This window comes from Sesamum indicum, linkage group LG10 (assembly GCF_026168435.1).
Source record: "Sesamum indicum cultivar Baizhima isolate 11 linkage group LG10, ASM2616843v1, whole genome shotgun sequence".
Lineage (NCBI taxonomy): Eukaryota > Viridiplantae > Streptophyta > Magnoliopsida > Lamiales > Pedaliaceae > Sesamum > Sesamum indicum.
Genome location: NC_142666.1, coordinates 3,053,641 through 3,109,355, shown reverse-complemented (window position 1 = coordinate 3,109,355; position 55,715 = coordinate 3,053,641). Strand labels below are relative to the sequence as shown.

Sequence of the window (55,715 nt, the reverse complement as noted above, 5' to 3'; positions counted from 1 at the left end):
ATTTTACATATCACAAGAATTAAATTGCATTTAACCCCTATATAAAATTCTATCTATAAAATTCGAACTTGATAATTTAGATACAAATCATTTATTGAATTGAGGGTTTATTACACTTAGACCCATTCTACAGTGTTAAATTACATTTTTTTTAAAGAAAAATTAAAATCATATTTACATTCTCTCAAAAAATTCTTTTTTTACACCTGACACCCTTTCGATTAGAGTTTGGATGAAAAATACTAACGCTAACTGATGCATATGGCTCAAAAAAATCGGGCTCAAGGAAGAATAGGAGAGCCTTGGGGGCTTCCCCATCAACCTGATGACCCGTGAAAGGGGCAACAATCCAAGATATCTGTAGATTTAGCTTCAGAATATGGCCTAGCAAAAGATAATCGGCCTAGGGTCCATGTCCAAACATCCCCACGTGGCATATGCTTGGATTGCCAAGTGTTCTTCTTAACCAATATGGAGAACATGAGGCAATAGAAGTTCTCTCAAAGTCTTGGACTCCTAGATCAGGAGGACTCCTTCCTGGTTAGGAGTTCTCGCTAGTGAGGGTCCCCTCAACTTGGAGATAAGCTTTTATCAACAAGATTAGCAGAGTAGGAACAAATTATAGTGTTTTTATGGCTTATCTGAACAACTTTTATCCATTCTTTCCGATAATAAAGAGAACGTACAAAATCATACCAACAGGGGATGCCCACCCTATAAATACAGGTTTCGTCCCCATGCGAAGGACATCTTCCAGACCCCGAAATATTGCTGTCAATTTTTACTTTGCACTCTTAACATGATTTCTCTCACGAATTTGATTATCATACCTTGATTTCTCATTACGATTTACTTTTTGCGATTATTTTCTCTTAAGTTCGATACTAACTTGAGCGTCAGAGTGCCAATGTGTTGTTTTGCAGATTTTATTTCTCAAGTCTTTTATTTGTTGGCCTGAATCCAACATCAAAGTTCAAGCTTGTTGGATATGTGTTATTTCCGCATGCATCACTAACAAAAAAAGTTATATAATTTTGTCACTCATTTAATATATATATATGTTACTTATAAAGAGATAAATATAATATATATGTGTGGAGTGAGGTTAATATTATTATAATTTTTTTATAAGTACAAAATTATTACATGAAAATATTAAATAAGAAGTAAAATTAAAAATTTATATAATTTTTTTACTAATATCAATATTTTTTTTTTTATCTAAATCATAACAAAAGGGGTCACATATAAATAATAAATTTTAAAATAGAATATAAATATAATTTTCTTTTCAGAGAAAATATAATTTCATATTTTTAAAAGAGTATATACAATTAACTTCTAAATTGAATGTACGGCGAAGCCCGCTCTGTTCTGATCCTAACCCAACCAAACAAATAATTGGGCTGTTGAAGCAGTATTGTTATTAGCTCCAAAGTGGTCCAAAAGAGGCCCAATTAAAAAGTAATAAAAATAAATATAAATTATAATTGACTTTTTGAAATTCGTCAAAATTATAAATATCCCTTATTATTTAAAAAATTATAAAATATTCATTAAAATTAACCAATTTCTGACCAATACCCTCTACAATGGGCTGTTACAATGAATATTTATTAAGTGATCGTTATTCGTTAAATATACAAAATACAAAATCAAATTAATTATTTTTAAAATAGTAAGAATTCTGTCCCTTACTTCACAAATCTACTTTTGCTTATACCAAATTGCAGAGTAATTATTATTTTAAAATATATGATTAAAAAAGAAGTAAAAAACAAAATAAAAAATGAAATAATATAATTTTTTTTTTGAAAAAAGAAAAATACACAAATAATAAAGCAATGTCATTTATAACTGTTTTTCATAAGTTTCTTGTCGAAAAAACATCACATGCAGTGCATATGATGTGACATTTAAATGTTATGTAATGTGATACTTTCACATATGTACAGTATGTGATGTTTTTCCGGTAGAAAAATCAACAAAAAAAGGCCATTATGACAAAGTGTAAATTTCGTAAAGTTGAGATGGTAAGTTAATAAAAAAAATAATAAATAATGATAAAGTGTAAAAACGAGCATAGTTTGAATGAAAAAATATAATTTACCCTTCACATTACAAAGTGATAAATTAATCTAGATATATTATTTCACATGTGAAATTAATTAAAAAATAGAAAAAAAAGAAAAACTAAAATTTGATGAATTATTTGAAAATCAAGAATAAATAATACATTTTGACATGTTAATTAAAAAATTAAAAGTGCTTATTTACTCTCAAAATGAAGATGTCTCAAGTGCAAATTACATTAAACGGGTGCTAGAAAAGAGGGTATATTACATTTACATTATATAAATACTCTCTTATCTTTTACGAAATTATAAATATACCCCTTAATGTTATAATTGTAATTACAACTATATTTATTCAGGCCCAAAATGTACACAAAATACTCATTGAACACCATATCACTAACACCGCTCAGCTCAGGAGGTGTAGTTGTATTTTTTCAAAAGTCCGTTAGGGGGTGTAGCATAATTTTTGCAAAAGTCGAGAATGTTTGTATATTTCAATATAAGTTCAAAGGGCGTTATGTAATTCACCCAAAAAAAGATCGTCCGATCAAAGGGGTGTTTGCGTGAGCTTGTTTTAAGCATTTATCAATTTTTTAACTGAAAGTAGGGCGAAAATAATACTTTTGATTTGTCAATCGTGCTTCTGAATTATTTAATTAAATTAACTTAAACCGAAAGTTATAATACTTCTGTATCAACTTCTAAAATATATTAATAAAATTGTAAATATTTAGATATCATTCCAAGCAATCCACACATAATTTTTTCTCAGACTTTTAATTTTTGTTTGCAAATACTTTTTTATGCCTAAATTTATATATATATATATATATATATATAATTATTCCCACCACAAAAATAAAAGTCGATAGTAATACCCTTAAAAGACGCCAACACATGGAGGTCAAATGCAGCTTTTATATTGTCATTTGAATTTTTGTCGCTAATATTGATATTTTATTAACATTCAGCATCGAAAGGAATAAGTATAGATGGAGATGTATAAGGTTCGAGTTTTTTAAATATTAGTCGATAATGTATTCAAGAAAGAAAAAGTAAATAACAATAAAAATAATGGTTAATTATACTTAAATCTTCTTTGAAAATGTGCAACTTACACTTTTTCTCAAGAAAGTCTAAAATTATATTAACACCCCCTCCGAAAATTCTTCGTTTACACTTGACCCTATTTCGTTCGAATTTAAATGAAAAAGACTGATGTTAGCCTAGAATATGCAAATAAATTTTTATTTTTTTCCATTATTTTAAATTTCATATATATTTTTGTACTTATATATATATATTATTTATCCCTTTATAAGTACAAAAATATATATGAAATGTTAAATAATAGGAAAAAATAAAAATTTATTTGCATATTTTAGGCTAACACCAGTATTTTTCATTCAAACTCTAACGAAATATACAAATAATTTTTTTTCTCATTATTTAACATTTCATTTATATTTTTGTACTTATAAAGGGATAAATAATATATATATATGGAGTAAGGTCAATATCATTGTATATTTTTTCCCATATAAGTACAATTTTATCAGACGGGAATGTTAAATGAGGGGTAAAATCAAAACTTTACATATTTTTTTTTGCTAACATCAACATTTTCATATAAATTCTAACGGAAAGAGGTCTGGTATAAACAGTAAATTTTCAAAGGAAGTATAAGTGTAATTTTAATTTTTTTTGAAAAAATATAATTTTATATTTTCAGAGGAGGTTTAATTGTAATTAATTCTAATAACACTAATAATAGTTTTATTTGTACTATTCATCAAGGAAGATGTCTCTGCATTAACTACCCTGTTTCACAACATGGTTTTTTTTCTTAAAAAATAAAAATGATGGATTATTATTAATTGAAACAAATTAATTACAATCATTCATGTCGGATATTAATATCTAACATACTATTGCAACGTCATAATATAATCAATAATATGGAATACACTAAATCAAACCAACACCCACTATTACAGTAGAAACACCACCTATTATTCAATAAAAACAACATTCCACACATATAACAGAGTTCAAACCCCTGATCTCTAAAATCACAGGACCTCAACTTCGCCTCCACAACATTGCCTTAACTATGCATTTTTCTTTCAACAAAAACCATAAGAGTTTATTATATTCCAATAATGTAAAAGGTGAAAGCAAATTTTTAAAGTTTTGGGTAAAGACAAAACCTATCGTGGCCCAAATATCTCACTAAATCGTTCCCGTTACGTTACCATTTGCCTTTGCACTCAGGTCATTGAACCTTTTAAACACTCTCTTTGTTTCCATCCCAATACACAAAAAGTTATATATAAAAGGTATAATTTCACTCTTTTTTCTTGAGATTATCTCAATATAATTACACGTAAATTTTTTATGATTTAAAAAATTATATTTAACATTCATGAGATTTGCTTTCGTCTAACAAATAAGTCCTCTCGTTACTGATATTAATAAAAAAATTATATTTACCTTCCGCTTGACTTATTACTAACTTATTGTAGGTAAAATAAAATTTTTTTATGACCAAATCACTCTATACGTCTTCACGCGTTGATGTATGTGAGCAGGTACCATACGCGTTAATTTAAAATATTAAAAGAAATAAGTGTAAGTATCCGAGTATGAAAAGATAGGTATGAATGGCGTTGAAATAGGAATCAGCCAAACAGTGGAAAAAATTAATGCGGAGGGGAACATTTTCAAAGGAGCCAAAATAGAAATGCAGTGAGAGAGTGATTTGATTTTGATGTGTGAGAGAGATAGAGAGGGAGAGAGAGAAAGGACAAACATGGAAATATTTTGTTTTATAATAAATGCACATTACTTATTTTGCTGAATATTTTTGTTCTTGTTTGATGAATATTTTTACGAATAAGATTTTTAAATTTTTTTATATTTAGAATATTTTAATATAATATTAACTTTTTATTTTTTAATATAAAATAAAGAAATGGTTAGTCAGTAATATTACAAAAGTTGGTCTTTTATTCTAAATCAATTTTACACTATTTTCAATTATACCAAATAATTTGAAAAAAAAATTATTATATACAGTATTCCGTTTCTCTCTCCCTTTCACTTCCTCTTTTCTCTTAAGTGAACCAAACGAACCCTTAGATATAACTATTTGATGTTTAGGTTAGAAGGCGTAAATTATGGACTCAATAGACCCACATTAAGTGCGGTAAATACTCATTGTAAATAATAATACATAATCTCCTTTGTATTCAAAATATAAATGCAATCATTTTGCTTGTTTAGAGGATTTTTTTTTTTTTTCGAAAAAATGCGATCAACTCCTGTAATATGAGATATATGTAAAATAATTTCGATGAGAAAAAAATAAAAAAATATTTTTTTGTGTATTTTAAATAAAATAATTTAATCCCTTAGATGTGGATGCAAATTGCTCTATTTTTTTATTTTTTTAAGTTAGGGAGATAAATTACTATTCTTTTTAGGAAAATTTACAACAATCTCTTTTAAAGTTCGACATAATTATGAATACCTTATCGTTATTTGAAAAATTACCAATATTTTCATAATTTTAATGGCCGCTTAACAATTAGTCAACTTTGTTACTTTTTATTAGATTTTTATTCAATTTTTGTGGTGAACAGATCAAAATGGCTTTGTAGACTAAAAATTATAATTTTATTTATTTTTAAAATTTTTTTTGACTAAGGGTGTAAAACTGTAGTAGTCGTTGTTTACACGCTTGTGAGTGTCACACACACAACAGACAGAGTGAGTGAGGGAGACCGTAAATACGGTTTGATCAACGCCGTATGGACATGCGAAGAAGAGAGATTCTATCATCAGCAGCTTCCAAACAGTCCATGAATGGGGTGGGGGAGAGGCGTCAACTGGAAAATTCAAGAACCCCTTTTGGGTTTTCGGTAAACATTACCAGCAGCATATGAAATCAAGAAACACACACAAACACACATATACACACAGTAGCATTGCATGCGAATACGGTAACTCTTGACGTGTGTGCATGTCCTAACAGTTGTATGTTTACTTCATCCAGACCAAAAAATTTGTTCTTGTTCAAGAGTCTTTGGAGGTTTTTGTGGGTCTATGGGTCAATTTGCCATGACTGCCCTCGTAGGGACAACTTTCCTTGACTGCTCCTTCTCACGATGACCACAGAAGTTGATTTCTTGGAACTGTCATATCTGGAAATTAAGAGGGTTCAAGTAATAATCAAGAACTTGACAACAGTTGTTTGTCATATTTGAATCGACAATGAAAGCAGGCTAATCTTGTGTTTCTTGATTTTTATCAATTTTGTTTTACAAGACTGTCAAAAATTTGGCTGACCTCTTAGTTGACAAGTTTTTCTTTCTTTGGTAAAATAAAGGCCTAGGTTGGGATGAATGATTGTCACTGTCCCACCTAAGAAAACCTAATCGGAATGTTACTTTTACCAAAGCTCGCTGAGATATTAGAACTCGGTTGCTATAGCCCCATCAACTTACTAGCAATTCAAGTTTAGCTTTCACTGGATCAAGCATTATGGCTAGCGAATATACTCACATAGTGGCCAGTTTTCTATGTCCTTGGTAGGTTCAAACTCATGACGTTCAATTGAAGAATTGGACTTTACTGGTGAGGTTGGAACTCGTGAAATTCAAGTGAAGAATCGGACATTGACCAGTAGACCACCATTGTTGGTCTATTAGTTGACACGTTGAAGAAAGTAATTATTCGACTAATGTGCACATGATAGGAAGTAAAACTGATAGCGTCCCCTGTTTTGCTGGAATTCTCGAACACAGTTTAAATGATTAGAAATTCTATTGAAGGGCAGTAAATTCAATCTAGTTTTATGGTATGAGCAAATATAATATGTAGCCTTAGGCATTTTCAGATATCTTTTGCAAATTGGATGGGGACTGGTAAAAATTGTAAGGATGAGGCTGCAGAGAGGGACTATTGCTTCAAACTCTCTGTCTGGTTGTAGAGAAGTCAAAGTTGTGTGCTACGTATGTAGTTTTGGAAGTTTTTCTCCTGTTATCTGCATCTTTACGTTTTGAGTTTATAGTTTCAGTAGATTTTGGTTAGAATATTGAAATTTGAGAATCTATTAGGTTGTTTATCTTGAGCAATGATTTGTTGGAGGATTCTTTGTTCTCTGCTTGTTGTTCTAGTCCAAGTTTTTGGCACAGCAGCTCGGACAAATACAGATGATTGTAAGTTTGATCATCCTTGCTCCAACATAATGTTTCACTTTTATCTACTCTAGTTTCCACAGTTCTATGAATTTTGCAATTCCTTTGAGTTAATCCTCGCCCCCTCTTACCATAGTTTGTGGAGGCATAGCGAAGGTAACAAAAAAGAACATTATTTCTCTTCTGTTAGTCTTTGCAAGAAGCAAGAAAACTCCAATATAACTGCGAGGCAAAATATTTAGTAAATGAGCACTTAAGTTTCCCTTGCTAAATTAACAATCAATTCAAAAATTTGTTTTGCCTTCCTCTTTTCCTTTATCTAAATCTTCAGCTGGAAGGATAATAGCTGTTTATGCACTGAAGTAATCATGTAGTGTGTGCACATAAATTTGTTTATATTTCAATTCATGGCCTTAAAATTGCGGATTGATCTTTGATTACTGTACCAAGCAGATCCTTCTGAGCATCAACTCCTAAAATATCTGATCCTTTTTCAATGTTAATAAACATTGTCTAAGTACTTATGTGCTTAATCATTTCATTCAGTTATTTTCAGACCTGATGTATCAATAATCACACAGAAACCATAACATGTTGAGGGGGCTTCCTAGCCTCCGTTGTGCACTTCCCTAGGAACTGTACAATATCAGGCGAGAATTTGGTTTCTTTGTTTCTGATGTCCTGCTTCGACCGAATTGGCGAACCCACATTCCTTTATGTTCAGAAGTAGTGTTTCTTTTTGGTTCTAAAGTGGGAATGTTACAATGTCCTGATAATAAATTTCATGAGTAGTTCGGTTTCTTTTTCTAGCCTTGTGTTTTCCTTTCTCATTTGTGGCATAAATTGAACTGGAGACAATATTTTATCCATGATGCAGTTGTTGCTCTAGAGGCCCTGAAAGACGTATGGAAAAATCTTCCACCCAGTTGGGATGGTGATGATCCTTGTGGAAATGATTGGGATGGAATTAGCTGCAGCGATGATCGCGTTACTTCCATGTAAGTATTTGCTATTGTCAACTGTTACAAATGAAAAATCACTACTTATGCGTTTTATGAAAATGTATTTCAAGTCTAATCACATAATATCTAATTTCAGCTCATTAGGGAGCATGAATTTAAATGGTCAGTTATCATCCGACATCCAAAAATTATCTGCACTGGTGATTCTGTAAGTTTGTATCCTATTTTCTTTTCCTCTTCTCTACAGGCTGTTACACCTTTGACCATTTAATTTTTATTCTCCGTTCTCATTCTTGAGGTCAACATCATGTTTCAAGGATTTGTTCATTCTTAGTAAAGTCTTTGAGGCGCTTGTTCATGATTTATTTGAACTATTACTCAGCAGGAAATAAGAGCTTTGATGCTCTGTTGACAAGGCATATTTTATAAGTCGTGATTTACTACTTGTAACATAAAGGTGTTTACTTGAGAAATGGGTATCTATTTCTAACATTGAACATGAGTTTCTAGCATCTTGCTTTTGGTCTGAAAAACGTTGTCTAATGGGTTGGAGGGTCACATTATGTAATTGATTTGTGGTGAAATTTATGTTAAAACAAGAAAAACCTTTACATATAGATATTGAGAAATCATCTTGTTTTATGCTGAACTGTGTATTTCTTAGTTAATATTGATACTTCAGATTTTTTATAGTGCTTCAATGTGGAGTTTTACTTTTATGTACATCTATTTTCCAGGGAGATGCATCCCTATCACTAAGTTTTAATGTTCCTATATTACATGTTACTTCTCAATATCCCCATGGATGTCGGCGTCTGACATTATCTACCTTTTCTGACTATTGGCTTCGTTTATAGTGATCTATCATATAACAATTTGAACGGAGCGCTTCCTACATCGATTGGAAATTTGAAGAAGTTGACGACCTTGTAAGGAAATTTTATGATTTTATATTCACTGGCTTATGTAAATACTTGTGTCATTTTAAGAGAACCGCGATTACATTCATTGCAGAATCCTTGTTGGTTGCGGGTTGTCTGGTCGAATACCAGACTCAATAGGATCTTTACCAGAGTTGCAATTGCTGTAAGCATTTCACGTTCTTCGATATTCCTGTACTGTAGGTTTGGTTGAGATGATAAATTTAAGGTTCAACATATCTTACTACATTCTTTTCAAGAGTTTAATTTGTAATCCAATATACAGGCTAGATACTTGCAAGCTAGTCAATCATATGCACAGACTTGTAGGATGTTTCTGAATGCTAAAGATTTCAATTTTACTCTTATGAAAATAATATATTTTGAACATCATTCACGTGCAATGTTCTTCTTGATGGATTATTGATACTAATGCTTTCCTTTTTTCCCTATCTCTAAAGGTCTCTTAATTCGAACAACTTTGTTGGTCCGATACCGCCTTCCATTGGCAATTTATCAAAACTGTATCTGCTGGATTTGACTGATAATAAGCTCAGCGGAACTATCCCTGTCTCCAAGGGAAGCACACCTGGTCTTGATATGCTTGTCAGCGCCGGGCACTTGTATGTCTATTCACTTTTTACATTTTCGTCAGCTTGCTTTTATGATTTTGGTAGGCTTAACGCTACTATAAACTCTGAACATGTCGATATTCTGCAGCCATCTTGGAAAGAACCAGCTGTCTGGTGAAATACCGCCTCAGCTGTTTAGCTCAAAATTGACCCTTATACATTTGTAAGTACATCTCAGAAAATCAGGATTTATTTAAACATTGGTCCTGATTCAAACACATACAATGTGAAAACTTCCTTTGTGCGAATAATCTTCTTTTGTGCAGGCTTCTCGAAAACAATAGGCTAACTGGAAGCATCCCTTCCTCACTGGGGCTTGTGCAGACTCTGGAAGTTGTGTAAGTAACGGATTTCCTATTTACTGCTCCAGAAATTTCTTGAAGTGTAGTTTCCTGAGGCAAGTTTGAACTAGATACATTTGGGTTACAACAGACGGCTCGATAGGAACTCTTTGAGTGGATCTGTTCCGGAAAATCTCAGCAACCTCTTACGCGTCCAGGAACTGTAAGTATACACAGAAGTGACACTTCAATGAGCTTATTTCTTTTCCTTTCTGTGATTATTATATCAGTGTTTCAAAGTTTGTACGACTGAAAGCAGCCATCTGATTAAATCTCAGTTTCTTGGCAAACAATTATTTGACTGGACCATTGCCCAACCTAACTGGCATGACATCGCTCACTCATCTGTAAGTCACCTGCTATTTACAGAATTTAGATAGTCTTCATTTTAATAAAATGAGTGTGCTTAAATCTTCTTACATAGAGGGAATAACTGTTGAATTTAAATATTAACATACTCTTCCTCAGATAGTGATTAACTTTATGATTTTGGGCTATAATTTTGCAGGGACATGAGCAATAATTCATTTGATGCAACGGATTTTCCCCCATGGTTTTCATCTTTGCAGTCTTTGGCTGCACTGTATGTTTCTCTATATTGTGTTTGTTGTTTCTTGTCCTTATACCAGCTTTATGTGCCTGAAGGAGAAGTTCCTGCAAACCTGCTATAATAACACTGCAATTTCAGGATAATGGATGATACACACATTCAAGGGCAACTTCCAGTTTCCTTGTTCGACATTCCTTGTTTGCAAACTGTGTAAGAGAGCTTTTTGGTTATGCTAGTATTTCATTTAACAGCATTGCACCCAAAACTCAGACAGACTTAACAGTAACAATCATGAGAAATCTTGTTTTCTTTTTCTTTTTACCTTTTCAGATCATTGAAGAACAATCAACTAAATGGTACATTAAATATTGGCTCTGACCATAGCGACGAACTGGAGCTGATTGATCTACGGAACAATTCCATCGAGGCGATTACTCAAAGAGCTGGTTATAGTATTGAAATTACGTGAGTTCACTCCTATGGATTTTTCTCATTCCACGTCTACATGAGAACCTACTTATTGTTCTACGCCACTCCATTCTTTTTTACTAACCTCATGTGCTTTGATTTGTCTGCAGACTTGTGGGAAACCCAATATGTAATGAAGGAGGAACAGAGAAATACTGCACCATTCCTCAGCAGCAAAATTACTCAACGCCACCAAAAAGCTGCACACCCCTTCCCTGTGATTTGGACAAAACTTCTAGTCCCACCTGCAGATGTGCATATCCTTACTCTGGCACCCTGGTTTTTAGCGCTCCTTCTTTCGCTAGCTTTGGAAACACAAGTGTTTTTGGTTCTCTTCAGCAGAAACTATTGTCTAAATTTAGGTCTGAGAGTCAACCTGTGGATTCAGTTTCTTTGAGTAACCCCACGAGAAAAGAAGATGGCAACCTTGAACTGAATCTGCAAGTTTTTCCATCTGGCCAAGATTATTTCAACCGAACTGGGATATCTGGACTTGCACTTATCCTAAGCAAACAAACTTTTACTACACCAGATGGATTTGGGCCATATTCTTTCAATGCAAACAACTATACATACTTTACAGGTAATATAAGATATGATGTGAATTTGTAAAACATAAAGAAGAAATTTACCATGTGTTGCCCGGACGCCAAATTTCTGGCTTGATTGCAGGGTCACGCAACTCTGGAATTAGCAGTGCACACATTGGAGCATTAGTTGGAGCATTAGTTGGTGGATTAGTCCTCCTTTTGTTGTCACTCGTTATAGGAATTTATGCTTTCCGCCAGAAGAAAAGAGCTGAAATAGCTGGAAAAAAGAGTGATCCTTTTGGTATGGCTGAGATACCTGTTTGCCAGCTTCTATCGATCTTATTCATCTTGACAATCTTGACCATTTTCATATTTGCAGCATCCTGGGACCCAAGTAGAAGTGGTGGTAGAGTTCCTCACGTGAAAGGAGCCATATGTTTCTCATTTGATGAACTCAAGAAATGCACGGATAACTTCTCTGGAATGAATGAAATTGGACATGGTGGCTACGGAAAGGTGGTTTTTTCTTCATTATTTCTAATGGTTATCCCATCTGTCAATTGCCCTCCTATGGGTGCTTTATGCTTGCCACATCTATGAGAAGCCCTTTTAGTGTAACCAGCTTCTTTGAAGTTTAGCAAATTGATGCCCATAAAAACTTGGAAATCAAACATCTTGACAATTTTACAAACAATAAGTTACATTGACATCCCATAAGATTAGGTCTAATTACACAAATACCTCACGTCGTCTACAAAATTACAATCACACCCCCTGAGGAGGTGTTTATGTAATTTACCTTAGAGAGTAGACTTGTAATTACAACTACAACCTTACGGGGGTGTATTTGTATTTTTCAAAGGACGGGGGTATCCATGTGATTTACCCTTCTACAAACCTTGAGGGAAGAATAACATCTTTTGCAAATTGAGTCCTGCGGACTTTCTAAGTTTACAAAAGATCATAGTCAAAAGGACAACATCAAGGGGGTCAACACAAATGCATAAATTCGATATTGGTTTTTTGAAGTTTGTAAGTCTACATTTTGCTTCTGGTTTTGCGACTTAAGATTTTAGTGAGTTATGAGTACTGCTATCAGAGAGCATATTGAGCATGAAGTTGATTTCAATGCTCCTTACATTTCTCAGGTATATAGAGGGACTCTTCCCAGTGGACAACTAGTTGCCGTTAAAAGAGCTCAGCATGGATCATCACAGGGTGGTATAGAGTTCGCAACTGAGATTGAGCTTCTCTCAAGAGTTCATCACAAGAACCTCGTGAGTCTACTTGGTTTTTGTTTCGATCAGGGTGAACAAATGTTGGTCTATGAGTATATCATAAACGGCAGTTTGAAGGATGGTCTTACAGGTACATATATCCTCCTCCTCCGCTTTTCTGATGTAATGACCGTAATCGTGCTAGATATCTTTCAGGGATTTCGATATTACACAGCATGAAAATCTCTGCTCTAGCACCTTTTGGGGGATTGTGATAATCTGCGTTTTATTTTGCAGGGAGGACGGGGATCAGGTTAGATTGGATGAGAAGACTTCGAATAGCTCTTGGAGCAGCCAGAGGGATTCATTATCTGCATGAACTAGCAGATCCCCCCATCATACACAGGGATATCAAAACGAGCAATATTTTGCTGGACGAACGTCTGAATGCAAAAGTAGCGGATTTTGGTCTCTCTAAGCCTATGGGTGAACAAGAAAGAAGTCATGTTACTACCGAAGTCAAAGGCACAGCGGTGAGTAAATTCTGAATTGATCTCTAAAACACAAAACGCTCTGTAAGTTTACAAGTTCAGCAGAAAACGAATGTCCTCAAACGTCGAAGATCCATGACTTGATTACAGTATTTTTAGATTTTTTTACATTTCACCCTTCTTATTCTTTCTCCCCAAACCAGGGATACTTCGATCCTGAATATTACATGACGCAGCAGTTGACTCAAAAGAGCGACGTATATAGCTTTGGAGTAGTACTATTGGAGCTTTTAACTGCACGAAGACCGATAGAGAAGGGGAAATATATTGTTAATGAAGTGAAACAAGCAATGGATAAGACCAAGGATATGTATAACCTTGAGGGGATTCTCGACCCTATAGTTGCTTCCAATACCGTTCCAGGGAGCGTCGAGAAGGTCACTGATCTGGCTCTCAAGTGCATCCAAGAACCGGGCTTTAACAGGCCAACAATGGGTGAAGTGCTTAAAGAGATAGAGAATATCATGGAATTGGCTGGTCTGAATCCTAATGCTGAATCCACAGCGTCATCGCAAAGCTTTGACGCAAGGAAAGCCAGCAGCCATCCTTACACTAGTGAAAGTCTCTCTAGCCACAGTGGAGCTTCTCCTCCTTGAAAGGTAAGAATTCAACTAGAGTCACACTATGCTGGAAACCGACCAACGTATATATAGATTTCGTTTCAAGATTTGCAGCCTGCATGTCGTGCGTTTACACGTTAGACAAGCAGCACGGTAGTTCCTAAAACGTGTTTCGCCTCCTGCTCTATGGCGTTGATCATGGTTAACAACGGAGCTTATGCGATTGTTTCTTGAGTGAATGATTTGATTTTCTTCTGTAAGATATCAGGTTGATCAAGTGTGTCTGCGCTTGAGAAGATCAGCAGCACATTCGCGTTGGCAATCGCCTTCCTGACAGATTGTGAGCGTGTGCATACATTATGAAAAGTAAGCAACTACAAGACACAAGATGTACGTGATTCCAAGAACTCTCCTAGATTCTCAATCGCTCATGATTGTATTCTAATCGAATATTTTTGTTCGCATTATAACAAAATGTTAGTCATCAACCATTTATATTAGAACACCTGTAAAGTGTCGTAAATTTGGATTTACAGACAATATTGGGACAGACTCCACGTTCCAAGACAGGAGTAAAGGCCAGTCATTCTTGGATCATGCTTAGAAATTATTAATGCATTCATAATTATTTAATAGCAAGCATATGAAAACACAAATGCACATTTTGATGAAATTTAATTGCAAAAATTTGTCCTTTTCGAGAAGTGATTGATTGTAGAAAAAGTGAAATGTGATTTAAATGTAAAAAACGAGAGTGTTTGAAAATGTTTGTTAACTGTTTTAATATCTATATTTATACTAATATAAATAGAAAAAAAAATTTCATACTCACAAACGACAGTTACTGATACTATCGCACTAATTTTTTGTGAAGTAAAAAAATGTCCCTTTATAAACTAATTGACTTATTTTACTTTTCAAAATTTACATTAATTGATAACTTATTGCTTTTTTTCTTTCTTTCTCTTTATTAATATAATGTACTAGTTTATATATTTTATTCTTACTTATGATATATTTTAAAACGTAAAAAATTATTTATTTTATATGCGTAGGAACGCCGTGTCATAAGGACTAGTTAAAAAAAAAAAAAAGAGGCTTTTTTCACTTACAAACATCGTTTATGATACCGCGATGCGACCGGGACGCAAGAACGACATGCCAAAACGACTAGTAAATAAATTTAAAAAGGGATGATAAGGAGGCGTTTGTCCAAAAAATACTATGTATCACTTATTTGTAAATTCACATAATTGTCACTTTACGATGAGAGATACAGTTGTAGGGTGTTTTCATAATCTAAAATTAGTATACGTGACACACTCAAATAATATATAAATAATTAATCTTAAAGTAATTATTATTTTAAGTTGATAAATACAAATTATTAAAAAAATTAAAAAAAAGTTATGAAAAAATATTTAAAAAGTAGACGTGGAAGTTGTGAGAGAGAGAGATTAATAAAATACCCTCACTCAGCTTAAATTAAGCCAAAAGTTCATAAAGGCCTAAAATAATTTTTCACAAACACGCCCTTCATGTGTTTGGTGTGTTCTAGTCAGAAAGTAAAATATTATAGGGATAATTACACTCTTCTCTTTTAAAATTTGGTATAATTACATGTAGATTTTTTGTGGTTTAGAAAATTACATCTAACACCCCTGAGGTTTGCTTCCATTCAACAAATAAGTTCCTCCATCAGACAAAATTCACCGAATTTATTGTGTTAACAAAAAAAATAAAAAAAAAATCTATATTTACCCCCAGTTAACTTGCTATTGACCTATTAGAGGTAAAAAAATAAATCTTCTTATGATCAAATTACCCTCATACGTCTTCACGCGTTAATGCATGTGAAGAGGTATATTTCACTGTTATAAGGGTAGTTTTAGTCCAAAAAATTATTTGACCTACAATAAATCAGTAATAAGCCAATTGATGATAAATATTAATTTTCATTCAATTTTTTTGTTAATATCAGCAAATTTAAAGAATTTTGACTAATGGATTGACTTATTTATTAGATGGAAGCAAACTTTAGGGGTGCTAGATGTAATTTTTCAAACCACAGAAAGTTTACGTGTAATTATACCAAATTTCAAGATGGGAGAGTGTAACTAATAAGTATCCAAAAAGAAGGAAATATCTTGTCTTTTTTACAAGTATAATAAATTAAAGTTATACTCCTTACCTTAGGTCTATTTACACAAACTATCATTGTCTTTTGTATAATTTATGTAAATAGACCATAAGTTAAGGAGTGAAAATATAATTATCCCTAATTATTTATAATAATAATAATTATTATACTTGTAAAAAAGACAAGATATTTTTCTTTCTTTTGGATAATTATTAATTACACTCCCCCATCTTGAAGTTTGGTGTAATTACACGTAAACTCCATGTGATTTGAAAAATTACATTTAGTATCCATAAGATTTGCTTTCGTCTAATAAATAGGTCCCCCGTTCGTTAAAATTCACTGAATTTATTGATATAAACAATAAAAAATTGGATAAAATTAAAATTTATCAATCGATTGATTTATTATTAAATTATTGCAGGTTAAGCAAATTTTTTCTAACTAAACTATTCTTGTAACGATAAAAATATACCTCTCCACATGCATTAACGTGTGAAGATGTAGAATGTAATTTGATCGTAAAAATATTTATTTGGCCCGCAATAAATCAGTAATAAATCAATCGGGAGTAAATATGGATGGTAAATTTTGACTAATGGGAGGACTTATTTGTTAGACGAAAGCAAATCTCAAGGGTACTTAGATATGATTTTTCAAATCACAGAGGGTTTACATGTAATTACACCAACATCATGGAAGAGAAAGTGTAATTATCCTTTTTTTGGTGAAGACAAAATTGCGGGAGAATATGTCTAACAAATGTCTCAATCATAACTGTCTTACTTTAGTGGTTAAAATTGAGGTCTTACAAATAAATTTGAGTCCCACCAGTTGTATGAATATTTATCTCATTTAATGTAAATTTATTATAATATAAATCTATTGTAACGAGCATCTATTTCATTTAATTTAAATTTATTTTAATATAAATCTATTGATCAAATCGATATATTTATGCAATCACAATTACCGAAAAAAAATAAATGTCACAATCATCCCTGCCCCTACGCCACTACTTGCCTTGGCTGTGTGGGATCCAACCTCTAAATTTTGTACCTACTCTTATTTTATTTTATTATAATTAATTGGAAATATTCAAAATTATTTGGTATTTTAATATGTTGATACTTTTTTCCTTTAATTAATATTTCAAAAGAAAGTAAAATGAAAAATTGAAAAGTCTTTAATAAAATTATTTTTTGAGAAAATATGCAAAGTTTAGCAATATATATTTGTCAAAATTTACAAAAAAAAAAAGAGAATAAAATTAAATCAATGTGGACGTCATTTTAGAAGTAAATATAAATTCATCTGCACGGTTAAAATTTACAGATTTATTGATATTAATAAAACAAAATTGAGTAAAAGTTCATATTTATCCCAATTGACTTACTAGTCAAATAAATCTTTTATAATCAAACTACCCTTATGCATGTATTCACACGTGCTAATGCATGTGAGGATGTACATCTTTACCCTTATAAGGATAGTTTGTGTGTCAAAAATTTAAGTTTTCACAATCAGATTTTATTATCTCAATTAAATCCAAACAAGTATCATTGAAAATAAATAAAAATATTTATGTCCTATAATATTAATTGGAGCAAAATTACTACTTTAAATCTATTTTTTCTATATATTTAAATTGAATAAAATAAAAACTAATTTTTTTTATTCTTTCACTGTAAAAGAATGGGTAAATTACGTTCTTAGTCCTTACATATAGCACTTATTTGCTTTTGGGTTTTAATATTCATGGGCCACAATTTTGATCCCTAATGTTTACAAATTCTTACCAATTTAGTTCGACCATCAAATTTTGGAGCAAATCTATAAGTTTTTGTAAATATTAGGCACCCAAATTGTGGCACGTGAACATCAAAGACCAAAAGTAAATAAGTGAATATGGGGACCAAAAATATAATAAGTGAATATAATATGACGTGTCTAAATGGGCACATGGAGTCAATTGGGATGGTCCTATTCCCCCCCCCCCCCCCATTTTGCCGATTGATGTTATTTGTGATAAGGGACCTAAATTCCTTAAACTCTTGTACAGTCAGTAGATCAACAAAAAAAAAAAAAGAGTATAATTTTCAGTTTTAACAATCTATTGAATAATTATTTAACTAATTCTAGACGCAAATTTGACCTATTGATCATACAATTTATTAATTCTATTGATATAAAATAAAGAAAAAAAATTCTACTTAAATATATCTGAGGCTCCATGACTAAAAGATCATGTATTTCAGTTCCACCATTATTAATATAATTTAATAATAGTTTGTGGTCTATTGTAATTGATCAATTACACATATTAAATTTTATAATTCATGTATATTGATTGTTAATGATTGAAATTCATTTTAATTATAATTGAAGGACTAAAAAAAACATTTGTTTTTTTAACAAATATTAAGTACTTTTTTCTCTTTTCTGAAAGAACATATATTTCATTTTATATCCCAATTCTTTTTTTTTAAATAAAAGCCGTAGAAGTATTATTTTTTAAATAAATAGATTACAATCATTAATATTAAATATTTATATTTAATAATAACTGACAATTATAATAATCATATACGAATCATCAATATAATATAACTATATATGACCAATAGCTATTAAAGTAGAATGATACCTCATATTAAAATAGAATAATATTCCACACGTTGATGTAATTTGAATCCATAACCTTAAAGCTATGGGACCTTAACTTCAAACTGCGGCTCACTGTCATTGTCTATATCCCAATCTAAGGTACAAAGAAAAATGCAAAAAAAAAAAAAAATGAAAATTATTAAACTTTGCAAAGGAACAAAATATATTACTCACTTTACTATTATCGAAATAAACAATCAAACAAGTTTTATGATCTATCAAATATGTAAAGTTGATTGACGTAACACATTAATATTACTATACTAATTTTAGTTTAGATGTGTCACACACACCACACACAGTGAGGGGGATCAAAGATATGGCTGAATGTGTGTCATGGGCATGGGAACAGGACAGATTCTAACATCAGCAGCAGCCCAACACCATAAATGGGGGCAGAGAAGAAGCATCAGCTGGAAAATTCAAGAACCCTTTTGGGTTTTAGGTGAATATTTATCTGCATATGAAATCAAGAAACACGCACAAACACACATACACAGAGAGTAATATGACACACTGTTCCTCTTGACTGTAATTGTACCATGTGCATTCTGATTCAAACCAAAAGGTTTTTGGGTGATTTAAGTTTGTAATGCGCCTATGGGTCAACTTGACTTGAATGCACTTCTGAAAATGACCACAAAAGTCGATTTCTTGAAAAAATATCTTATCTCGGAATTAAAGGGCTTCAACTAATCATCAACAAGTTGGTAATAGTTGTGTGTCATATTTGAACGAGTAATGAATGCAGAGCCCACTTTGTTTTTCTTGATGGTTGAAATTTTCTTACAAGACTGTCAAAATTTGGCTGACCCCTTAGTTGAGCAAGTGAAGAAAGTAAGTTTAAGACTTATGTGCACATGATGATGAAGGAAAAATTACAGGGGCCCCTGTTTTTGTCGAATTCTTGACACGGTTTATATAATGAAAACTTTGTATCCAAGGGCTGTCAAATTCAATCTAGTATTATGGTGTGAGCAAATAGGATATGTATCGATAGGCATTTTCTAATATCTTTGGCAAATCAAATAGGGATAGGTAAGAAATTGGAGGATGAGTTGGCAGCGGAGAGGGACTATTGCTTTAGTCTCTCTGCATAGTTGGCAGCGAGTCAATGTTGTGAGCTATGTGTGTAGTCTTGGAGGTTTCTTCTCCTGCAGCTATTTGCAGCTTCTAGGAGCTTTAGAGTTTAGATTGGTTCTAGATTTTGGTGAGATTCTTAAGATTTGAGGATCTATAAGGTTGTTTGTCTTGAGGAATGATGTGTTGGAGGATTCATCTATGTCTGCTGGTTGCTTTAGTCCAAGTTTTTGGTATAGCCGCATGGACATATACAGATGATTGTAAGTTTGATTATTCCTGCACCAAGATTGTCTTTCAAGCTTAATAATTCTAAGTTTCAATGAGAAGTGGATGCACTGTATTTGATGCCCTTAAGAAGTCTGTAGTTTATCCTTCTCTTTTTTCTTCTTCTCAATTTCTTGTACTTTTACTCTTTTAAAACACCTTGGGGAAAGTGAACAGGGAACATAACTGAAAAGAACAGAATCTTCCGCTTCTGTTAGTATTTTGCAAGAAGAAAATTACTCGACTCCAATATAACAATTAGGCAAATAGTTAGAAAATTAGCACTTAAGTCTTCCTAAACTATCAGAAAATACAGTCTGTTTTTCCTTCATTTTGATCACTTTCTTTAATATTTTTGTAAAATCTTCTGTTGCAAAGATAACAGGTGGTTGTACACTGGAATGATTAATTAGCTTGTGCACGTAAATTGGGTTATATGTCAACTCATGACCTTAATATTGCTGGTATAGTTTCTCATTACTGTATCAAGCAATTTCTCTGACCCTTAATTTCTGAAAGAATTTGATCTTCTTTTTTGTATATTTGTAAACAATATCTAAGTATGTGCATCATCCTCTTATTTCAATTATTTTTCCAGATCTAGTCTACAGTAAATCACATGAAAAGACATTTTTAGGGGGCTTCCTAAACATGCAACTTAACTCATCTATTGTCCATTATGGACTTCCTTACGAACTGCATAATCAGTTCCGTATGTTCAATTACTCTCCAAGGATGTAATGCTTTAAGCGTCTTGGCAAAACAGTCCTTTTGACTATTCTATTGTTTCTTTTTGGCTCTGAAGTGGGAATGTTTTCCTATGCTATGTCCTAATGATAAATTTCATCAGTCTTTTGTCTCTTCCTATATATTTTTCCCTCATTTGCACCATAAAGTAAACTGGAGAAGTTATTCATCTGTGATGCAGTTGTTGCTCTGAAGTCTTTGAAAGACGAATGGGAAAATGTACCACCCAATTGGGACGGAGATGATCCTTGTGGACATAATTGGGATGGAATTAGCTGCAGCGATACTCGTGTTATTTCCATGTAAATAATTACTATTATTGACTGTATAAATGAATATGGTTATTGTATGTAATTCTGTGTCTGACCTAATAATATCTAAATTCAGCACATTGGCCAGTATCAATCTAAGTGGTCATCTATCATCAGACATCAAGGGATTGTCAGCATTGGAGACTCTGTAAGCTTCTACTCTATTTTCTTTCCCCTTGTCTACAAAGCTGAATTTGTTTACTTACGTCAAGTTTTTGAGGGGTTCATTCAAATTTTGTCAAACAATTGCTCAGCAGAAACTAAAATCTTTGACACTCCAATGCAAGATGTTATGTTAATATCATCAGTTAACTATGCAATATAAGGTGCTTACTCCTCATTGATCAACTTCTTAGGCATTTTGTTTGTAACACTGAAACTGAATATCTAAGATTTCTTTCTGTTGATGGTTAGTGCACAGTGCAAAGATTATGTGTTTGCTTTGTAACAAAAGAATCTTTTATCCTTTTAATAATACAAGAAACTTTGTCTATCAATGCCTATGACGCATTCTGCCAATTCTCTGAACTGTGTATTTCATTTTATTTCTATTCTTGAGACTTTGTTAGTGCTTGAGTACAGATTTATTATGCATGAATGAAGAAAACATGTCGTAATGGCAATCCTGTTAATTTGATCTGGTTTGTGATTGCAATCCCATTGTATGCATATCTATTTCAGAGAGAGAAGTGGCTCTACCAACTCAAGTGCAATGTTTCTATGTTACATATTACTTCTTAATATGTCAATGTATTGGTTTGAGTGTCTTTCTGACTTTTCTCATCATTGCCTTCTTTGTATAGGGATCTATCATATAACAAAGGGATGACCGGTCCACTTCCTTCATCAATTGGAAATTTGCAGGAATTGTCGAGCTTGTAAGGAATTTTTAAGACATTATAGTCACCAGCTTATATAAATATATCTAGCATTCTAAAGGAGAGCAATTACATGCATTGCAGAATTCTAGTTGGTTGCGGATTTTCTGGTCCAATACCATCCTCAATAGGATCTCTACAACAGTTGGTTTACCTGTAAGTGTTTCATGTTCTTTTTCAACAGCATAGGTTCATCAGACTGAAATAAACAGACCACATTAACTGTTATTAACTCAATATTTCGATAATGTTTTAGGAGTAGCAAAAGAAAAGAAACAAAGAAAGAAAAGACAATTAATATTGTAAGGAATCTAACTAGAGATAGCATAGGTAGTTGATTCCTTCTAGGTTTTTGCTGTTATGACAATAATATGTATTGAACTTTGTTCCAGTAAAGTTTTCTTCTTCGTGAAGTACATATCTAACGTGTTTTTCTTTATCTGTAAAGGTCACTTAATTCAAACAAGTTTGTTGGTGAGATACCACCTTCCATTGGTAATTTATCAAACCTTTATTGGCTGGATTTGGCTGATAATAAGCTTAGTGGAACCATCCCCGTCTCCAAGGGAAGCACACCTGGTCTTGATATGCTTGTCCACACAAAGCACTTGTATGTCTATTTCCTACATTCATCAGCTTGCATTTATGATTTTTGTATGCTCAATGCTGCTATTAACTTGAATCATGTCTATGTCCATGCCCTGCAGCCATTTTGGAAACAATCAGCTGTCTGGTGAAATACCATCTCAGCTGTTCAGCTCAAAGTTGACTCTTATACATTTGTAAGTACCTCCCAATATGATGTAACAAAACACGATGAATTTGAAAAAAGAAAAAGAAATCATATCTTGAACTTCAAAAAAGCAGGCTAGAATGGCTGTAAGTGACATAATAAAGAAAACGAGTAAGAGGGAATGTCCAGTATATTGGCTTCTGTTTCAGAATATAATGTTATCTTAGCTCCGTCATTAGGATATGACATTAGAAGTATATAAGTCAGCTTCATGTTGCACCCTCTGTTTTGCATTTAACGAGAGGATTATGTTGGAAGAAAGGCTTAGGGAGATGTCGTTTGCTTGTTATACTCGTTTCATGACCAGTCGTACATATCCACGCATCTAACACTCAGCAACATTTTGTAGAATATAAGTTTCGAACAGTCGTCCATGAGAGAAGTTAAAAGCTGGTGCATTTGTATAGAAAAGGGCTGATTCTCATACATGCCACGTAACCATTGGTTTTGTCCTAATATCTTTATTTGAGTAGGCTGCTCGAAAGCAATCAGCTAAGTGGAAACATCCCTTCCTCATTGGGGCTTGTGCAGACTCTGGAAGTTGTGTAAGTAACAATTATCCCATTTGCTGGACCGGAGAATTTCTTGAACTTGTAATTTCCTGAGGCAGGTTTGAAATAAGTGTCTTTTTGTGGAAACAGACGGCTAGATAGGAACTCTTTAAGTGGATCTATTCCGGAAAATCTAAACAACCTTACATCTGTCCAAGAGCTGTAAGTGTACACAGATGGATTAAATGAGCTTTTTGTATTCTTGTCTGTGACTAGTGCAATGAGTTTTATTTTGTACAAGCATAATGCTCATCTGATTAAATTTCAGGTACTTGGCAAGTAATAAGTTGACTGGACCTTTACCCAACCTAACTGGCATGGATTTGCTAAATTATGTGTAAGCCCAGAATTTACTAAATTCAGAAACTGGTACATCTTCATTTTGATACGAGTGTGATCCAATCTTCTAACATGGAGGATAAGATTGTTGAATTTAAATATAAACACCTGTAACCTTCGTCAGAGAGTGGTTAACCTTACAAACTTGGGCCGCAATTTTGCAGGGATTTGAGCAACAATCCATTTGATGTAACGGGTATTCCCCCATGGATTTCATCTTTGCCGTCTTTGACTTCGTTGTATGTTTCTCTGTAGTTGTGTTTGTTGTCCTCGTGCTTTGTATGCATATGTATACCTGAAGAGAAGTTTGATGTAACTCAAACCTGATATGATAATACTGGGATTTCAGGATACTGGAAAATACGCATGTTGAAGGGCAACTTCCAGTTTCTTTGTTTAGTCTTTTTCAGTTGCAAACTGTGTAAGTGAGCTTGTTGGTTATGCAGTATTTCATTAAACAACAGTGCAAGAAACCGAAAAACTTTAGACAATAGTGAGAAGCATGAGAAATCCTGTTTCCTTCTTTTCCTGACAGTGCACTAAAGAACAATCGCATCAATGGTACATTGAACATTGGCTCCAATTATAGCAACCAACTGCAGCTGATTGATTTACAGAACAATTTTGTTGACTCATTTGCTCAGCGAGGTGGTTATGGTCCCCAAATTATGTCAGTATTCCTTCCCTCCTAAAGCTATCTCATGAGAAGCTTCTTATCGTTGAATTTTTACTGTCAAGCTGTTCATTAGCTCACTTTTTCTTTTGACATCTCCTTATGTGAGTTGATTTCCCTGCAGACTCGTGGGAAACCCAATATGTGATGAAGGAGGAACAGAGAGTTACTGTGTTGTGCCTCCGCAGACTAATTCCTCATACTCAACACCACCAGAAAATTGCACACCTCTTCCCTGTGATTCTGATAAAACTGCAAGCTCAACTTGCAAATGTGCATACCCGTACTCAGGAAACCTGTTTTTCCGGTCTCCATCTTTCTCCAACTTTGGAAACTCCACTATTTTTGCATCTCTTGAGGAGAAATTGATGGCTACCTTCATGTCTCATAGTCAACCTGTGGATTCAGTTACCGTGAGTAACCCAACGAAAAACGAAGTTGGCTACCTTGTATTGGATCTACAAGTTTTTCCATCTGGTCAGGATCATTTCAACCGAACTGGGATTTCTCGAATTGGGTTTATCCTAAGCAATCAAACTTTCAAGCCACCACATGTATTTGGACCCTTCTATTTCAATGGCAACAACTATCCATATTTTGCAGGTAATTTGATCTATGATCAAAATTTGTAAAAATGTAACAAAGAATTTTACCATGTCTTGCTGACTACAAATATATGTTCTGATATGATTTTGCATGTCATCCTATAGATGTGACTGGGGGGTCACACAAGTCACCAAGTACCAGCATAATCATTGGATCAGCAGTTGGTGGATCTGTCCTCTTTTTGTTGTTACTTCTTGCAGGAGTTTATGCTCTGCGTCAGAAGAGAAGAGCTGAGACAGCTGTAAAAAAGAATGATCCTTTTGGTATGGCTAGGATAGGATCTTGCTAGCTTCATTCAATCTTATTCATCTTGACAATGTGACTATATTCATATCTGTAGGATCCTGGGACCCAAGTACCAGGAGTGGTGGAGTTCCTCAGTTAAAAGGATCCAGATGTTTCTCATTTGAAGAACTTAAGAAATGCACAAATAACTTCTCCGAAATGAATGGTATTGGAAGCGGTGGCTTCGGAAAGGTGTATTTTTTCTTCCTTTTTTTTTTTTTTTTAATTTCTAAGATGATCTTTTATCTTTTGTCACTGGTATAATGGTTATTCCATCTATCCATTGTCTATGCGTTTCATCATGCTTTATCCTTGACACATCTCTTGGTGAATCCTTTATGCAGCTGATGCTGGTAGTAAGGCAGTGATAGAGCCTTAAATATTTCAGGAAGACCAGCTGTCTTACAGTTTATGAAACCGGATGCCTGTGAGACACTGGCAAAAAAGTAAACGGCCAGTAAATTTTTACAAAATGATGCCTGCATGGCAAGTGTGTCATCTTTGACAAACTTTGAGGTCTTCAAACTTTTTACCTTGCAAAAGATCATACTGAAAATTACCGTTTATTAAAACTCTGAAAATGATACACCTTGATACTGTGGGACCGTCAGTGAGGGAAAATATCCACTGATCAATGCAAATTCAAATATTTGTCTGTTGGAGTTCTGTTATTTTTAAGTTGGATTCTTGTTTTCAGACATGATTTAAGGGAGTTGAGTGTTAGAACATGTTGAGCCTAAAGTTGATTTTTTGCAAATTAAACCCGTTCTAGATTAATTACTCGTCAAACTTCTTATTATCTTTTGGACAGTGTAGCATTCTGAAATCATTTAATCAATAAATGAATTATATCTATGAAAATATTAAATTGTTTTGTGCCTCAGAATTCTGTTAACATCCATCCTAGCAGTCTGCAGTTGATCTTTAGCTACATGATTTTCAATGTTCCTTACATCTTTCAGGTATATAGAGGAACTCTTCCCAATGGACGACTAGTTGCCATTAAAAGAGCTCAGCAAGGATCATCACAGGGTGGTCTAGAGTTCAAAAATGAGATTGAGCTTCTCTCAAGGGTTCATCACAAGAATCTTGTCAGTCTAGTAGGATTTTGTTTTGATCAGGGTGAACAAATGTTGGTCTACGAGTATATGATAAACGGCACTTTAAAGGACAGTCTTACTGGTACTTACATCCTTCTTTTCCACGTTTTTTTTATGTAAAGACTGTGTGCTAGATAGCTTTTAGGCTTTGTGATATTATACAGCATATAAATCTCTGCTCTAGCACCTTTGTGGGGACAAAACTGCCCACAATGCTGAGGCAGGAGTATCTTGCTTGAGTAAGATAGATACTAATGTCTATGAGAAATTCTGAAGTATGTTCTTATTTGCCGGTCCTAATGGAAGAAACATTTGAACTGGATACGAAATGGTTTATCATTAGCATGGCCGTTGCCCCTTAAAGAAGTTACAGTATGCTTTTTCTTTTGCAGGGAGGTCAGGGATCAGGTTAGATTGGATGAGAAGACTTCGAATAGCTCTGGGAGCAGCCAGAGGGGTTCAATATCTGCATGATCTAGCAGATCCTCCCATCATACACAGGGATATCAAATCCAACAATATTTTGCTGGACGAACGCCTGAATGCAAAAGTAGCAGATTTTGGTCTTTCTAAGCTTATGGGTGAAACAGAAAGCGGTCATGTTACTACTCAAGTCAAAGGCACAATGGTCAGTAGATTCTTAATTGATCCCTCGAGCATAAAACATTGTCTTAGTTTTTGATCGGAGACTGATTTGATAGTTCTTGATCCTTGGCTGTAGAAATATAACATGACAAGAACATACAAACATTGTTCTCTGGAGTTGAATCCTATTCTTAATGCAAACACCAAAACAAAAACTGATTAAAATGAGGGTTATAAAGAGAATTGCATCGAAAATCAACCAAAAAATACTATCTTCTATTTCTTTGTTTATGTATCATTCTTGATTACAGCATGAACAATAAAAATCGGTTGTGCTCGGAACATGCAAGCATCTAATAGTTATCTAGAAATGCTGCGTCTGAAGATCTGAGATAAACTTGTGCATGCATGCACTTATTAATACATGAGAAAGTTAGATGAAATGAAATGTCTTCTGCACTTCATTCCAAGTTACTCAAAGGTTCTCCAAAGAGGGCAATGCACTAGCAAGCAGATGTAAAACTAAGATTATTATAGTATTTTCTGAATCTCTGACTATATGATTTTTAAAGCTAAGTAGTGTTTTTTTTTATTTCTTTTTTTTTCTCAGGGATACTTGGATCCTGAATATTACATGACACAGCAATTGACTGAAAAGAGCGACGTGTATAGCTTTGGAATAGTGCTATTGGAACTTTTGACTGCAAAAAGTCCTATAGAAAGAGGCAAATACATTGTTAGGGAAGTGAAGGTAGCAATGGATAAGACCAAGGAAATGTACAACCTTCAGGGAGTTCTCGACCCGATAGTTGCCGCCAATATGGCACCAGGTAGTGTCGAAAAGTTTGCTGATCTGGCTCTGAGGTGCGTTCAAGAATCGGGCTTAAACAGGCCAATGATGAGTGAGGTGGTTAAAGAGATAGAGAACATCATGGAATTGGCTGGTCTGAATCCTAATACTGAATCTGCATCAGCTTCGGAAAGCTATGAAGAAGCAAAGAAAGGTTTTGAACATCCTTATACTAATGAAAGTCTGTTCGCCTACAGTGGGGGTTATACTCCTTCAAAGTTAGAACCAAAGTAGAGTCGCTTTATGCTGGACATAAACGTTTGTGTAAATTTCATTTCAAGATTTGCTGCCTGCATTTTTCTGATTAGAGTGGTGTGTAATGTGTATTGACATATTCGGTGAGCAATGTGGTAATTCAAGAACTTGTTTCTTCTTTCTCTTGATGCCAGTGATCATGGTTGAAAAGAGAGCACGTTTTAAGAATGAGAGGGAAAGAATTTGTCCTTAATTTGGGATTCGGGGACGTGATTTCAATAATTTGTTCTTTAATAAACATGATTGTTCTGTAGTCTACATGTATGCTTGAGCTTGAGAAGATACATGTAGATTAAAAGAGAAATAAATACCAGTCATTCTTCTCAATAATTTCGGAGTGTTCTCTATGGAAAGGAAACCTGTGGGTCATAATTTCAGAATGTTCTCTACACGATTTGGAGAAAGAGAAAATAGGATTTAAAAGTTAAAATAACTTGAGCAAACCAAAATGATACTTCTTAGAAAAGGAGAATCACTTATATTAAAGCATGACTGTGTGAATTAAGAATCCCATTCTATTTCCTCCAAACCACAGTTTTCCTGCCCTGAAACTTCAAGAAATAATTACAAAATTTCCCATGAAGTTTTACTCAAAGTACAGGTAGATCTCTTTGATTTTGGGGAAACGTCTATTTCCCCTGAAACTAGTACAAACAGGCATGAACGATTCCCAGCTAACTCAAATGGGAACCGTTTACAGAATGTTGAGTTGATCTATACAATTTCCCAATTTTAATGCTAACGAAAGGAATTGCATATACAAAAGAGCATTCCAAGGAATGGATAAATCTGAGCATCAGCTCAACAACGTTAATTCTTTAACTGCAGCACCCATATGATTTTAGCTACTGAGACCTTTACTCTCAATTGCTTCCTTTAGTTTTCTTCCTAGCGCATATGCTAGAGGAGGAGGAACTGCATTTCCGATCTGTCTGTGCTTGTGAAGAACAGTACCAGAAAACTTGTAGCTGTCAGGGAATCCCTGCATAAATGAGTTGATTTGTCTTAGAATGTATCACCATTTTTCTAGAGATTGTAATCCATCTTGCATCTCAATGTTCTCAACTTCTGAAAAATGTAAGCAGCTATCAGTGTCTTGGTCGGTTTTTTTTTCTAGGGGGCTTGAAGAGTCGTTAACCCGCCCTGCTCCCCTCCCCCCACCAAAAGAAAAAAAAAAACATAAACGAAAAGGAAAGAAAACAAAGAGCTTCAAATGAATATATCCATAGTGACTCATGTTTCTTCATACCCTAAGCTTGTAATTGCAATATACTAATCAAATCCCCCCTGCCCCTCACTTGTTATTTGAAAGACATCCAAATGCCAGACTAACTGATTAGTTTATCTTATGTATCATTTTTAACATACTATCTACAAGATTCTAACAAACTTCGCTTTCTCAAATTTTTAGTGTTCTATCAGAAGGACAAAAGAGTTTTTCCCAGTCTATTGTATTTCGTATTAAAAGAAGACCAAGCTACCACTATATTTCAATTTGTGAACCTTGCAGGTTAAATTTGAGCATAAAGATATTGATGTTAGCTAATATTTATTTTCTGCTAATTTGTTAAATCCTTTGAAGCATTACTCAATCGATAGATCTCCAGTAGCTAGACATAAAAAATGAAGGGCTCAGGGATGCATCCTAAACAGATACAGCCTTCTAAGCTACAATTTGACATGTAGCTTTATACAAATAAGTGTTTGTGAAACAATAGAGGAAGTACACTAACCTGAGAACGTGCACATTCACGTACAGTCACAATCCTGTCTTGCTCTGGATGAAAGCACATTCCCACTTTACCCATCGGTTGGGGATCTGTTATGGAAGTTGGAAAATTTCCCTCCCAATCCAACCTCCCAAAAAGTCCCTTCCACTGATTGTGCCTCTTCGCAGTATTTGGTAAGCACCATGGTATCAGATCAGCCACTTGGCCAGTAGATAATTTGACCTGTAAGGTAATTGAATACAGTTAGCCATAAGATACAACTGTTCAAAATGTAACAGGAGCTTCAAAAGCCAATCCATTCTCATCTGTTTTATGTACCTTCTCATCTGGAAGATCACGCCAATCAGCACCAGGACGCTTGGGAATTCTCTGACACCTGATTAGATTGAGCTCGTTCATTTCTTTTGATATGTGATCATTTAACCTGTCCATGCTACCTCTGATTTTCTTCTGGAACCACGAAATAGGCTCAACTTGATACTGCATTGATGACCATTAAAAGCAAAAAAGAAATTGTGAGGTTACACAATGAGCTGAAGTAGTTTAAAAGGGACTGTGCAGCTACCCGCATGCTCCCAATCAATGGTATGTGAGAATAATCGAGTACTTTATGTTATGGGAGGTACTCGTCATTAATACCTCTAAGCTTGTGTTAGATGCACCATTGCCCACAGGTGGAAGATCTCCAATCGTATCTCTGACTGTAAGAGAACGAAATGGAGCTCCTCTTGTAGTGCTCCTGGCAGCACTATATTGCAAACTTTTTGACAATGAGATTTTCAACTCTGGTGCCGCAAAAACATGCATTGGCTCTGGCCACTCAGGAAGCAGCTCTTCAGGAGAGGCCGCCCATATGAATGCTCTCTTCCTTGACTGAGGAACTCCATATGCACCCGCTTCAAGGATACCAAATCTCACCTATACATAAAGCAAACAAATACATAAAAATTATCATCAGAAAACACAGATAAAGAACTTCATCCTCATACTGGATGCATCAGCATGTACCTGATATCCCATTTCAAGAAGTGAAGCCAAAGTTAAGCGAAACGTCTGCCCTTGGTTGAATGATACAAAGTTCCGCACATTCTCAAGAAGGAAAAACTTGGGACGATAGTAGTCAGCAAAGGACAAAAACGCCAAAATCATCTCACATTGAACTTTACTCCAGGTGCTTTGGTTGAATCTATTCATTCCAGAAAAACCCTACAAGAGAATTTCTAACTACATTTAGCAATACAGATTAATAATTTGTTGTAATTCCAACAACCATGTTACTCAACCCACCTGGCAAGGAGGCCCTCCATTAATAAAATCAACTTGCCCAGGCAATGGAAGATTATCAAGTTCTGTCTGGTCAAGTGATGCAGCCAGCTCAGCTGCCTCAGCAGTTGAAATGCAATCATCCGCATCCCCACACTTCTGCATGACCGCCCTGCATTTATATGGTTTAGCAATCTACATCCATGCTGGTTTATTAAGTTTGTGGTTGTCCTCATTGCAGAGAATTCTAGATTTAATTATAAGAAATCTACCTCAGAATGACATTGCAGTTATTCACAAATACCAAAGACCCTGGGTGATTAAGCTTGAATGCATCTCCAGCAGCCTCTTCATACTCAATAGCCCATTTCGCGAAGGACACACCTGAAGAAATAGAGGGGTCAGAACCCCAACCACAGCTATAAACCTTAAATGTAATCTAGCATATAGATGAAAGCAAGGGAAGGCTGCCTGATTGCTCTAATCCCTCAGACAAGCCACCACAGCCAGCAAATATATCCAAAGTAGACAATCGGTTCCCCTCAGATGCTTCTTTCATTTTTGCAGACTCTGAATCAATTTCTCCTTCTTTGCATTTCCCCTTCTTCCTAGATGTAGAATCATCATTCAGCTGCCTAGTTGAGTACCTTAATTTAATATGAGATGGCAACTGCAAATAGACAGGAATTGGAACATTAATCAGAACGTAAGAAATGGAAGAGGGGGCAATTAAAGATCAATATCCAACTTGAGACATAGAAAATAACCCAGTCAGGTTTGCCCTAAAATCTGAAATTTCTAGTATGAATGTATCTTGGAAAAATAAAAAGAAAAAAATACCTGCTTAATGGATCCTTTTGAAGGATCATACAGATATTCACAGAAGAAAACATGGTCAGAGATTAAAGGGACACCTTGAGGCCCCAGATCACTCTTTTTCCTGATCTCACATCTTCCCTCAATTACATCAACTGGCACAGTATGCATTTCCTCACTATAGTAGACCTGAGAAACCATTCAGAAATGTTGAAGTGTTAAAAGAATATTTATAATGCATTACAATCAGCTAACTTACAATGCAATGATCATCATAGTTATATGATGTTTGGCATAGATTATGAACAATGCATGTGCACAATTCTCTTGGTTTTGATATTACCTCTCGAATATCTGAAGAGTAGGCCTTCTCTGATGATATATCTTCTGGCCTGAAAAATCTTCTCACTTTGACCCGAACTGAACTGGCATCTATGTGTTTACTCTGTTTATTATCACAAATTTCAAGCAGCTGGCATATAGCATATGCTTTTAATCCCACATTCCTCCCACCCTTGAAAATTTCAGCTTCCCTTTCTGATGAAAAGTAGTAAGGACTCACATACACATAGTCATGAATAGAATATTTTGTTCCATGGTACATAAAACAGGCCAATGATGCATCCAATTTAAACTTTTCCCTGTCACTGTCAGCTCCCTTTAATTTGCATGCATGACAAGCTCCTGATCCAAGCCCCATGGATCCATATGAAAGAGCAAAGAAGGCTCCTTTCTCAGGCCAATACAGACTTTTGCAGTAATATTCAGTAGGCAATCCCTTCTTCTTTCTTTCCTCTGCTCTTGCTCTATCAATTTTATCAGCTACTGCATTTTCTTTTCTGTGCTGATGACCCCAAGGCATTGATCTTATATCAACATGTACACTTTGCATGACTTCTTCCAGTTGGAAGTCCATGCATTCATTTGTTAAAAATATCTCCCTTTCATTTGCCGTGTTTCCAAGCACAGTTTGGCAGCCTCGTTGCATCATTCTCCCATGAAACATTTTACTTCCATCTATCTTTTCAAACATGTACTCTATGAGATAGATGGCTGGAAAATCATCCTCATCATCTTGCAAAAGAACAGCTCCCCTGACTGCAATTTCATCTCCATGGACTATGGCCCTTTTATATAAAACCTCACCAGTAGGTAGTTTGCCAACAGATTCCCCATCCCACTTTACTTCCTTGCTACCTGAACTTGATTTATTTTGCCTTGTTCTTGAGCTAGGTGTCTGAGTCTTATCCGGTACTACCAATTTCTCCTCCAGAGCATCATCTTCTTCATTTTCCTCTAGCTCTTCAATTTCATCAACCTCTTTTTCACAATGGATCCCTTCATTTGATTCCTCAGGCAAGTAATTTGAGTAGTACCCCCCCCAGATTCTGTTGATTAGCCTCGTCGTAGTTGCCTGCATAGCCTTCCTTCTGGATACAACAGGCCCAATAGCAGCCCGTGGATTTAAGTTTGGTTCATTCCTCTGCAAAAGCTTCTTTTTCTTGACAAGCCATTTAGTATGGTGCTTTTCTTCCATTTTCTTGGTGAGCCCAACCACAAATGCACATTTCTTTATGGTGTCATCAGGATATTCCGAGAACTGCTGCAGAATAATCTGACCATGTACAACCACATATCTTTCAACTACTTCCGCATTAGATGATATAAAAGCAGGGTGATCTTTGGTGAAATCTGAGATTCTCTTGATAACATCTGCGAAAGAAAGTCTGGCCACCCGAATCTGGTCCTTCAACAAAGTAATAATACTAATTGCAAGCCTTGCTGTTTTCAGGACTTGCTCATACCAAGGAGCATATTGCTTTGAAGGCTTCCCAAGCCTATACCTGATGAATAGGAGGAAGATAAGGAGTTTATGCCTGAAACAGCTACAAAAATCTCTAATTTTGAGCAAAACAAGGATCTTAAGTTCTGGTAAGTGGTATATTACAGCACACACTTTCTTTAAATGGTTCCATTGCTATTAATTCCAATTATCTCCTACAAGCACTAAAAGCACATCACAGGCACACTAGGGCAATATTTTACGTTGTATCAATCATTTAAGATTCACAAATGTTTTGGAAGAATTCTCAAATCTTCTAATACAAACCAATAAAAGAAACAAAAGAGCTGGATAAATGGGTCAGAATCCAGAACAAATTGAACAATAAACTTTAATGTCGTATGGGTGTTCACACACAGAGACGCAGGCACACATGCAAAGAGAGTGAATACCAGGCCATATCAGTTCGAATTGAAATGGAAATCATTGAGGACCCAAACTCGATCACCCATTCTTTAATGGCACTCAAGAAAACAGGGATCCCTTCAATTGCAGAAGCACCAGAACCACTTGAAGAGTGAGTAGAATCACCATCACAAATGTACCCAGATCCATCATCAGCAGTCATTATGCCTGACCCGAATATAGTTACATCAATTTCAGCACATGGTTTCAAGGGCAGGAGCTCTAATGGAACCAACCTAGCATCTGAATTGTATAAAGCCCAATCATGTAGCATGCTTCGTGGCAAGTCTTCAATATCCTGCACATCTAAGCCACTGTCAAAAATTATATACTCATCAGTTTCTTCATTTGACGTCTTATAATAGGCAGGTAAAGGATAGTCATTGGCTATTTCATCCTCATTGATCTTAATGTAGTATTTGCTCGCTGAGGAGGTGGAACCACGGCTCTTCTTCTGCTTCATTGATCGCCATCGCTCTTCTTCCTGCAACACCCTTGCCATTTTTAGATCTTCATCTTCTTCTGTTGGACCTGATGTAGCAGCTAAATTCTTTTTATTTTCATCCCCACATTTTGGACCAATTCTCAGATTCCCTGGCAAAGAGCCAGGCTGAGCTTGAGCAAGATCTACTAACTTGCTACTTTCATCTCTGAGGGCAATTAGGACCGGAAGCTCAACAAATAGCTGATCAGTCTTTTTCGAAGTCTCATCCAAACCTATAAGTTGGTTGTAGATGAAGTCGCCCTGAGAAACAACAAAATCCCTAATAGATAGACCACCAGAGAAGCACTTCATGCTACTCATTGCTCGCACAACCCCAGCAAGCAACTCATCAAGGGTTAGATTGCTTCCAGAAGTTTTTGACAAAATCTTATAGACCTCAATGCAGGCACTAGCTTTTGCATAAAAATGGTCATAGAACTTCTTGTAGCTACCAGAAGGTTTAATACAATCATAATCAGCTATCTCTGTGGAAACCCATATAACAGGTGATCCATCTTCATAACCAGATATAGCCCATTCTTCAACACGCCCAAAACCTTCACATCTGATACCCTTTCCTTTGTCTTTGTCAGCACTTCCCTCAAGCGGTAAGATAAGACCAGAGATAAAGATATCATCAGCTTCCAGCATTTCAAAAGGCTGTGAGACTCCATCTGAATTATGAAAGGTGAAATCTGTGAGCCGTCTACATGGGCGGCCATCCTCTTGTCCAGCAGTCAGACGAACAGCTACAGCTTCTTCCTCAATGGCTCCATCTTTCTTTGTTTCAAGCACCGAGTCTTTTTTGGATATACGAAGCGATTTCTCCCTGAAATCTGAGCAAGCAGCAGCTCGCTTTGGCATTTTCCGTGAGACAATGGGATCCTCACTAGTTTCCGAAGCAAGCCTTTTTCTTTGTTTTTGATCAGCTGCCATTTTTTTCTTAGATGCAGAAACTAGTTTACTTTTGCTCTTTTTGATCCCTAAACAAATTAAAGACAAATGCCAGATTAGCTAATATAAATGTCATTTAAATCTTATGGCACATGAATGAAGCTATTTAGTAACTACATACGCACAAAAATCCTTTTTAAACATTTCATAGAAGTGTGTAGAGCACAAAATTACATGACAAATTGATGCCGCATTACCCGATTACAAACCAAAGTAAATTATTGTTGCTAGTCAGAAGATGGTTTTTTAGTGAGCAGATGTAAATGATATTACGATAAGAGACTTAAAACCTCAGCAATCAAAAATCAATGCTCAGGGTGAGCAGCATGCACACGCTTAATTTGAATATAAAAATCAATGCATATTGAAAATTAAAATCATATATTGCCACCAGAACACTAGGAAATTCTGTTATTGATTACCATAGTTTTTATCCTGACAAAACATCAGAAGTACAATCACTATCCGTCTCATCATTGAACAAGGAATAGGAACTTTCAGGATAGCACACAGCAACAGTGTGGATCTGTTCCATTCCATAAAATGACAAGGATGAAACAAGAAGGCACGCACACAAATCTTACTGCAATTAAAGATTTTAAAGCTGAATAAACTTTCATAAATGAGCTGATCACATATATTGTATGAAACATGCCTCAGAATGCCAATGAAGTTGGCAACTAAGTATCTTTTCTGAATTTTGACATACTCTAGTGTGGATATCATTTTTGTTTCTTAAGTTGGTCAAATTTCAATTATAAACAAACTTGGAATCCAACTTGAATTATGAAAAGTTCAAAGTTTTAGTTCATTCTCCAAATGCTACAAGTGGCAGTCGTCCTACATTTACTGCACCTTTGTAAAGTTGAAACTTCAATTCTCAATATTTGGTATAGATAGGGCTGAACACGTAATCAAATTCCGGCAACTTGCTTAATCAACAAATAGATAATAGGGCCCACAGAACGAAACCAAACAAGAGACGAAAAATCTTGAAGTACCAGTCGCACCATATAACAGTTGCCTGTTTCACCTCCCGTTCTAGCCAATGCAGGACCAAGCAGATACATTAACTACTTGTGAAATCTATCATTGATTCTACAGAAATACTTTCCCCTTTATGTAAGGATCATGTTTGTGATTTAAGACCTTCCAATCTCAGAATAACGGATGGAAGTTACAAGAAATTGTTAAAATTATAATTCAATCCAAAAATGTCTAAAATAAATAACCATTAACAATTGCTTCAAACTTAGCATATAAAAAATATATATAATTCAAAAAAAAAAAACACAATTGAGGTTCAGTGTCTTTGGAAGCCCAGATCACCTACTTATATCCCATTCCCACGTTTCAATGACACAACCACTTTCAATCAATCCTCGAAACATTGATTTAACCAACATCAACTAGGTAAATCCCCCGAAAACCTTTGAGCCCGGGAAGAGGCTTTCATGTCAACACACACACACACACAGGAAAACCATACATCCAAACAAGATCCAACCATCAATTCACAAATTAAAACCCCAGCATTTGTAGTTCAAACAATGCACCACCGTTTTTCATCTGCATGAACAACATATACAAGTTATCCCAAATCGAATAAGACAAAAAAGAAGAATTTACCGGCACCGGAGCCCACTGATTCTACATCAGCAGCAGCCACCATTTTCTCTCTTCTAAGGAACCCTAGCCCACCACCCAGAGTAATAGAGAGAGTAGTAATTGGCAGTAATGCCTTAGTTGAGCATTTTTGGCAGTATTTGCAAATCTTTGGGGGAAAATTATGGCGCTACTTTTCAATTTTTTGGCTACCGCCAAGCCCAACTGAGGCCGCCTTCTTCACCCTAAATTAAATTTAAATTAAAAATTAAATCCAAAAGACATGAACATCTTCTTATCATACTAAAAATGCAAGTGAAAATTGGTTAATTAGAATGAATGATATGGAAATAAAAGTATATAAACAACTGATGAAATCACATGTTTTTTATTAGTTATGAAAAAAGAAAAAAAATGGAGGAGGAAAAAGTATCATCTACTGCAAATTTGGGTCGAACAGAGTATTTATGTCGTTCGAATTATTATAGAACTTGAAAATTCATATTTGAATATTATTTTATTAGCTTAATTGAGTTCGAACGAGCTTTGAGTAAATATATATGGCGAATGGGGTGTATAGTGATTTTGATGTATTTTTCAACCCTAATAATTTGTTTGAAGTATTGGCGATGACGGCGGGGTCGAGTATAATTTTGTTCAAAGTATTAAAGCTTGTCAACTGGTTGTGCGTCGTACTCTAGTAGCATCCTTAATGCATGTTTTCAATAAATCGAATACAATTATATTGTAAATCTCAATAATTAATAATTATGGTTAATTATGCTTAGGCTTCCTCTAAAAAATGTAAAACTACACCTTTTTGTAAAAAAATTATAAATCACACTTACACTTCTTTTAGAATTCTCCATTTGCAGTTATACAATACTGTTAGAGTTTGGATGAAATATGCTGACATTATCAATAAATTTAAATAAACATTTAATTTTACCTCTAATTCAATATTTTGTATGATTTATAAAAAAATATTTCAATTGTATTTTTATACTTATAATGAGATAAATGTAACATATAAGGCCCTGTTTACAATAAATCTAGTTAATAGGGTGTCTATAGTTAAGCGGCCCACAGTTAGGACTCTTGGCCTACCACTTACGTGTATTAGTCTCCCCGTAGGGGTGGGCGTTGACCTCCAACTCTGACATGTAATTAGGGGTGGGCGTTTAGATTGGGTTGTTTGGGTTGCAATTTGATTCAAATGGAAGAGGCTAGATCGGATAGAGATAAATACATGATCAGATTAATCGGGTACCCAACATCTAATTAATAAATAACATTATTTGTCGTTACTTATAAAATAATAAATGAAAAAAGAGAATAATATATGAGTTGGTTGATCTACTTATCAAGTTATTGATATTGCAACTTGGATTATTTTGTTTATTAATTGTGATGTTATACTATTTCTAACTTAATAAATTGATATCATGATGAACTTCACACCGTACAGTATTTCTTGTTTCTCCATGCATTTTGCCTTTTAGGCATATTGACATCTTCATATATGGAAATACATCATTGCGATAAAAAACGATCAAGACGATAATAGAATAACTTTTTAAATTTTATTATTGTAATTACACATTTTAACTTTATATACAGGGTTAATTACACTTAGACAAAAAATTAAAATTATACTTTTTCCCACCAAAAATTTTAAAATTACACTTACACCCCTCTGAAATTTCACTGTGTACACTCGACTATGTTTGTCAAGGTTTTGGATGAAAAATATACGCTAACTTTTTAAAAAAAAAAAAATAGAGTGCAGAGCGCGCGCACAGACTCCGCACTTCATTCATTCTAGATCAATTCAGGTGTATTTTATGCACTGTTTTGAGGGAACATCACAGATTCAGAAGCGCACTTGACAGGACTTGAAACACAGTTTGCTATCTACCACTTGAGAATGTTGGGAAGAGAGTATAGAGTGCATGTACAGACTTCCGACAAAGGTGGAACAACATTTGGGAAGAGAGTGTAGAGAAAGGCACAGACTTCCAGCAAGGGTTGAGCAACAGTCGAGAAGAGAGTATAGAGCAAGGCACAGATTTCCGACTTCAGTGGGCTGCATGAGAAGAGAGTGCAGAGAAAGGCACAGACATCCAACATGAGCGACGTTAGGGAAGAGAGTGTAGACGAGTACACAGACTTCCAACTTGAGGTGATCATACAAAATATAGTGCCTTTTTACCCTCATTTAATATTTTTACGTAATTATTTTGTATTTATAGGAAAAAAAATTATAACGATGTCAACCTCACTCCACGTATATAGATTATATTTATCCCTTTACAAGTATAAAAATATACATGAAAATATAGATGAGGCACAAAATTAAAAATTTATATAATTATTTTTTTTAGTTTTAGCATTTTTCATGAAACCTTAACGGAAGAATGTTAGCTGTAGAGAATAATTTTTGGAGGGGATGTCAGTATAATTTCATAATTTATTTAGAAAAAAGTATAATTTCGCATTTTTAAAAAGGATCTAAGTGTAATTAACCCATATATATATATTATATTTACTCCTTTACAGGCATAATTACTAAGGTATTTTGTCAATACTTTATTTAGAATACTGAATGAAGGGTAAATTTTAAAATTTATATATTTTCTGCTAATGTACGCCTTTTTTCATCTAAATCATAATAGAAGTCGTATAGTTGTAAATACATAACTCTTAAAGTACCTGTAAGTGAAATTATAAAAAAAAGAAAAAGAAAAACTATAAATTCATAATAAACAAAGTTTAAGTGCAAATAATTCGAACAATATACAAAATACCCAAAAAAAATTATATTTTCTTGCTCTAGCGTTTGAGTTTAAAACAATTAATTATTTAAAATTTTGAAAATAAAATGGTGATCTCTTTAATATATATTTCTTTTGTAATTTTAGAAACACTAGCAGAAAATTTACTATTGGCGGTGGATTAAAGCTATGATCTAGAATTATTATTATTAATCATGGTTAAATAAAATTAATTCAAAAACTTAAATTATTCATAATGAAAATTATTATTAAGGCTATGATCCATATAGCAAATCTTTTTGCAATAACTTTTAGTCATATCAACTATTTTAGCCACACTCACGGAAACGCCAACAATCATTGCTTGGTCGTGATAAATGACTATTTACTATAAGCCACGACTATTTATCTTTAACCACGACAATTAGTCACGATTGATTGAATGTTATATATGTTCTAGTAAGATATTATATCATACTAAATGTTGAGAATCCGACCTCCCAACTTCATCATCTTGAGGTCATAGTCCAGGCCATTCATCGTGAGGTTGAATATCAGGTCGCACATCTTAAGAACGTAGTGCCGATTGCTCATCGCGACAATATTAATTATGTCACTATGTAATGTCCCCGACGTATTTAATCTAAATTAATTAATATATTATTTTCATAACATTGATTGATTAGGGATAATGTCACGATGGCCCACGAATTTAAACAATTTTACGTGCCACTAAAACTATAATATTAGTAAACTTATGATAAATTGAAATGAAATTTTTTTAAATTATGCCAAAAAATTTATGAATTTTTCAAATAATGAAAGAATCATTTATGATCTGCATTATTAGTTTTTCGTTATAGTTTAACACCGTATTATATTTCTCGCTATTATTTTTTTTCTTGACATTAATTACCTATTTTATGTTTAGCTTGTGATATATATTTTTTTATTTAATTAGTATAATACACGTGTGTCACCAAAGTCAACAACATATTTCTTAATTTTATTCGCGATTTGTTTGATGACTTCACCCATCATGCGCGACAAAATATCCGTTGGGACAAGTCGAAAGCGTCGTTCTCTAGAAACGTGTGGATTATTTACATTTTGGGTTAAATATAATTTATCCCCCTGTGATATGTGAATTGAGCAAATACTCTCATATGAAAAAAAAAAAAAAAAATTAGCAAATTATCCTCCCGTGTTTCAAAAAATAAAGTAAATTATCCCCTATCAATGATTTAGATGGGGTAATTTGCTTTATTTTTCAAAATACAGGAAATAATTTATTTTACGTCAATGTCATTAAGTATAATTACATTTCCATCTCCTAAGATTTTTTGTAGTTACACGTATACTTTTATAATTTGAAAAATTACATTTAACACCATTGATACTTGCTTTTATACAACAAATAAGTTCCCCCAATGATAAAAAATCACCAAATTTGCTGACTTACTGCAGGTCAAATAATTTTTTTCCTAACTAAACTACCCTTATAACGATAAAGATATACCTCCTCCCAGAAATTAACGAGCGAAGACGTATGAGTGTAATTCGGTTATAAAAATATTTATTTGACCTATAATAAATCAGTAATAAGTCACTCAAAGTAAAATATAAATTTTCTGTTCCAATTCTTTTTGTTCATATCAGCAAATTTAGTGAATTTTAACTAGCGAATGACTTATTTGTTAGACGAAAGCAAATTTTAAAATTGCTAAATATAATTTTTCAAACTAAAAGAAGTTTACGTGTAATTATTCCAAACCTAAAAAAAAATATTGTAATTATCCCATGCCGTTATTAGATTTTATCCGAGGGTTGATAGATTACTAACGAATTGTCATTTTTTATGGTGCAGGCCTTATGAACGTGTCCTTATTATTTGGGCTTTAATTATAAGTTCCTTCCATATGTAGAGTAGTACCTATAATTAAGGGATAATTAAAGTACTTTACTTTGAAATTTGGTGTTACGTAGACCTCATGTGATTTGAGATATTACATATAGCAACTTTGATGATTGCTTTCAACTAATAAATAAGTCACTCCATTAATCAAAATTCACCAAAATTACTAATATTAATAAAAAAATTAGAAAAAGATCTATATTTACCCCTATTGACTTATTAGTGATTTATTGCAGATTAAATAATTTTTCTATAATTAAATTATCCCCATACGTCTTTATGCTTTAATGCAGCGATGATGTGTATTTCACTGTTATAAGATAATCTAGTCCAACAAAAATTATTTGACCTACAATAAGTCAGTAATAAGTCAATTGAGGGTAAACATCAATTTTTATTTAATTTTTTTTATTAATATCAACAAATTTAACTAACGAATGGACTTATTTGTTAATATCAGCAAACTTTAATAATGTATATTTTACATATCTATATATGCAATATAAAGAATCGATTGTATATTTATTTACATATAGAGAACTATATAAAAGATAAGTAATATATATATATACATATACAACATTAATATGTATAGAATATTAAAAAAATAAAGTACATGTTTATTCATATATAGAAAATTAACAAAATACATTCAAGATTTGGCGAAATAATTACATGTACATTTCTTGACCTATAATTTATTTATATGAACCACCCTTATCTTTTGCATATTTATAAGAATACCCCTAATAGGTAAAGCATAGGAGCAATTTATGTATCATGTTCACGTTTTCTGGGGGGTGTATGGAATTATTCGAAAAGCATGAGTATTTTGTATAAATAATATTGATACTTCTGATGAATATTTGTGTAATTATTCAAAGTACGAATGATTTACAAACATATCATAGATCAAAACTTATAAATATGTCGTCTCTAAGTATTTTAAATTATTTTTGGGCCGAGGCTCCAAAGAGATAGGACCAGGTTTAGAAACCCAACTTAAAATTGGGCTAAATATCAAGATTCTTGTAATATTTTAGCCCATGACTTACCAAAAATGGGCCAACATGAAGAGTTGGGGTATGATAATTTCACAATCATATAGCAATTTTAATGTAATTTGTGGTAAGTCATCCCCCTTACTATTATAAGCTTTTTGGGTACAAAAATTAATGAAATTTAGTGTTTAATTGGTCCTATGATTTTTCATATATTTTTAGAAGAATAATTCGACCTACGTATCGTTGTGTGTAACGTAAATTTTACTAAAATTGATGAATCGACAGATTTTGTCAGTAATTTTGAGTTCCAATAAAATAAAAGTGAGAGTCGATAAAATAAATTTAAAAAAAAAATATTCGTTACGTCTACACAAAGGAACTCTGGTCAACATTTGACCACATAACCATTCCCACACAGTGGTTTACCCTACGATAGAGGTCGGTTATATGAGGTTTTTAAAAATCTAAGTTTGAACATATCGTTTCGACTTTAGTTTTACAATCACGTATATTTTTATACTATATATATACTAATATAATGAAGGTTATATTATTTCGCATTTTCACAATTAATACATAAAAATAATTTCAATTTATACATATCTAAAAGGAAAAAGGAAAATTGGCCCAGAGCAGAAAAATAATAAAAATAAGAGATAATTACTATGTCCTTACTTAAAGTTTTGTTTAATTATACATAGACCTCTTGTGATTTAAAAAATTATATTTATAAATATTAGTAAATTACACGTAGACTCCCTTAATTTTTTATTTAATTTTTTTTTGCAAATAGGAATAAATTCCGTAAATTTTGACCAATAAAGTGATCCAGTTATTAGATAAAAAATCGATTATATTCAAGGATATTAAGTGTAATTTCTCAAGTACGGGAGTTTACATGTATTAATTTTTTTTTGTGTGTGAATATTAATTAATAAAAATAAATGGTGAGTAAATAGAACACGCAATATTGTGTATAAAAACTAAAACACGTATGAGATGTAATTTTGGACACACATGATTTATTTATAATAAGGTTGAAGAATAATAAATTAATAAAAGAATTGGAGGGTTCTGACAGTCAACACATAATAAAAGGTGTAGTCAGTGAGTGAGTCAGAGAGTCAACACCATTAAATAAGGTTGTACTGTATGGGACAACCTGACAATGCATTAACTCTTTAACGGTGCTCTTGGTTCCCCCCCCCCACCCTACCCCCCCCTTTCTACCTATATATACATACTTTATTATATATATATATCACCTAAATTTATATATTTTAAAATTTAATTTTTTGGGGGGACTCGTAAAAAGAACGCGAATTTTATATAAATAGAGAATAGTAATGATAAAATATTAAGTGATAATATTAAAATTCACTTTGAGTAAAGTTGTTATTATAAATAATTAATGTCATATGTATAGTGACAATGTAATGACGGCTATTTGTGTCGATAATTTTATGCATAATTTTTGTTGATAATAATTATATTATAATAAAATTAAAATTAAAATTATTATCATTTAATATGTATTTTTAGTAATAACCGTAATTAATTTTTGTGAATATGTTATTTTTTGTTGTGTCGGAAATTATGTTTGTTTTTTTTATTATTATTTGTATATAATATCTGGACATGTAAAATCATGTAACTGTTTTTTTCAAAATGGAATAATGCAGAGAATTTTTGACTCATAATTATGAGGGAAGAAAGAGTATTGAAATAAATGAAAGATGTACATTTATATATATGTATGATAGAGAATGCAATAAATTAAAACGGTGGCTTTGGTAGTGTTGTTAAATAAGGTTGGTCAAGGTCACATCCCTTTTCCTCTTCCCAAATAGATATTATTATTGATTCAGAGCGGAGATCGAGGTTGTCCAAAGGGTAGTTTGGATCGGTGATGTTTGAGAATTTGAAATAGAAAAACTGATCGTTAAGTTTATTAGGTGGTCCCTAACAAAGACCCTTGGATCTCCAGGTCAGTGGGAGTGAGATCGAGGGAAAAGTAAAAATGCTTTTGTAAATGTAATAATGACGTACCGCGATAAAAAATAACTCTGAGGTGTTTATGGAGCCAAACGTGTGTACTTGTATGGGAATTCACGTCTCGTGATTTTGATCTTCTGAGTACATGATATTCAACGATCATAGTTGTTGGTCGGTGGGTGGGATCAAACGAAGTGCGATCTGGCGCGAGTAAAAAAAAAATGCAAATCCTTGCGTGTAAAGGTACTTTGCCTTTATGTGGAGGGTATTTTGGCATTTTTGTTGCTGTTGCTGACGTATCCCCGTAAATTATTATTACCCTTTAAGGAGGATTGTGTCTGCACCATGTGTCTCGGCCTGCAAGATCCCTAATCCCTATAGCTGACCTACTGTCTAATTTACAAAGACATATCTGTTAATAGTTTATATTGAATGTTGAATGAGGTGTAAAATTAAAAGTTTATGTTAATCTTTTTGTTGGCATTAGTAATTTTTCTTTCAATTTAAATGGAATGGTACAGTTGCAAATAGAGAATTCTCGGAGACTGTGCATTTACAATTTCAAAAGTTTTTGGGGGAGAAAATGTAATTTCTAATTTTAAGGGTCTAATTGTGATTAATCCTTTTATTAATTAGTTTTGAAGATGGTGAAAGAGATGGATTACAAGTAGAAGAAAATGACAAAGGAAAGATTTGATAGTTCATGACATTATTCATTGAATTCAAAGAATGGAAGCTTTGAGATAATCCAAGTAATTAATATCTTAATTATCCCACTAATTAACAACTAATTAGTCCACACATGTAGCTTGTGATGCTCTCTTATTCTCATCATTTTTTTCAAAAAATTTATTATTTTATTTCATCTAGTAAATAATTAATTAGCGTAGTTATATTACACGCCTTAAATTCGACCAAATCAAATATTTGTATCATACGTCCTTTTTTTGAGTGAATGAGTTACAATTAAATCATGAATTTTAATTAATAATAATTAATATACTAATTATTAATATTAAATATTTATAAATAATTATCAATAATTACTGTTAAAATAAACTAACGCCCATAGTTCTCGTCGGCAATAATTACGTGATACTTTGATCATATATATATATATTTTTGGGAAAAGTATTATTTTACTCCGCTAAGTATGTCTAATTTAAATTTTAGTCTGATAACTATGTCCATTTTTGTTTAGATCCAGTAACTTACGAAATTGCTTACTTTTAGTCATCTGGCAGATTTTCGGATAATTTTACCCCTATGCAACTTTTGAAAGGCAGTTTTAGTCCATATGCACTCATAGGGGTAAAATTATCCGAAAATCTGCCAGATAACTAAAAGTAAGCAATTTCGTAAGTTACTGGACCTAAAAAAAAATGAACATAGTTATCGGACTAAAATTAAAATTAGGCATACTTAGCGGACTAAAATAATACTTTTTCCTATATTTTATATTGAAATTAATTAAATTTGATTTATTGTAAAAACCCTTTGCTCTATTGAAAACATTTAAGACTATTTAATATATATATATATATATATATAATTTTCTTTGACCATTTTTGTGAGTTGTTAAATTACTAATTAATTAGATGATTTAAAAATACAATTGCTTGTCAATTGCATCAATTCTTGGCGGTGCACATGCAAAGTGGAAAAAGACAAAAATTAATAATAATTAGGCACGGGTTTGATACAGATCGAAATCTCTTTGATTTAGTAATGATCATCACAGTTAAATTAATTAACAATAAAAAAAAAAAAGAAAGAAAATGATTCAGAAATTTAAGCTATGAAATAATCAAATCGGGGGTGGATATATGATTTTTTTTTAATTATATTGATTATAATTATGATTTTAAATTAAATTGATTCGATTACATTATAAATTTAAATAAGGGAATTTACGCCATTCTTTCATGAGGTTTGGTCTAACTATATATAGATCCCTTGTGATTTAAAAAATTACACTTACTATTCCCGATGTATAATTCCGCCCAACAGATAGATTCATTTGTTAGTAAAATCCACAGAATTTGCTGGCATTAACAATAAAAAATAAAAAATAAAAAATAAAAAAATTGAATGAAATTTTAATTGACTTATAAATTATTGTAGGTCAAATAATTTTTTTCTGATGAAACTGTACTTATAAGGGTGTGTACCTCTTCACATACATTAGCATGTGAATATTCATAAGGGTAGTTTGGTCATAAAATATTAATTTGACTTGCAATAAGTCGAATGGGGAATAAATATCACTAGGAAAAATATTACTATCGGCTATAATATTAGTGGCTATGGCTAAAAAATATGGTAAATGACTACTATTAATTACGATTAAATAAAATGAACGGAAAAAACTACCTTTTCCACAATAAAAAAATTATTTGCCACGATTAAGAGCCATGGTAAAACCACGGCAAAAAATCGTTGCGTGATCGTGGTCACTGATTATTTGCTACGGCTATTTAATATTAACCTTGACAATTAATCATAATTAAATATTATAATTCTTCTAGTGTGTAATTTTTATTCAACTTTTTTTTTATTGATAGTAGCAAATTTTTTGAATTCTGACTAACGGATAAATCTGTTGTCGGATAAAAACAAACGTCAGTGGTATTAGATATAATTTTCAAAACCACATGAAATCTATATGTAATTACACAAAATTTTATATTAGAATGATGGATTAATTATCCCTTAAAATAATTAACTATCAATATCACTCGTTTCTAACTAATGAAATAACTGTTATTACAGTATATCAACACCCACAATTAATGGAGTTCGAACTCACGACCTCATGATTCTGGAGTTTCAATTTTGTCAATAATATATTTATACTGTAAGGAACGAAATATCGACAACTATATTAAAGTAGAACAACAATAATATATTTATGGAATTTGAAGATAAAATTATTTTACAAAATGTAAAAATAAAAATAAAAAACTGCAAAAATAGACATTATGTTTGGTTTCATGTTTTGGTAGTTTTTAAGACAACATAAAACACACCTAATATTTCTTTTTGTATCTTTTACATCTTATCTGTACGTTTTTTTATTTTTCAACTTTCTATATATATACACTTATATATAATATAATTTTTATTTTTCAAAAATACAATATTAAATATATAATATTTAAATATATATTTATATATAAAAGAGATGTGATAACGAACAGTGTTTTTTGTTTCTCAAATCTCAACATCAGACCTACACCATTTATTTTCAAATATTTTAAATTACCTCAAAACATAATATTAAACATATCATCTATCGCCAACATACACTTATTTATCTCTATTTTTCTCTCTCTATCTACAAAACACCAAAAGAATACGTTCAAAGCACGAATCTAAATACTATGACAGTGTTTTGAAAATGTTTTAGAAAATAGGCACAGTATGACAACTTAATTTCTCTTTGGAAATTTCTATTTTTTTTTCTTTTTGAATTTTCAAGCTTATAAAAAACAAAAAGGAGATTTTAATCTAACATGAACGTTTTACATTAAATTAAAAATATTTAATTTTTATGATTATGAACTTTATATTAAAATTAATTTATTTTATTTTTTTAATAAATTATACAGAACCCTCATGAAATTTGATATAAGTATAAGTATTAGTTCGTTGTCAGAGAAATTATATTCACCATCTTGATAATAACACCCGTCCAACAGTTGACCTATTTTGTTAGTTCCATCAGGATTTTATTTAAATTTTGTGTTGAATTGCTCAAAATTTCCTTTTGGGACCTAAATGATAATTATATATATATTTTTAAAAATATATATATATATATTTTTACAATAGTGGCCCTCCAATATCATAGTTTTACAGTTTTTTATAATGATCACCGTCCAAGGGTTACATAATTGTGTCACACATCATGGGTATAAATTATCAATAATTTTTCTAATAATAAGAAAATATTCGTAATTGCATTAAAATTCAAGAGAATTTGGTGTAATTTATCTAAGAATAAATCAAATTAAATTACTTTTCGTATGGAACTGACGGTCATTATTGAAATTTATAATTATCACAAATTTCTTGATTTTATTTATTTGTACTCAATGTAATATTCTAGATCATATTTAATTAATATATATTTCTTGATTATAAAAAATTAATATTATTTATTTATTAAAAATAATTAATATATTATTAAATAATAATTATCAAATTATAATTTCATATTTTAAAATAATAATCAATTAATATTAAATATTAACTATATATTAATTACTACTTAAAAACTTAAAAAAAAAAAAAGAATTGTTAGTTTACCTAGGCTAAGATTGAGTCCAAATTTCAAAAGAAAAATAATATTTAATAAGAAAATAATTAAACCATAATAATTTTATATTTACGTGAAAAAATATAATAATATAAAACTCACTGAATTTATGTATATATATATCATATTTATCCTTTTATAAATATAAAAATATACATAAAAATATTAAATAATATATAAAATTAAAAATTTCGTATAATTACAAATGGAGAGTAAATATAATGTTAATTTATTTTTGAAAGAAATATAAGTAATTAAAAAAGAATAAGAATTAATAATATGATATTATGAAAAAACAAAAACCGACAAAATAGAGAGTCTTAAGTGCAAAGGCAGACATGTCAGTGGGGCGGCGCCTCATTTAATAGAAAAAGTGGTGATTTGTCTGTGTGTGTGTGTGTGTTTGTGTTGCCAATTGCCATTCTGAGGCTCTAAATTGTTTGTTGGCCTCACATTTAATTAAGGTTCCATTGTCCTAAACAGGACCACATCTCTCTCTCTCTCTCTCTCTCTCTCTCTCTTTTCATTTTCCTGCACAATTCCTATGTTTGATTTACCACTTAATCTTTGTCTTTTGTTTAATGGGTAAGACTTTGAGGTTCTGAAAAAATCTTAATTCTTGTAAAGTTAAGTTTTTATGTTGTTTGGCTGATATTATCATTGCTGAGCTGAATTGTAATGGTCAAAATGTTAGAATCGAGTGAAGGGTTCAGGGTAATGAGTATATTCTTATAAAATTTACTGAAAAACGACCCGTTTCATAATTATCTATACTGAAAGCAATCATGATATGGTGTTGTTGGGTCTAGTGGACAATCGAGAGGTTCCTCGTAGACTTGTCCGTCCAAGTTCTTGTAGTTTGTGAATTGACTGTTTTGCATCTTATGGTGTTGTAATAAAAGAGTCGTCGTGTCATATTACTCACAATTAAATTTAGAGATATTAGGGTTCAATTTGTCCCAATCATACTATAATTGATTTAAAATTATTAAATAAAAAAATTATGTAATTTGAATTTGTAATTTATAATTGATTATTGTTGTTGAATACAAAATTAATCTTATTTTTTACAATTAATGAAATAATTAAAAAATATTTAATGAGTTGTTAGATGGAAAATAATTAAAATTAAATTAAAAGTTATAAATTGTAACATTTATCAATACGTGGCTTAATAAATCTAATTCAAAAAATGATCGTTCAAAATACAAATTTAACATGCTCAATTGCTGAGCTGAAGGAGAAACCACGACAACCGTCCATCTCGACTCGGATCGATCAGAAGGAGAAGAATGGTGGATATGGAGTCTTTATTGAGGATTTACGATGCCATCCATGTGAATTTGTACCCACATTAATTATAAATTCGTTAATCATAAAAATATTATTATATATATTAATTCAATGATTCACGATTCTTACAAATACAAATTTACATGAACGGTATGGGCGAGGCTCCAGCAGAAAAGTGATTGGTCGGACGGCTGACCGCCTTTGCGCAGGTCGGTGATTGGCTCACCTACGCTGTCCACACCTTATATCTGTCGATTTTCTTTATTAATGACATCCTATACTAAAGTACTTCTCGAAAATAGAAGAAATTGTCTCATTCTATACTTGCCTTGATGTCCGAGTACTAAGGATAAATGTATATTATTATTTTTAAATTAATTATAATAAACTATTTTAAAATTTATTATAATTATAAATATTTTTTATTATTTAAAAAATTATAAATATATTTTAAAATCAATTGAATTATAATATATGTTATCTTAAAATGGATTGTCACGAGGGAATAATTATAAATGATCGTTAGTTTTAAGAGGGCTATTTGTATTTTTTTGAAGTAATAAGGGATATTTATAATTATGACAAACTTCATGAGAACTCGTTATAAATTATTATCTTCAACTAAGCTGATAAGCAGCACTGTGTTACTTTTGGTAATGACAAAGTACTGTGATTAAAAGTGAAAAAGTACGGACAGTACTTATTAACTACGAGTGCTGGCTATTGGTCGTTACTTCTGCAAGTGGAGCGAAAATATGTACCATATTTAAAAGCCATAACAAGCATTTCGGATGTAGTTATTCTTTGTTATTTTCGTATATTCATCTAATGATACATTGCTCAATTAATCAACACTGATGAAATAATATAATTACTGTTTCTTTTTATATCTATATATATACACACACTAGAAAAGAATAATTATTGAATATAATTTTAATAGTTATGGACTAAAACAGTAGTAAATAATATTTATTGATCATGGTTAAATAAAATCGATACAAAAACCTAAATTTTTCACCAAAAAAAAATTATTTGCTATGACTAAGAGCCACGGTAAAAATATTTGCCGTGACTAAATATTTTAGTTACCTTTACAGAAACCACGGTCAACAAGCGTTGTATGACGATGATCAATAATTATTTATTACGATTATCTTATTTTTAATCATGATAATTAACCACGATTAATTGTTGTGATTTTTGTAATGATATTAGAAAAGATTTTGAGAGGTGGTTTGCAGGTGGAAGGACAAGATTTGATGACGTGGCATTAGGGTTTCAACACTCCTCCTTAAATTACGACAAACACCCACTAAATCATTTGTTTGATTGATTGTCTAACGAATCATTTTCAACATGTAATTAATTAATTATTAATTACATGACTAATATGTAAAAGTTAAATTAAGGTCAACTAACACATCATCGTACCAGCTGTCATTTTTGTTACCGCGTCTTCAATCATTAGAAATAAACTATTAGAATCTTTTGAAAAATTATAAATATCATTTCAAAGTAATTTACGTGCCTTTCTTGATATATGAAATGAGTAAAAAATAATTAATAAATTATCCCAAATATTTTGAAAAACGAAGCAAATTATTCCCATATCAATTGTTTAGATAGAAGGATAATTTGCTTCATTTTTCAAAACACATTGGGATAGTTTGTTATTTTTTTCAAAATGGTTTTTTTTTTGCTCATTTATCATATCACAGGAAGGTAACTTGAATTTCTCCCAATGAAAAATAATCATGCCGGTGAGGTAAAAATTACCACTTTACCCTTGTTTTTTTTTTTTGGAAAAAAATAAAACATTTGAAAAAGATGTAAAAAAAAATGAGGATGGGCAATTTGTCTACTGTCAACCATCACCACTTTATTTTTTATTTTTATTATTAGCCTTTTTGGGACACTATTTCTATGTCCATATACTAAATAAATTTTTATATTTTCAAATATAGAATTTATTATACTTAGACCTCTTTTTTGAAATATTAAATTATATATTTTTTAAAAAAAATTAAAATTATACTTACACCCCTTTCAGAAATTCTCATTTACACCTGACCATCTTCTACTAGAATTGAACGAAAAAAGTTGACATATTTAAAAAAAAATTATATAAATTTTTTATTTTGTTACTCATTTAATATTCTCATTTATATTCTTGTACTTATAAATGGATGAATGTATATATATATATATATAAAGTGAGATAACATCATTACATTTTTCTCTTTATAAGTATAAAAGTATTATATAAAAACATTAAATAAGGCGTAAAAAGATAAATAAATTTTAATAAAAAAGAGGATCAGGTATAATCAATAAATTTTTGGAGGGAATATAATTAAGTATAATTTCAAAAATATTTTGAGGAAAAGTGTAATTTCAAACTTCTTTAGGGTCTGTTTTGTCACATAAAAGATCACATATATATATATATATTTATTTAATCATAAATAAGTATAAAATTGCTTGACTTTGTCCAAAAGATCCATAATTTTTGTGGTAAATTGTCTTTTATTTTCATTTGAATTTAAATAAATGTAAAATTGTTCATCTTTATTGTAAAATTAGAACAAATTTTACGAAAAAATTTAAAAGCAGTCGAAAAGTCCATATGCTTTGCACGTGCTGGTAGAAGACCACAGTCGATTTTAAGTTTCTTCCGAGTTGGTCATCAAGAAAGCAACCTTAAATAAGCATTCAAATTTTGGGCGGAAAGCTATGTATATAGGGATAATTACACTCCTCTTTCCTGTTATTTGGTGTAATTATATGTAGATCCCTGTGGTTTGAGAAATTATATCTAGCATTCTTAAGGTTTGCTTCCATCTAATAAATAAGTCACCCCGTTAGACAAAATTCACCGAATTCCTGATGTTAACAAAAATTGAAAAAAAATCTATATTTTTACCCTCGATTGACTTATTACAGGTCAAATAAATCTTTTTATGATCAAATTAGCTTCATATGTCTTCACGCGTTAATACATGTGAAGAGATATATTTCACCGCTATAAGGATAGTTTAGTTCAAAAAAAATTATTTGACATACAATAAATCAAATAATATCAATCGAGGTAAAATATCAATTTTCATTCAACTTTTCTGTTAATATCGGCAAATTTAGTAAATTTTGACTAACGGAGGGACTTGTTTATTGAATGGAAGCAAATCTCAAGGGTGCTAAATGTAATTTTTCAAACTATAGGAGGTTTACGTGTAATTACACCGAACCTCAGGAGAGGAGAGTGTAATTCTCTCATATCTATAATGTTTTCCCTCCCAAGGCAAGGATCATAATGACATTTAAAAAAAATTAAAGGTCTAAAGTGAAAAATAAACCTAAATTGATCATTCTTATCCTCAAAAGATTTACACTATGTTTGTTTTCAATTCCAAATTGTTTTTGAGACAAGTCAAAACATACATAATGTTTGCCACCATTTAAAAACACCTAATTTTAGGTATTTTTAACTGTTTTAGTATAAATACATACATATATATACACACATATATATATAAATATATATAAAAAAAAACATGATTTGACAATGAATAGTAATTTTTGTCTCCCCAAACACAACATTAAACATATAACACAACATTAAATTATCTCCAAAAATAAATCCAAACATACATATTATCTCTAACACACACTTATTTATATTTATTTTTATCTCTCTATCTCCATAAAACACAACAAAGCACTCAGAAAACGAATCCAAACATTATGTTAAATTTTGGCTGCTTTTTCAGTAGAAAGTGGTCAGAATATCTAAATCGAAATGAGATCTAAATTTTGGCATCAGAAAATAAAATTAAATGTCTAAAATTATTTCACACACATACTTAAAGGGACTAAACGTAATATTTACCTGTAGACACAAATCTACGAATATATGCTACTATTTAACAAAATACTATCATTTTTTTATGAAATTTTGCTGCAAAATCTCAAAATTCTACCATTTGAATTTGAATTTAAATATATTAAATGATATAATTAATCGTATACTGTATTAAAAAATTAAAAAAATTAAATTAGCACAATTAGAACCCATTTAAACATGTAAAAATCATGCATCACTAATTTATTTATTTTTTGGTCTGAATTAATTGAGCCAGTAATGATGAAATGTTGGGATACTGTCCGAAAAGAGTACTCTAAATAAGGAAACCCAATCTATGATCCAGTTACTATTTTTAACCAACTGAAGACTTTCTTAAAGTGTTTTGATAATGCCCTAATCACCAAAATCTTTCAAGAACCTAACCTTAACTTACTTCATTGGTTGAGTGTGACAAAATTAGATTGTTTTTAATTTGGCATGGGATTTTATTTTATTTTATTTTTCTTCTAATTCCATATTAATATATATATATATATTTATTAGATAATGATCGATTTAGTTGGCGAAATTGAGGTTTCATGGCCTTATAGCTAGCGTGGTTTGATCGTACATATAATATGTGGATCATTATAAAAAAAAATTGATTAATCCCTACATTATATAAATCAGCATGTACAGCTTAGAGATCATAGTAATCAATACTATCTACCACGGTCGGATAAAATCTATTCAAAATTTAGATTTTGATAAACAGTTAATTAATATTTGTTATGATTTTACGTACCTATGCTAAAATATTTGCCCTAGTTAATTAACAGCCATTGTATCATAGTGAAAAAAAATCATATTTTTCTAGTGAATGTTGATCTAATGGTCGGCACGCATATATTTATTACACCAGGTATCAACGTAAATTTATAATGGGTGATGAACTTTTATTAATATTAATAATTAATATTTAATTATCATAAAACTGTATAAATAAATGATTACGTATGTGATGGGACTCGAATCGAAAATATTATAAAATAAAGATTTTAATTTTGGGCACTTAGATGAAAATTTTAATGACTAAAAATGTTGGTCAATATAAAAAATAATATATAGGGGTGTAATAAATAGGTGAGTAGATTAGCTAAACATATAAAAAATAATTATTTAATAAACTTTAATTAAAATATTAATTTGTTAATTAATTAATAATATTGGAAGAGAGAAAATGGTAGAATCTTCCAGCAAACCAGAGACTGATCATCACAAGTAAGAAGACTTGGATGAAATTGAAGTGGGGGTGGAGGCCAACTGATAATT

The 55,715-nt window shown here is 32.2% G+C and overlaps 3 protein-coding genes across 4 annotated transcripts; 2 read left to right on the top strand and 1 right to left on the bottom strand.

The window, feature by feature from the left end:
* The first annotated feature begins 6,834 nt into the window (after window positions 1-6,834).
* On the top strand, window positions 6,835-14,607 carry LOC105172487 (leucine-rich repeat receptor protein kinase HPCA1). Its single transcript, XM_088886003.1, has 19 exons — window positions 6,835-7,093; window positions 8,157-8,277; window positions 8,378-8,449; window positions 9,099-9,170; window positions 9,256-9,327; window positions 9,623-9,784; window positions 9,882-9,956; window positions 10,060-10,131; window positions 10,226-10,297; window positions 10,413-10,481; window positions 10,643-10,717; window positions 10,823-10,894; window positions 11,015-11,149; window positions 11,263-11,735; window positions 11,825-11,983; window positions 12,062-12,198; window positions 12,831-13,050; window positions 13,197-13,432; window positions 13,594-14,607. Exons 3-19 carry the CDS (start codon window positions 8,391-8,393, stop codon window positions 14,044-14,046), a joined length of 2,613 nt encoding a protein of 870 aa, XP_088742129.1. The 5' UTR covers window positions 6,835-7,093; window positions 8,157-8,277; window positions 8,378-8,390; the 3' UTR covers window positions 14,047-14,607.
* Window positions 14,608-19,118: 4,511 nt separating this feature from the next.
* Window positions 19,119-28,259, top strand: LOC105172488 (leucine-rich repeat receptor protein kinase HPCA1). 2 transcript variants are annotated; one of them, XM_011093936.3, is made up of 19 exons: window positions 19,119-19,262; window positions 21,093-21,213; window positions 21,299-21,370; window positions 22,026-22,100; window positions 22,185-22,256; window positions 22,549-22,710; window positions 22,808-22,882; window positions 23,367-23,438; window positions 23,535-23,606; window positions 23,713-23,781; window positions 23,948-24,022; window positions 24,133-24,204; window positions 24,319-24,453; window positions 24,581-25,059; window positions 25,167-25,325; window positions 25,403-25,539; window positions 26,310-26,529; window positions 26,840-27,075; window positions 27,643-28,259. In XM_011093936.3, the coding sequence occupies exons 1-19, from the start codon at window positions 19,145-19,147 to the stop codon at window positions 28,114-28,116; spliced, it is 2,895 nt and encodes a 964-aa protein (XP_011092238.1). In that variant the 5' UTR covers window positions 19,119-19,144; the 3' UTR covers window positions 28,117-28,259. The 2 variants fall into 2 exon arrangements, with proteins under 2 accessions (XP_011092238.1, XP_011092239.1); XM_011093937.3 differs by lacking the exon at window positions 19,119-19,262 and adding an exon at window positions 19,625-20,160.
* Window positions 28,260-28,634: 375 nt separating this feature from the next.
* LOC105172489 (DNA (cytosine-5)-methyltransferase 1B) lies at window positions 28,635-37,557 on the bottom strand. Its single transcript, XM_011093939.3, has 12 exons — window positions 37,262-37,557; window positions 34,182-35,661; window positions 32,290-33,790; window positions 31,971-32,135; window positions 31,602-31,800; window positions 31,403-31,514; window positions 31,155-31,302; window positions 30,876-31,073; window positions 30,507-30,785; window positions 30,186-30,347; window positions 29,871-30,089; window positions 28,635-29,119 (listed from the first exon to the last, which is right to left on the bottom strand). The coding sequence occupies exons 1-12, from the start codon at window positions 37,302-37,304 to the stop codon at window positions 28,979-28,981; spliced, it is 4,647 nt and encodes a 1,548-aa protein (XP_011092241.1). The 5' UTR covers window positions 37,305-37,557; the 3' UTR covers window positions 28,635-28,978.
* Between the last annotated feature and the right edge of the window lie 18,158 nt (window positions 37,558-55,715).

Excerpts from the sequence above, each read along its gene's own strand:
- LOC105172487 (XM_088886003.1), top strand. The coding sequence starts at position 8,391 with ATGAATTTAAATGGTCAGTTATCATCCGACATCCAAAAATTATCTGCA. Across the intron at positions 10,482-10,642 it reads ATGACATCGCTCACTCATCT|GGACATGAGCAATAATTCAT; the intron begins GTAAGTCACCTG and ends ATAATTTTGCAG. Across the intron at positions 12,199-12,830 it reads GACATGGTGGCTACGGAAAG|GTATATAGAGGGACTCTTCC; the intron begins GTGGTTTTTTCT and ends TACATTTCTCAG.
- LOC105172488 (XM_011093936.3), top strand. The coding sequence starts at position 19,145 with ATGTGTGTCATGGGCATGGGAACAGGACAGATTCTAACATCAGCAGCA. Across the intron at positions 24,023-24,132 it reads TTGCCGTCTTTGACTTCGTT|GATACTGGAAAATACGCATG; the intron begins GTATGTTTCTCT and ends CTGGGATTTCAG. Across the intron at positions 24,454-24,580 it reads GGTTATGGTCCCCAAATTAT|ACTCGTGGGAAACCCAATAT; the intron begins GTCAGTATTCCT and ends ATTTCCCTGCAG.
- LOC105172489 (XM_011093939.3), bottom strand. The coding sequence starts at position 37,304 with ATGGTGGCTGCTGCTGATGTAGAATCAGTGGGCTCCGGTGCCG. Across the intron at positions 30,786-30,875 it reads TTCTTGAAATGGGATATCAG|GTGAGATTTGGTATCCTTGA; the intron begins GTACATGCTGAT and ends CTTTATGTATAG. Across the intron at positions 30,348-30,506 it reads CATCTAACACAAGCTTAGAG|TATCAAGTTGAGCCTATTTC; the intron begins GTATTAATGACG and ends TCATCAATGCAG.